We start from the raw sequence: 72,089 nt of genomic DNA, 5'->3' as shown, positions 1-72,089 counted from the left end.
CCATACATTTTCAACGAAGTGTGCAGGAAGTGCCACCAGAAACCAAACCCCGTTGCCTATTAGCAACAGCAGCTGCTTGAGGAATGTTATTGTGAAGAGGGGAACCGTAAGGAGCCTTCCAGAAAGTAGCGCCTCGATTCCGGCCACAATCTTATATGCAATGCAGTGGATCAGTGCGATGGTCCCAGTTACGGCTGAAGACAAACATTCGATGCAGAAAATCGCAATCGAGCTGAGTCCTTTCCTGAAGTCATCGATGAAAAAGGAGTAATCCTCGTAAAATACCACCATGAAGTGACCAATTAGCTGCAAAATCCTCCAGACTACGAACGATATTTTTACAACTATTGTCACCAGCAAACTTCCGATGAAAACGCTGATTTTGAATAGGTAGATAATCAGCTGAATTACATTCAGGATGAACTCTGCAATTTCCGCGAGAGCCATTGTTCTTCACTTCCGCGGGATAGAGGATGTTTCACATTTCATATATTTATACTGAAACCTTCGTTCGCAGCGTGATTTGAGCTTGTTTCTTCTGCTTGATCACATTGATAAAGCCAAAAATGATCGTTAGAAAATATTCAAGCCGGTCTTGGATTGTTTACGTAAAGTTAAGCTTTCGGACAGTTCTGTAGGGTTGCCAGTTTGACTCGAATAAGAACACTGAGCGTTAAAGAATATCAGTTTTCTATAATTGTGTCAAATTCACCCGAAACACATTCACCAGACTGTAGCACATTCCCGAATGACATTCACCCGAATGTTACAAATACCCGAATATAACATCTACCCGAATTAACATTTACCCGACTTCAACATTTTCCCGAATGTAAAAAATTCCCGTATTATATATAATCGCAATTTCACTTTCAACGTTAATTTTCGAATCCAATACATAATCGAATCACAAAAAGCTATTTTTCTATTAATGTTTGACATTCATACATTTATTAAAAAAAAAGTTTTTGGAGATTCGATTATGTATAGGATTTGAAAATAATTGTTGAAAAAAAATAGTCGACTATATATAATCGAGTCCGATCTGTACAATGAAAAATTGTAATGAGGAAATTTGAAAATAATGCTGGAGACATCGCTGTGTCATTTTCCGAAATAAGTGTAAAATAGAGCAAGGCACCTAGAAGTATATCCTAAGGTGGGCCAATATGCTAAAACCACTCTGCAGCCATCTTGGAAGTCTACTGTGTTTTGTTTGTTAGTATTATAGACCCGTCTTGGACTAGAGGTGGGCAAAACGAACCCGTGGATCGTACGCTCGTTCTGACGAATCGGTTCAAATGAACGGCTCGTAAACGTTCGCCCATCTCTAGTGTAGATCCAATTAACATGTCGTTTTTCCCTTCCGTAGTGCTCTTTAAGGCTAAAAGATCATTCCAAAATAAATACGGGCTATAGAAGATTTCGAAAATTAAGCAGGTGATTTGAACAAAAAAATATAAATTGTAGAGGTCTTGAAAATTTGGATATTATTATTAAAAAAAAAAAAGGTTACACACGTATTAACGCTACCGCAGCGAAATTTTTGCAATAAGTTTTATTTATTATTAAGTGGTTAGAAAATCATCATTTTACATTGTTTCATTCATGACATATGAAGGATGGCTTGGCGTAAGTATTGTAATATACATTTTTTACTAGGTAAATAACGGTTAGTATGTGTTACGCTTTAAATTTTGCAGATCCTTTTCGTATCGTCCAAACGGAATCCCCTACATAATCAATGATATCAACCAATCTAATGTGATATCGATTTCATCGCCATTATTTATAGAATGAGCTTCTGAAAATGTCCGAAAAATAGTACTCATAACCTATATGCATTATCAAACTTAAAAATATCGAAGAATATATATAACTTTGGTCCAACTGGGTGTTGAAACCAATATAAATATAAAAAGATTTAATTTTCTTACCATTCACTGACGACATTTAATGGTTAAAATGAATTTCAATCGAAATAAAAAAAAATAATTACAACCAAATCTCGCTTTTAAGCGCGTGGAAATACAAACATCATCACTTTGGTGGACCTGAGCTCAAATGTAGGTGTTGTATGGACTGATGCAGCTTTGGGTGGATTCTCCAATTGTACTTGTGTATCATAAAACTTGTCACTCAGTTATTTTGAGCAATTTATAGCATTTTCGATAATAAAGGACTAATTTTTGTATACTGTTGTTCTATTTAATAGACCTAAATCACAAATATTATTATTTTGTTGTTTCGATGCAAATATTGCCACTTCTTTATTCATATAACAAATATTGCCACTGCTTTATTCACATAACAAATATTGCCACTGCTTTATAACACATAGCATAACACGACATTAAACTCATTGTCTCTTCTTCCCTCAGCACACTTGTGCCTATCGCAAGGCGTCAGGAGAAAATCAGGCACTGACTTTGGCTGAATCAAATCAATGGCTCAAAGCACAATCGAATTAGATACAAATTAGTATGCTGCGATCGATCTAGCGGGCTAAATTGACATTTTTTGTTTCATCAACATCCTTCAATTAATTCGGTTCGTGGCTAACTTTCTCCAATTCCGCAGACACCCCGTGTTCGCCAGGTCCTGCTGTACTTGCTTGTTGCGCTACTCGTCGTCTCGCCAGATTCCTAATAGTCGTCCGGCATTCTAGTAATATTTCCTATTCAGTGTATACTTCCGGCTTTGGTCAAACTTCTTTCATCCGTCGCCGCCATACACCGTCCTCCAACACACCGCCCAAGATTGCTCTTTACACATATCGTTTGAGGACTTCAAGTGAGCGCTAGTCCACTTCGAGTATTGCTCATGTTTCGTGCCCGTAGAGGACAACCGTTATTATGAATGTTTTGTACAGAGAACATTTCGTACGATTGCTAAGTCCGTTTGATCTCAAATGTTTGTAGATACCATAGTAGGCACGACTCCCATTGATAATGCGTCTCCGAATATTGTATAAATGGTACACTGGAAAACAGAACAGCTATCATACCGAGAAAGAAAAGCTTATTTTTGATCGATTGGTATCGCCATGTAATATTAGGCTGTCAAAAAAGTCCTGCGGTATTTTTTTTTAATTTTCATTTGTTCATAAAATTAGCTACAATCATCTGTTTTAAGTCAAATATGCGCCGTTTTATACGATGACTTGTTCCCAACGAGATGCCAACTTCATAATACCCCTGTTATAGAAGCTCGCTTCCTTATTGGCAAAAAACTCGGATAGCCAATTTTCACAGGCCTCTTTTGTGGCTAACTTCTGACTACCAGCTCGTTCGCCATGGACAAAAACAGGTGGTAGTCACTTGGTGCAAGGTCCGGACTATACGGCGGATGCAAAAGAACCTCCCATCCGAGCTCCCGGAGCTTCTGGCGCGTCACCAAAGAAGTGTGTGGCCTGGCGTTGTTCTGATGGAAGACAATGCGGCCTCTGTTTATCAAAGATGGTCTCTTCTTCATGAGTGCTACCTTCAAGCGGTCCAGTTGTTGGCAGTACAGGTCCGAATTGAGCGTTTGGCCATAGGGAAGCAGCTCATAATAGATTATTCCTTAACAATCCCACCAAACACACAGCAGAACCTTCCTGGCCGTTAATGAGGGCTTGGCCACCGTCTGAGCCGCTTCAGCGGGCTTGGACCACAACCGTTTGCGCTTCACGTTGTCGTAAGTGACCCACTTTTCATCGCCAGTCACCATCCGCTTCAGAAACGGGTCGATTTTGTTGCGATTCAGCAGCGATTCACATGCGTCGATACGGTCAAAGATGTTTTTTTACGTCAACGTGTGTGGCACCCATACATCGAGCTTCTTTGTGAATCCAAGCTTCTTCAAATGGTTAATAACGGTTTGATGACTTATCCCCAGCTCTTGGCCGATGCTACGGCTGCTACTATGCCGGTCTTTCTCGGCTAATTCAGCGATTTTGTCGCAATTATCGACGACAGGCCTTCCGTAGCGTGGCGCATCTTCGACGACATCTACACCAGAACGAAAACGTTGAAACCATCGTTGTGCGGTGGAAATAGAAACTGTATCGGGTCCATAAACTGCACAAATTTTATTGACAACTTGAGATGCATTTTTGCCTTTGTCATAGTAGTACTGTAAAATATGTCGGATTTTCTCTTTATTATGCTCCATATTTGCGACACTATAACTCACGAACTATATTATAGCGCGCAAAAATACCTTTCCAACAAGCTATAGCATGACTCGATACAACGAATACAACTAGAACTACGCGCTTACAACGACACCTCGCGGAAATACCGCAGGACTTTTTTGACAGCCTAATATATTGTAGAATTTATGAAATGATAGGCATTATTTACCCTGAGGTCAATAAGTCAGATTCGTTTATAAATCTTCTGAGTGTACGTCTCTTACATTCATTTGAAAAATTCACGCATTAAAAAGTCGACATAACGATCCTGGAATTTATTTTGACCACCAGTCTTTGTTTGTGTGACTCTAAAGAAGCATTTTACTGACAGCCGGCATACTTTCAATGCTTTCAGCGTTTTTTATTTTTACAAATCGTATACAATAGCGCTTTTTGTTTACAAAATTTACCACCGCATGAGCTAAACCACATTTTCACCAATTGAGTAAAGCATGAGAGCTACGGAAAAACTATCATATTAATAAGTGTTTATTGGAAGCTGACGACAAACTTTGTGATAAAATACAACGTGCATTTCACAAAAATGGATTATATCAAGCGTATGAACATGATTGAAATGTTCCAAGAACCACCGGAGTATCGGCCTCCCGGCACTGAACAAGAATTAGCTATCAGCGTCGATTATCCAAATCTCAACTCGTTGCAGTATCGAATGACGCGAAAACCGTCACAAAATGTGCTCCATCCATTCCTGGATCATATCGCCTGCAATTGTAATGGGCAAACTATTGTTGTGGGTAACGATTATACTGGGAGACGTTGGGGATCTAGCTTCTATGGATGGGAGAACGTTGAAGATGTGATGGTGTTTCCCAAGGCTATCTTTAAGCGACAGTGTCAGTATTCAATAACAGCGCTTAAATTTACTAAGGATCCAAACTTAGTGAGCTATTTTACAATAAACCAAATGAATGTTTATATAACTTTAGTTCTTCCATAGTTTTTTATAGGAAATGATAAGGGTTCTATTGAACTGTGGTCTATCCGAAACGCTACGCGAGGAGAAGGTTATTCGCTGTATCAAATAGACGCACGCTCGGAACACATCGAGGGTGTGTCGGCATTGGACATTTTTGAGGAAGAAGAAAACAAACTAGTTACCGGATCTAATGATGGCTGCATTAAAGTGTGGAACTATGGAGCCGATCTTCAATCGATTACAACAATGACATTGGCACATACAGATGAAATTACGGGTCTGTCGACGAACCGGGAAGAAGAATCGGTGTTTGTGTCATCTTCTCTCGATCGCTCGTCTTTGGTGTGGGATTTGAGGCAACCAAGACCTGCATCCGCCCTGTTCGAAGGTCACAAGTACGCTTTCACTACGGTTTACTGGAGTACGAAGAAGGAAGCAAATCGAGTGGTTGCATTGGGCGACGCAGCTGGAGGTGTACATTTTGTGGACGTTCGTCAACCCAATGTTTTCCTGAATTCAGTGCAAGCTTTCAACAAGAAGATCCATAAAATCTCTTTCAACGGGTAGATATACAGCATAATTTTCTCATAGTATTAACATTAAGAATATTTTTTGCTTTCAGTACCATGTTTGCTGTACTTGGCGATACAAATAGCGTAAAAATTTATGATGAAATGCTCTCCTTGTTGCAAGAATGCAAGCCAACTTCTAATTACATCCGAGACCTAATATGGGACGGAAGTGGTTCTGACAAACAGGTGGCCGTTTGTATGGTTGGATGGGATTTGTTCTTCAAGCGACTGGAAATGTAGTGTTCGCGATGTTGTTCTACATACGGATATTAAGATAAGGCTGTGGATCTTGTGAATGCGAGAGAATGTTGAAATAATGGAATAAATGAACTGATACTAGCGATCATCGTGAGATACGGGAACAACTTGTTCATCGGGTGTGTTTGAAAGAACTTTTGTCATATATGAATTTAAATATAATCATCTGGTGTGAAATTGAAATTTTGGCGGCTCATTCAAACTCGTTTTTAAAGCAGATTGTATTTAACTCATAGCTCGCCGTTGCTGCGGCAAAAAAACAGTCAAATTTTAGATTTTTTCCCTCCTGTTGCTAGATATAATACACTGATCCTCTTTGTTTAAATATAGCTTAAATCTGCTAGGAAGTAAACTAGAAATGCTTCTGGACCACCAGTAGTGAAAGGGCTAAAATAACACGTTTGTGATTTCTTGGTTTCTTTAAACATATGATTTTCATTAACTTTTTGTTTACAATGAAAATATCCCATGATGGAATCATCCACGATCCATGGCTGTATGATTCTTCAATTTCGGGCTACACAAATTCTTTCCAAGTCGTGCTTTACCGATCATCTCGTTCGTTGAGTTCCTCTTCTTCTAATTCCCATTGAACTCAAAGCGAACGCCATTTTTTCAGGGCTGCTGTACGGGAAACCAGCAACATCTGGATCTTTCTGGTTCGTCTTAGAACTTGAGCTTGAGCTAGGGTAGACTGTACAATTCGTAATTGCTCTCCGTGATTAACCTGGCCAAGCGAAATAGCACCAAGAACACACCGAATGCCGTTTGGTAGTAGCAAATCATTCTCATTGTGCAAGTTTCGGTGAATTGAGTTTTAAATAGTCAACAACGAAGCCGGCCTCTTCCTTACAGTCACCAGAGGAAGGGAAGGAATGTTAGTATGATATTTGCCGCCCGAAGTGGCCGAGTGGTAAGCGTTACATTTCAGACTCACAGGAGACTTCGACAAGGCGATGCACTCTCTTGTCTGCTCTTCAACATGGGGCTGGAAGGTGTTTGTGGAAAGCGGGATTCAACGTGCGGAAACGATTTTCAACAAATTCAGATAGCTTATCTGCTTCGCCGATGACGCATAAGATACATAAGGAGTGTTCATTCCCTGAAGAGAAGGGAGAAATTGCATCGCAAATTTCACCCCCACCATCTTTTTGTCTTTGTCAGTGAAACGGTGCACCATCCGACCAGATCCTCCGCTATCAAGACTATCGAATTTAACTCTCAAAACTATCGAACACATACGACGGTTAAGGACTTGTATACCCGATTGAAACACGAAGCAGAGCTGATTGGGCTTGGGATCAATGCGTCTAAGGGTGGGTTTAGACTAGTGATATATTCATGTGAAGAAATATGATGACATTTATTGTAATCGCATCAACCGTTTACACTAGCATGAACTTCTATAATGAATATATTCATATTTTCGGTGAATTTATTCACCTGAAATAGAACTGCATCCAACTTTAGTGATTTCTCACCAGTGAGAAATTCACAAGCGTTTACATATGCTGAATTTATTCAAGTTATATATACCTCGAATAAGTGTATCATATTTATTCCCACCCGTTTACACTTATTTTCACGTGAATAAATCCATCTATAGCTATAGATCTCCCCAATGTAAACCCGCCATAAGACTGCTAGAAAGAGGGGCTGATCGTCACAGAATCTCTCTTGTACTCGTTGTACTCGACGTATATAACTCCCTAACCGTCGCATGTGTTCTTCCAATTATGTCCACGTCATCGTCGAAGAAGATAAAGTAACTAGACTTGTTCAAAATCGTGCCCCGCAAGTTGGGGTCCGCTCTCCGCATAACACCGGCACTTTTGAAGGATCTACCGCAGTGTAAAAACTGGTCCGTCATCGAGCAACCGGGCATGAATCCGGCCTGATTGTGATTGCACGGTAGTTCCCACAATCCAGCTTGTCACCTTTTTTCATAGATAGTGCAGATTACCCAGATGTGTCCCAGATCCTGACTATCAACCGGTGCATACACCTACAAGTTTTCTCGGACCTCCCTTGAAGAGTTCTGCCGCGAGCTGCTTTGTGGTTTTGTAGCTAATTAATGGGCTCCTTAACTTCACCCATTATCGGGTGTGGTACGTCGACTGCATCAGTCTAGTCCTCCTCAACGAAATCTTGGTCTCCTGTCTGTGCGCTGTTCATGTGCTCATCGTAATGCTGCCTCCACCTTTCGATCACCTCGCGTTCGTTCGTCAAGATGCCTCCTTCCTTGCTGCTGCACATTTCGGCTCGCGGCGAACCCATCCAAGAAGACTGGACTAGTGCGATAGACGGGATATGTTGCAAGAGCGCCGGACAGCTGCCTGGCAAAGATGGTGTTTGCATCGAATCCGGTGGGGACAAGAAAAAGAGGAGCCTAGCGAGCAAGGTGGTTGGACCAGGTGGAGTAAGAATTGGGGATAATTGGTGCCGCGAAGGGTTGGAGAACTGTTGTCATGAACCAGGCTTATTGGCGAAACAATATTGTGAATAAGATCCAATCTCTTCACGGGATGTAGCATCATTGTTAATAAATAAATAACTATTTCTGTTCAGACGTTCCACGTTTCGACAATTACCAAGTGCTGACGAAACTGGAGTTTACTTTGTTTCTATCAATTTTGAACATGTGTTTGCGAAAAAAATATTATTTATGGAATGAATCTTTAAGCTGCGGCGAGGAAGTTGGAGTTTCGCATTGAATTTTTTGGAAAACTATGCAAAACGGAGTATCAACCCCTTCACGTACGATTTAATTTTTAATAGAGGGGACCAAATTCAAACACTTCGATGGGTCACGCACCGAGTAATTTTATTACCCTGCTGAGCGTTTTAGCGTCTTGTGATATGCAAGCGCAATACGAGAGAGACTCGATGTTGTACGTTTTGGCACAATCATTTCACATCAAGTGAGACTCGATGTTGTACGTGAAAGGGTTCAGAAAAATGGACTCTACTGTTTATCAAGTCTCATGATGGTTCAGTGCATTTTTGGCCAGATCTAGCTATCATCAGTCAGATGGGAATTTGCTGTATTCGGGTAGTCAAAAGATTGACTGAAAGTGGCGTGGGCCGCCTCGATACCTTATCCTAGTTAGATGGGGACTTCGTCCTCATTGCATTGACCTCAGAATAAATTTCAAAAAAGGAGAGAAGAAATTTATAATAGAAATGTGAGGCTTTTATACACATGATGTTTTTCGCGCGCCACAACTTTTCTAGTCTACTACACTTTTTCTAAGCAGTGGTTTCTGTTGAGTTGTTTACTGTGGCGATTTATTCCGGTCACGAGTTGCCACTACTCGTCTTGCGTAAAATGTTGGTGGCAATATACATAGCTGCCACTGCTCGTCTAGCGGTAAACACTTGATGGTAAACATGTTTTTTATATTTGAATGTTTGATGTTAGTTAGTTAAAAAACTACTATTAAAACCCATGAGTAGACTCAGTAGGTCCTAAACAGCTCATATGTATTGAAAACTTCAACAAATTGACTCTTGATTTTGCTCTTGCTGCTTGCTTGGAAGTTGTTAACACAAATATGGCTCCAAAATGGACAGTTTTTGTTTTTTCTCGTGCTCAAAAAAATCAGGCATGTTACCACATAAGGCTAGAAGTGATTATTTATTGTGAAAAAGGAGAATCAAAACAAAATTGTTGGTGGCAATATAGTTGCCACTACCCGTAAAAGGGTTAAAGGGACAGTTGGGCAATTTCTTTAAAATAACGATGAATGATTTGTTCTATATTTTTTCATTCCTAAATGATCTCAGCTTCAACAATAATAGCACCGCTAGTAAATACCGACGCATGATGTTTTACCCTTTGATATGAACAGAAGGTCTTTATTTTGCGGGTTCTTCTTCCTAACACGTTCGTCGCTCAAAGCGACTTTTCTGACGGAGCTCAACTTACGGATAAATTATTGAATGAAGATCAAACTTTGTGTCTACAAACATATTTTATATGATCTAGCAATGTTTTATTCAATTTGAAGATGAATTGATACAAATAACACATGCTAAAGTTATATTAGGGGAAGTGGGGGCATAGTGGTCACCCTAAGGTATATGCCCATTTCCAGCGCCCGCATACCGTTTCAATTCCCGTTTCTCGAAGAATATTATAGTTCGACTCATTGTTCCTCAAGATAGCAAACGGCTTTTACTATAAAAATTAAATCTTGGTTTGGTTGGAGCGGCATATTCATCCAGGGTCAAAGCCACGAAAGGATCTATGCAGAATGTGATAAGGTATATCAGCTTTAGTAAACAGAACATTGTAGGTTGTTATTCACCTATGACCACTTTGCCCCCAAACATCAAAATAAATTCTATGCTAATTAATCGCTGAGATTAAACAAAATATCTGTTCACCTCTCCCAGAATATGTGAACAGTCGTCCAAACTGATGATTTGTTCAATATATTAGATTGAATAAACTAAATTTCACGAGAAATTCCTTAGACCATGCACACAGAACTGCGGCCAAATGGCTATCGAGAGAGTATTTTCTGTTTTTATTTGTATTTCGACATGCGACAGCTCTACTGAAGTACAGGGTGACTCAAAAGTCATTAAATTCTTCAAACATAAGGTGACTATCAATACCCCAGCAAACACTAAATCGTATAATTTTGCACGTGCCAAGTCTTACAAGAAATCCGAATAAATCATAATCGCATATAATATCAATCAAAGTATGTATCGTGTATATTTGAAATCGCATAAAATGTAAAAACTCGATTTTATATACCTTTATCAAATTAAGTTGCAATTCGGTATAATAAACATCAATTTTATGATGTACATTGTCGTAAAATATATTTAATCCGCATCATATGCGTATATTACGCTGATGCAGTTTGTGTGTCGTATAAGCCAATAATTTGAATTGATTCAGTACTGTAGTAAATCGTGTTGCATGCTGAAGAAAATCATGGAACGGTAAATCATATTAGATCCTAATAAAGAACATATTACATCATATTGAAATGTCAATGAAATTCTGATGCACTCGAAAGTTTTAACCGCTGTTGAATTAAATTTCAGATAGCCGCGCGAGATAGCCGGTGGATGATAATCCAGACGACCGGAGTCCGAACCCACATCGGAGCAGTTTTCACCAAACATCAATCTGTGCTATTTTAAACATTCATATACCACTCCCAACACAAGTCAATCAAACAATTATTGTTTCTACAAACATAAATACTCATATATAAAAATGGCGATTCGTGAAGTTATAATATACATTTCACGAAAATATTTTGCGCCATTTGTTTTTCTCTATGTCTGTAATAAATCTTATACGAGTATGGCAAAAGTCGTATTTGATGCTTTGACAATTCTCGCGTAACTTTTGAAAAGGTCCAATGTAACATTTTCGCCAACTCGAGAAAAACGTAGTTGAAGACCCGAACATTATTTCGCGAATTGTCTTAAAAGCTATCAATCTTTATCACTGTTTTCACCACTAGCTGTCAAGAATAACTCCGTAAAACCAATAGTAACTATTGTTCCGTGATTTGAGATTAAGGTTGAAGCCTCGGAGCGAAAAATGTTACATTGGACGTTTTGACTGCCCGCGTTTGCACATTGGACATATTACGTTGCACTATAAAAATTTGAAACTAACTAATAAACAACAATCCAAATATCAGCATTTCGTTCTAAAGACTGATTATTATTGTTATCACTCGTTGAATTGCACTGAAATCGATAACAAAACCTGTAAGAAACAAATTCCAAAACGACCGAAGTACGACTGCGAGTTATATTGACTGCTTTGTTACTTCGGGCGTTTCGGCCGTCGGAGGAAAGTGGCGTCCGAGGTAACAGCCGGGTGCTTAAAATTAGAATCTGTACATTGGATATTTTTTGTATCGGCGATAAAAAGATGAAGAAGATAGATACGTGAACGATTGTTTTTGTAATACATTCAATGATTGAAAACTAATAGCCTGCATCCATTAACTCGATTTGTTTACATTTGTTACATAGGACCTTTTCAAAAGTTACGCGAGAATTCATGAATATATTCGTATTAAATCGCAATTCAATTTCAACATAATCGCTATTATAGCCGGTCAAAGTTGCATATTCATCCAAACAAATTCGGTAAGCATTTGCCATGTATGTATATGGCCTCCACTTTTGCATGCATATGCCAGTTAGGCGCATTATATGCCTACCAAATTTTAGGGCATATGATGTTATATATACGCTTGTTATGCGATTTAATGTTTGCTGGGACGGCATCTGTAGTCAATAGTTATACCATCAAACAAGCAGGTGCCCACTTTGCCCCCCATGACCAATTTGCCCCCACTACCCCTATGTGGGTTTCACAAAAATCTGCAGTACAAACCATCCGCACTATAAATCAATAAAAAGTATAATATAAACATTATAATGATGTGATTATAATTTTATTATTTTTCTAAATATCCTATAGTTCCATCAAATTCCTTTTAAAAATCCTATTCAATTTGAACGAGGAAAGTGTCACCCATATCTGGGTGACGGGGCGACGAAAGTGTTGAATGGCACTTACGTTCCTAGAGGAACTACGCCGTCTCAACGTAGTATAACTTGCGTCATTTTTATTAGTACATAGTTGACATTTCTATGCCAAATAACACGCCTTTTTTATCCAATTTATTTATTTAAGGCTCATTAGTATTTTAGCTGTAACAGAGCCGAGTTTTAATCGTGTACATGTCACATGGTTATCATATATCTATGATTAGCACATTACACAGTTGCCATTCGCCAGTACTCCTTCTATACCATTACATATGGTACATTCACACAGTAGCGATTTAGGCGTAAGAGTATTCTTTCTGTTCTTCCATTATCCAGTTGGACCACCGGACAGCGGAGACAGTTGAATGATCATTGTGGAGTTATTTGAAGAACAGCAGCCCGATGTATCTTGCAGAGCAGAGCAGTTGTATGGATGAATCGATCTTATTTCGACCGTGGATCGATCTCCATCGCTGATGATTGTTGCGTGGACGTAGCTATTCTGTAACAACACAAAGATGGTCAATGAGGGTCCTAAGTTTTGAACTCACAATCGATCGCTTATTAAGCGAACGCGCAACCAATGTGGCTACGGAGACCCCCCAAAAAGATGGTCAATGAGGGCCCTGAGTTTTGAACTAACGATCGATCGCTTACCAAGCTAACGCGCAACCAATGTGGCTACGAAGACCCCCTAACACGCCTTGAATGCATTCTGAGTGACAAGCTTAGAATACGCGCGACCACAGTGCAAGTCGGAGGAAATTTGTTTGACGAAAAATCCCCACAACAAGAACGGGAATCGAACCCGAACCCCCGGCATGTTAGGTGTGACGCTAACCACCCGGCCACGGGAGCAGTTTTAGTTTTAATCACAAACTTAGCAACAAAACAATAAATTCAACTGATTGCGTGCGTTTGTACGTTTGATACTTGTTTTGATGATAATAACAGACCGTGCGCTTGATTCCAGAAAGCACGTTACTAGCGCCAAGGGCGAGACTGTTTATTATTGAGATACTCTTCGTAGATAGTACGAAGCTAGCTAATGTGAGTATATGGCAAAAATGGCACCGGCTATTTTCATGCTGTTACAACGAAAACAAGTTTGTGTCATTCTGTTTTCGCCAGACATGTTTATGACTGATAAAATCCTCAATCATTCTCATCGTGAAAGAACTATAATGTACTTTTCTGCATTTTGCAAGGAACGCCAATTTCATTACGGAACACTACATATGAAATTGTTGTAGGACTTTCACGCGTTCGCTTTAATCTGTTCCCATTTATTGGATCAAGGTGATCATTCTGGTGGTATATAACCGGTTCAGATCAGATAGACACTGTTCCGTTCTCTCGAAAATTAATGCAAATTTAACGTGACTAAGCATATTTTTGAGCATAGGCTCAACAGACTGAGCAGTAATTGGTCAATTCAGCCGACTGATCAGTTCATAACATATATGTTGCGTCTGTATTTATTCTGTTATCGTTACGCACATGGGTTCCATGTAAATGTCTAGAGTTAAACTGGACACAGATAAAATTCTCTTGTTCGCTCTTTGAATCTCTAAGTCGCTCAACTTTTAGAATATGTCAGGAATAAACCGAAGCGAAGTGATCGCGGTTGTTTAGAATTAAAGAAAGTACTTCCCCTAACAAATAATAAAAACGGAAGTCGAGCAAACACATAGGCACATTTTACTTTGGTGGACCGACAAGTAATAGATAGTCCGGTCTAGAGACGTCGGTTAATCGCTCGATTAATTCAATTAATCGAATATCTGAAGTTATAATCGATTAATTTTATAGCGAATAATTTGAAATCAAAATATGAATACATCGAATAATATTCACTGTAATCGCGATTAATGAAAGAAGGAATCTTTCTCAAGGTTATTGCATTTTTAGGCTATATAATTTTTTTTATCCAACATCTAACATCACGCGACCAGAATGACAACGTGATACGTGATTATTTCGAGAAATAAATATTCGTTCGATTAATCGAATATTGAAAGAGAATTATTCGAATGAATCGAATATTGAAAAATGTCCCAACGATTAATCGATAATCGTATAAATGAAAAATTTAGACATCACTAGTCCGGTCTGAATTTAGCTTTATGTTATTTGTATGCACTAATACTGAGCGAACGCACGGGCTCGTCTCCACACACTGACTTAAGATATTTTTTAGTTTAGAATAAGTGGCTTAATCAGTTTGTATGCTGATCGCGTCCTTTACATTGAGAGGACATTCATGTGTAGTGGTCTTGTTTCCAAGTAGCTAGAATTGGCGCGCCGCTCTAATCAAGACCGGCGTTCAATTCAGAGTTATAAATGTAAAAAAATATTTATGACACACAAAACGAGGAACAAATACGCACCGTATTACAAAGCTCTATTTGAAACATCATTCACTTCCGTTTAATCAAAATGGGCAAAAACATATCCAATCATTCTTGGAATATTTCAGATTGAATCGCCGTCAACCCGTTCACGCAAACACATAAACTATCTACAGACATCTCATTTTTCTAGCTACTTTCCTCCTAACCGTAAATTCGGTTAGTAACCCGAAAACTGTGCACCCACATTCATACTCGTTAATATTGGTATCCGATATGCTGGTGCTAAAGCATACAGAGTGGCTGCTGGTTGTTTTTCCAGTTCTGCCAGTCAGTTGATATACGAGTTTGGCTGTGATTGGTTCGTTGATCAGCGAAATTCCACTTGTGCACATTCTCGTTCGCCCTCTACTGTTACTTAAAGTGAGTCTGACCAAGCATGCTGCCGAACATGTTGAGAAGCACCTTCCGGACTGCCGCGATCTGTCGTAAAAATCTTGCCCAACCGGTGGCGGCAAAGTTTTCGTCAAGCTCGTTTGGAATCGCTCAGGGACCAACCGGCCCACTGACCTATCTGTCCGAGGATGAGCAGATGATGAAGGAGACTGTTGCCAAGTTGGCACAGGAACAAATCGCTCCACTGGTGAGGAAGATGGATGACGAGCACCAATTCGATCCCAGCGTGATAAAGGCGGTGTTTGATAATGGACTGATGGGTGTTGAGGTTGGTGAGCAGTATGGTGGCAGTGGATGTAATTTCATGACCATGATGCTCGTGGTTGAGGAACTATCCAAGGTCGACCCATCCGTGGCTGCCCTCGTGGATATTCATAATACATTAGTCAACTCGTTGATGATCAAACTGGGAACTGAGGAACAGAAGAAAAAATATCTCCCTAAATTGTGCCAAGAATATAGTGGAAGTTTTGCTCTTTCCGAACCATCGGCCGGTTCCGATGCTTTTTCGCTTAAAACCACCGCCAAGAAGGACGGCAACCACTACATTCTCAATGGAAACAAAATGTGGATTTCCAACTCGGACATGTCAGGAATGTTTCTCATAATGGCCAATGCTAATCCATCGGCTGGATACCGTGGCATCACCACTTTTATCGTTGATCGTGAAATGGAAGGCTTCACCGTGGGAAAGAAAGAGAGCAAACTTGGCATTTGCGCTTCGGGAACCTGTCAGTTACATCTGGATAACGTTCGCGTTCCCGAGGAAAATATTCTGGGTGAATTAGGCAAGGGATACCAGTATGCTGCTGGATTTTTGAATGAAGGTCGTATCGGCATCGGTGCTCAGATGATTGGACTAGCCCAAGGCTGTCTCGACGCAACCATCCCATACCTGTTGGAGCGCAAGCAGTTCGGTGCCGATATCTATTCCTTCCAGAGCATGCAGCACCAGATTGCAACCATTGCGACGGAGATTGAAGCAGCTCGGCTTTTGGTATATAACGCTGCCCGTTTGCAGGAAGCTAAGGTTCCCTTCTTGAAGCAAGCTGCCATGGCAAAGTATTACGCATCAGAAGTGGCGCAACGCGTAACCGTCAAGTGCATCGATTGGATGGGTGGTGTTGGCTTCACCAAGGATTTCCCTCAGGAAAAATTCTATCGCGATTGCAAGATCGGCGCAATCTATGAAGGTACAACTAACATGCAACTGAGCACAATCGCGAAGGTCATGAAGAAGGAGTACCAATCGTAAACGTTTGCAAATTATTTTCGCGAATTGTCTTCCAGAGTGTTATGTAACACGCCGCCGCAATAAACTTCTTGAGTGACATACATAGACCAGCCTCCTGCTGAATACAAATGTGAGCATTCATATACACACACACTCGCGGCATTTACGCGTACGAACAAGATAACACGATTCTGGTTTATTTTTTCAATTATTTTTGTTTTGACCGAACACACATGTATCATTCCAAGATTGTAGCCAACTGTAGGCGGTAAAATGTATGCCATGATAAAATAATGCATTTAAGCTTCTCTCGGATAAGTTGCAAGGTTCTACTGTAGAGATATAATAAATCGACACATGTGCTAAGCGCAATGATGAAGCAAACACATTTATCGTACTGTGATCCGCTTCACAACGGCAGTGATGAAAATATATTATGATTTTATAATAAATGACATGATAATCAAAGGCTGTTTGCGTTTTTTCCTTTATTATGTTTGGAAAAGTTCCCTTCTCTCTTCGATCAATCGTTCGTTAGCTAATACATTGAAGCAGTCAAAGATAATAGGATGTAAAAGTTTTTATTTGAAAATAATACAAATTAGTTCATGTGGAAGAAAACATGATCACTTGCAAAGCATTTTGTTTTATGAAACATTTGATGAAACAACATTTTGTATGGAAATTCAGAGTGTAATATTAGTTTGTCTGTGATATAGTAATTTGTGCGTTTAACCTCATATTAGCGGCAATTTGTTTAGCATAACATTTTTCTTCAAGTAAATATGCAGGTCAACATAAGTTCATGTCAAGACAGTTGTCGTATTAGCTTGACGAGCTGACAACTTTGAATTAATGAGTTCACCTCCCGTTATTCAGTCGGCTATAAATTAAAGTAATTTTTATATTTTCGATGAATATTTGTTGGCATCTCTCAGTGTTCTGGCGGGGCTGTGATTTCATTGTTTTCAACAAATACAAACTCATAAACTATGTTATTATGTCATATTATCTTTGTCAAAAAACCGCTGTCATTTTAGTGGTTTTATGGTTCTATTTAAAAATTATAAACGAAGCTGATGAGCACACAATACTTTGTATTTATTGTGAATTGATGAATATCCTTACAAACCTCACAAGTTCAGCATCGGAACCCTGGTTATTCGAAAGCCATTAAACTAGAATCTACTATAAGTTTTGCTATATTAATTTTAAGGTATTTCCTGATATTGTATACTCACATATTATTGAAATGAAAATGCACTACAAACAAACTTTGAAATTCAACTAAAATTGGTCGGTGTTAAGTCTGACCGGACTATGTCACATTATTATAATTTCGAAAAAAACGAACTTGAAGTTTAATGCTATAAGGGGGTTTTGTTGATCATTCAAAATTGTTTCGATCCATTATTCTTGTTGTCGGCATGATTTTCCAATTCTGATAAATGTGTCGTCTGGTTGCAAAACCGGCCAACTCCTCAAATTTGAGAAATTCATTTTTTCGGTTTTTTAGACCTTAGATACATTGTCCCACTTATTGGCAGTGCCAAAATTGACCAAATCCCTATGGAACACGCGTTTGAAAATCGTGATGTTCTGCCTAACCGGCCAAATCCTCTCGCCAGTGAGTTTCAAAACCCGTAATCTCCGTGTCCGCTAGGGGTGCTGCAGTTCCAGATCAAAAAGGCGCATTTTCAGACGACTACCCAAGTATGGTAAGTAACAAAAAGTATGGCTCAACTTGGATTTTTTATAATGTCATCTCCTTCTATTGTTGAACCGTATGTCCTAACGTAAAAAAAAACTTTTGTAAAATTCGACAGGTGGAAGGAAACGGTAGCATGAACACAACAAGCAATTTGATTGTCCAAAAATGTGAGTTTTCCGATCGCGGTTTCAAGGTTTTCCCCGCTGATTAGACAAACTTTTCGTGTATTGTGCAGTAAAGTTCTGTTCGTCTACAGAAGAGGAACAATTTGATGCAGCGAAACTGCTAGTTTGATAACAATAAATGGAATTAATTGCTTTTTAATTTTTGCATGTTGTGTGGGGTGACATAGACACGTTTATGTAGGGTGAATTGGTCATACAGGTTTGAGGCTTTTCTTTGATCTAATTGATTCCAGATACCGCTGAATTACAAAAAAAAAGGATTGGCAGACAACGTTGGAAGAAGGGAGAGCTTGAAAGAGCAACGCAGGCCATCAAGAACGTATTTTCTTTGACCAAGCATCGAAAGTGTTTGAAAATGCTCGAAAAACAATGAAAAGATCCATGCGGAATTCGAGATGGTCTCTATCCAATTTTTCTGGTCTGGAATCTGGCCAAGACACCTGGTATCGATTCCAAAACACTGTTACTGATTGTAACATTATCTCAAAATACTTTACATAAACATAAGTATGTTTTTTCGATGAAACACACACTGGACCGAATCACCCCACAGACGGTCCAAATCACCCCGCATCAAATTTTAGTGTCCGAAAATCATCTCTTTTGTTTTATGATATATTTGGTAATTTGAAGCGTGATATAATGATTAAACATTATTTATTGAGAGAAAACAAGTGTAGCTCAGTATACAATGTGACATTTTTTATTAAGACCTTATTGGTTTGGAAATATTAGGCGATTTGCTTAGGTGGTCCAAATTCCCCCTTTTCCCCTATATCATATTTCAGAATAATTTCCAACAAAAGATTCAACATTGAGTTCGGTTCACCGAGAACTGACGTGTGCTCCAAATGTGTAAGCTGAAGGAGACGAAGGTGAGAACAAAAACAGCTAAGACTGAAAGAGAAAAGATCCACATCCAAGCATAATAAGAAGGTGGTGGTTCAAGGGGAGGACCAGTTGGACCACCGGACAGCGAAGACAGTTGATTGATCATTGTTGAGTTATTTATAGAACAGTAGCCCGATGTGTCTGGCAGAGCAGAGCAGTTGTATGGATGAATCGATCTTATTTCGACCGTGGATCGATCTCCATCGCTGATGATTGTTGCGTGGACGTAGCTATTCTGTAACAACACAAAGATGGTCAATGAGGGCCCTGAGTTATGAACTCACGATCGATCGCTTACTAAGCAAACGCGCAACCAATGTGGCTACGGAGACCCCCTACGTGATAATATTGCACCTGATTATAAAATGAAGTTGGGAAGTGTTTTTTAAGAGTAAAAAAGGAGCGCATGAAGGAGAACAATACTTATCTCGATCTGGGCCTTATATGTGGCAAAGTATGCGGAAAGCTTATTTGTCTTTTGTTTCGCTCGCTCGTATTAATCTTATATTGCTGTACCATGTATATTATACAAATGCTTACCAGTATTTGTGAGTCATGACATTTTCTGTTATGTTATGTCTATTAAATTAGATCATAAATCGAGATGTAAAAACATGAGCTAAAAATCAATTTTGGGTGTAGGCTACACAAATATAGTATGTAGCTTACAGAATGCTTAATCTAATGCAGCGGTACTCAACTTTTACATTGAATTCTTTTTTTACGCTATTAATGCGTGCGCGTAAAAAACAATATTAAGAAAATCACGTTAAAATGCGTAATTTCGAGAAAATTGCGTAAAAAAGATTGCTCCATTAGGGGAAATGGGGGGAATTTAGGCCCCCTAAGCAAATCGCCTAATATTTCCAAACCAATACGGTCTAAATAAAAAATGTCACATTGTATACTGAGCTACACTTGTTATCTCTCAATCAATAATGTTTAATCATTATATCAAGCTTCAAATAACCAAATATATCATAAAATAAAAGAGATGATTTTTGGGCATTTGATGTGGGGTGCTTTGGTCCAGTGTGTTTCATCGAACAAAAACATACTTATGGTTATATAAAGCATTTTGGGGTAATGTAACAATCAGTAACAGTGTTTTCTGTGGCCAGATTCCAGACCAGAACAATTGCATTGAGACCATTTCGAGTTCTGCATGAATCTTTTCACTGCTGTTCAATCATTTTCAAACACTTTCGATGCTTGGTCAAAGAAAATCCGGACTTAATGGCCTGCGTTACTCTTCCAAACTTTTCCTTCTTCGAATGTTGTCTGCCCATCTCTTCTTTTTTAATTCCGCGACATCTGGAATCAATTAAACCAAAGAAAAGCCTCAAACCTGTAGGACCAATTCACCCCACAGAAACGTGTCCATGTCGCCCCACACAACATGCAAAAATTAAAATGCAATTAATTTCATTTATTGTTATTAAACTTGCAGTTTCGCTGCATCAAATTGTTCCTCTTCTGTAGACGAACAGAACTTTACTGCACAATACACGAAAAGTTTGTTTAATCAGCGGGAAAACCTTAAAACCACGATCGAAAAATTCACATTTTCTGACAATCAAATTGCTTGTTGTGTTCATACTACCGTTTCCCTCCACCTGTTAAATTTTACCATTTTTTTTACGTTAGATACATATGGTTCAACAATAGAAGGAGATGACATTATAAAGAATGCATGTTGAGCCGTACTTTTTGAGGTAAAGGGGTGTCCAAACCACCCCGTATGACCAAATCACCCCGTTTTATCCCACTGGCGCACGCTCGGCACAACCACACACGCTCTCGTAGAATTTCTTTACCAAAAGAAGCGATGGTAGGCTGTGCCAAATCGCGTAAAAAAATCGTGCAAAATATAGTCACGTAAAAAAATCGCGTTAAAAAAATCCAGTGTATTTTTAAAAAAAGAGCACACACACGTAATGGCTATGGTGTAGCGGACCGCAAAAAAATAAAAAATAAAAAAGATTATGGTCCAAGATACGACCGAATGGTTAACGTGTGTCTACGAAATTATGAACGACTAGAAACAAGCATTATAGAAATTCTAGAATGAATCTTATCATCATAAACATTTGTTAGCATTGGCAAGGGACGATGAATGAATGCTTTCACTGAGTGAGGGGCGCGAACTTTTCGCGAAGCAGTAGAATGCCAATTTGAGCAGATTTTCAAATCAATTCTCAGATTTAACATGTGCTGTTTATTTCTCGCTACCTAAAGCGACACTGAAACACTGAATTTACTAAATATCCTAGTAGTTTTTCAGTATCACTTAGAGAAATGACATTTGCAACGTTCACAAGAATACTCAGAACGGCAACAGAAGATTCGAACCGAATGGGGTTCATCATTATTCAAGTCACAGTCTCGCTCCTGCACTCTTTCTCGATGCCGTTTTCAGACTCTAGTTCGATACAAAGAAAGAATGTAAGATACACACCCCTATTTTGTATTTCGATCGATTCGAAATATTTCGAACGACTTGATAAAATTCCATTCTGTATTCCGTTCGGGTTGTTTTGGAATTTCGTTCGATCTGTTTCTCTTCGCACATTATGACTCGAACGAAATAACGGTTTCGAACGAAATGAAAATCCGTCGGAATACAGAATAGGGCTGACAGTGATGGACACAAAAAACCACCCTTATTTTAAATGAAAGTGTTCCAACATTAAAAATTTTCTCAAACCTTTCGGTAGTTCAGTCATTACCACGTAAAAGAAGGTGATTAGTAGACCATTTTGCCACTTCATTTATTTTTTAGAAAAACAAAAAAAAGACTTGTTTCTTTTGTTTTTGTTGGTTTGTTTTGTTTTGGCGGTTTCACACCGCAAACATCAAACAGAAAAGAACATTTTCCTGTTTGTTTTTTTTATTACTAGACCTGCTGTCTGTGATCGATAAACGACCGGCTCCGCCTAATGTTCAAACATACTTATTCTTAGCCCTAGTCGTAAATTCTACCAATGCTGTGCTTCGCGCGTGAGAACAGACGGGCGATAAGTACCCATGCGCAGAACATTTATTTTCTCTTTCTGTTCGTTTTCAGGAACACATCAATTACATCTATGCTGCATGACAACGATTTCGTGCGCTGTTATGGTTTACTACTTGCCTCCGGGATCATAAATCTTTATCCTATTTGTGATTTTCTATTTTTAATAGGATTGAAGTCGAGGCTTTGGAGTGGCCACACTATTTGTTTGATCCGGGTCGATCGGAAAAATGCTGCTGTTTACTTCACAGTATGCTTCAGGTTCTTATCTTGCTGGAAGATGTAGTCCCGTTTCCAGCATAGATTCTTCCAGGTTCTCGCACCAAATATCTCAGCATCCCACCCCAGCACACGAGAAAGAGCCACACATCATGCTGCTTCGAACACCGTGCTTCATAGTCGGTCATAGAGGCTCTCGTCGCTCTTCCGCCACACTCGGAGTCGCCTTTTTCTTGTTAAACAGCTCGAACTTGGACTCGACTGACAAAATATTATTTTGAAAAATCTGGGAATATGTATGAAACCCAAAAGATCTGTAATCTGTAACTACAGATTCTTGGTTTCAAAATATCTGAAAAATCTGTATAAATACAGATTATTCTGTAGATATGGTAACCCTGATGACCAGCTGGACCGCACCACGGATAATCCCATACTTCCCAGCAATGTTTCGTTAAGACTCCTTACACTGGAAGTCACGCACAATCAAATTTCAGACCAGTGTTGAGATTTGCTTTCCACCCATTTTTAGGAAGCTTCCTTAGCGTTAAAAACATGTCACTACGTTCGAAAAGTTGACCAAGCAGCTACGGAAATTCTGTTTGTTTCAGATAGAGATGGGCAAACCGTTCTTGAACTGATCGAAAGAACTAGTTCACCAAAAAGAATGAATGAACTATCGTTCTTTTTTGCTGGGCAACAGTTTTTTTCCCAAAATATATATTTTATTAAGGCACATGTGGCGTTAGCCTGACGTGGCCGGGAGTCCAATATTTTGACAATCTTTGTCTTACAACTATGTTAGTAATATGTAACCGATTACTCGCGGTTGGCTCGAGGTTAGTATTACAAAGATCTCATAATTGGGATGTTGCAGTATCCAGTACTATGTATGTGTGGCCGGTACGGGATACTTCCTATTGGGGTGTAACTGACCATTGATCAGCGACGCCCCCCTAGTCTGTACCTCATATCAATCGTGGTGCGTCTCTCTTGACTCGAGAAATCCAGGGTAGAATGGTCACTGGGCGGTACAATCTTCAGCTCGTGTAGAGTTGCCATGAGCGGTACAACCTTTGGCTCTTGTTGAATGTTCAGTGGTCTGCACAACCTTCGACCTGTGTATCTGTAAAAAGTATGTGTATGTATTGCCGCGACTAAGTAAAAGTTTATCGATTGGATAGGAGGGATATGATACAGGGATACAACGGAGGAAACATCATCAAACGTTGACATCGGCGTTTCTGAGGAACAGGTATAGATGAAGCAGAAAATCAGGATCACGACTACCTAAGATATCCCGGACGGGGATATCCGATTGTCTGCCTAGTGCCCTCAATGCTCTGGAAAGCTGAGAGCGGGCAGCATGGAACAGGATACACGACCAGACAACATGCTCGATGTCGTGGTAGCCATCGTCACAATCACAAAGATTGTTTGCTGCGAGCCCAATGCGATAAAGATGCGCGTTTAGGTTGTAGTGATTGGACATAAGCCGAGATATCACGCGAATGAAATCAATCCCTTGAACCATGCACTCGTCGAGACCTTAAGGATAACCGTGTGTAACCAACGACCGAACTCATCTTCACTCCACATGCGCTGTCAACTTACGAGCGTGTGCTGACGAGGAATGTGGAAAAATTCATTACAAGCAATTTGCCTTTCAAAAAGAGTGCCTTCTGATGCGCCCACCTTAGCTAGCGAGTCCGCTTTCTCATTCCCCGGAATCGAGCAATGAGAGGGAACCCATGCTAAGGTAATCTTGAATAATTTTTCGACCAAAACACTCAAGAGATGTCTTATTCTTGTTAGGAAATAAGATGAGCGTTTATCAACTTTCATTGAGCGGATTGCCTCTATTGAACTGAGACTGTATGAAAAAATAAAATAATGGTCGATGGGCAATGTTTCAATGATCCCTAGTGCGTAGTATATCGCACCCAGTTCAGCGACATACACGGAACAAGGATCTTTGAGTTTGAAAGAGGCACTGGAATTTTCATTAAAGATGCCGAAGCCAGTGGACCCGTTTATGAATGAACCGTCAGTAAAGAACATTCTATCAGATCTAACTTTCCCATATTTTTCCGAAAATATCGACGGAATAACATTGGATTGTAGATGATCTTGGATTCCATGGATTTTTTGTCTCATGGACAGATCAAAATTGACAGAGGAATTGCAAAAGTATGGGAAGCAAACTTGGTTGGAGATGCCTGGTAAAGGGTGCACGTCGTGGGTAAGGTACTCATGGTATAAACACATAAAATTTGACTGAGGAGTCAGTTGAAGTAGATTTTCGAAGTTATCAATCACCAATGGATTCATGTTCTTGCAACAGTTCATATGAACTGTATACCCAGTTCAGAACGAACTGTGTACGGTGAACGATGAACTGATGATACAGTTCAGAACGAACTGACCGCTGACTGAGCTGTGTATACGTTCAGAACGAATTGTGTAGGCAGTTCAGAACGAACTGTGTACGGTGAGTGGTGTATAAGAGGAAAGAAGACGAACGAGTGGTAGATGCTTTTGGTCGGTTTTAAGCCAGAGGAAATTGAAATTTTCGAGTTATTGATTGCATTGAGTTAAGCATTTTATAAGCTGCATACCACACTCATCATATTTGGAAAATCACACATGTAGCAGGAATAACGTATCAATATTGTTTACAATGCTCAATGAAAACCCCTTATAGCACCAAACATCAAGCTCGTTTTTCTCGAAATCATAAAAATGTCACATGGTCCGGTCTGACTTAACCCTTTGCGGTCGTTTTTCTGCTCTCAGCCACCACAGCAGGAAATCATGCTACATACTTTATTCAACGATGTAATAGTTTATATTTTTTTCTAAGCGAATTTTCATGTTTCGTGAACCTTTTCACGAATGTATACGAAGTTTCTATGAATAATAGATAACGGTACTCGGCATAAACAAAATATTATCAGCGTGCAAAGAGGGCAAGAGGGCAAGAGGAGAAAGGGCAAATCAGGCTATGTCGAGAAAGAGGTTAAGCCAAAATAAACTGGTAGTAGCATTATTGGGCGTAAATGTTGAATTAAAAAAAACAAAGAGAAATTCAAATAACTCCTCTGGAAAATGTATTTTAGAAAATAAAAGAATATAAACCAACCGCAACTACTAATAAAACCAAATAGCATAGGGAAATTCTCTAAAATGCAAGCATAACATAGGTTTGTATATTGTTCGGTAGGCATAAGAAGAAAAAACAGTTACTTTTTTCGATAACAACATTTTATTTACTCTCAAAATTGTGATATACAAAATCGCAACAATGGCAACTTAACAAATACTTACGTTACCTTTCTATTATGGCGTTTTTCTCTTTTCATTTAGCGTAACATTATTACTCGGCAGTAATTTGTACTATTTAGTTTTTATTTAAAAAACTTAATCTATTCGACATTTCTCGTTGCTTTTAAATCAATATGATTTTTGAACATTAAAATAGCAAAAAAAAATAATGCACGCATCTTTTATTCATGGTTTTTTTCAGTTTTGGTATCAAATCAATTGATGCACAGTAAAATTGTATATCAAATATATACATCATGCGTTGGCCTCTGAATTGTGAATTATGATCATAGATGTAATATATATGTCGGGATGTGATGGAAGATCAAAAACCTCAAAATAAATTTATTGCGTACACATGCTAGTTTTTAACACAAGTGAAGAATAACCCGCATGCAGTTAAATATTTTCTCTACTGTGCTATCGTAGCAGTGGTCATAAATGCAATCTATTACAATTATCTCTCGTATAACTCGCATGAAACATCGAGTATTAGAGCGAAAAGCTAGCTTGTTAACTATGGAATGTTAACTCTACTGATGACTGGCATGTTTGGAACAAAAATTTCTATAAAATAAGAATATATACCAAACTATAAGTATGTAAATTGTCTTATACCATTAAGTGGTCTCTTTGTCTTGAAGGAGAAATCTAAGGCACTTCGATTCGTTCACATCCGACATTTTTGGCTCCCGATTCATATCGTCACGCATGGAGATTTACGAAATACTTCTACATTTCAAATTTATCACTTTTCTAAATTTTATACAAACCACCTCTTCGTCGTCACCTTCATCTGCCGCTAGTCACTTGCGCGCACGTTTCCTCGGAGGCTCGGCAAAAATTTGCTCGTTACTGTTTTCAACATCCGAACAAGATGCTTTCTTCGTTCCAATCAGTTTCATATTCATGAGTTTTTCGGCCTTTTTTATCGTTTCGGCATCTCGCAGCCACGTACTGCTGAGGATCTTGTCGATGGAGGGTCTGCTGTTCGGGTCAGCCGTTAGCATATCGTAAATCAGTTTCTTAGCCGTTCCCGATACGGATTTCCATACGTGGTGGCGAAACGTGAATTTAGCACGCTTGATTTGTTCCGTTGCTGGAGTTCCATACTCATCAGAGAACGGAAGTGAACCACTGAGCATCGTAAACAGAACGACACCCAAACTCCAGATGTCAACCTTTGGTGTGTAAGAGCCACATCCGCTCTTAATAAGTATCTCCGGAGCCACGTACTGGGGAGTACCGCATAGTGTACGCAAGATTGATCCTTTGTTTACGAACTTACTCAAACCAAAGTCGGATACTTTCAGCAGTGTTTCGGGGCGATCGTCCTCCAGTAGGATGTTGTCAGGCTTCAGGTCCCGATGTGTAATGCCTGAGAATATCGAATATATTAAACACACAGTTGAAGACAGAAGCGTCAGGTGAACTAGCTTTATTGAAAAAAATAGAGTCGGTTATGGAAAAACTGATCCTAGGAAGAAATTGAAGACATTCTCCGGAGACAATGTAAATGTTTATAGATTAGGAATTGATTGATCGCTACACTGAATTACATTATACAATTTCAAACATTGAAATCCAATCGTCACAGGCAACTCAACTGGGCGCAATCACAAAGTGTTTTCTTTTGTTACGAATTTTTTTCTACGATAATGCCTATCGATGTGGCATACCTGCTGCTAACAAACAATTCATGCCAAACTTCAGAGGAACTCGCTAAACCCTTAGATGTACATAAAAAACGATCATAATCAGCCTAAATACTTGGAACACAAGTTTAGGCATGTGGACTGTGCACTTCGTAGTTGGTCTCCGTAATTGGTCTGAACCAGAGAATTTTTGCAAAGAACACTGAATAAAGGAGTAGCAATGTTGATTTGTCCACATGATTCCTATGGCAGCCGCATGGAGTGCTGCAGTTTGTTTATGGTGTCCTTCGCGCGTACTAGAAATAAAGTTTCTCTGCGTTGAGTGATGTTCACATTTAAAATGCCCAAGAAAAGGCAATATTCTAAAGTAGAGATGGGCGAACGCTCACGAACGGCTCATTTGTGCCGGTTTGTCAGAACGAGCGTACGATCCACGGTTTTTTACAAATGAGCTGCGGCTCTTTTCTGTATCACGGCTCACGGTTTTATTTAGCTTGGCCTATTTTTATGTTTGTAAATTTGTGAGCTTGTATGTTTGTTTGTAGCGTTGTCCCACATTAGTAGAAATTCGACCCTCTTCCTGTTGACCGATTGATATGAAGTTTGGAACGCACCCTTATCTCTGTTGCCATTCTAAAACTGCGTAATCCATGATCTTGAAAAATCTACTTAAGGCCGCTACATAATGGCGGACTACAAATTTTCTAAAAATCTTATCAATACGGGGATTGAATTGAAGGTCTTGGCTAGTAGAACTTATTTGAACTTATACTTAGCAAATCCAAAATGGCCGCCACCACAAAATGGAGATACATATATATAATTTTTTTTCGAAACCACATTAATATGAGTATCAAATGTAGAACACAGTTATTTATGAAAAATGGAAATCCAAGCGGCCATTACAAAATGGCAGGCTATATATTTTCTCAAAACCCCATCAATATGGGTATCAAATAAAAGGTCCTGGCTAGTAGAACCACAGTTATTCAAGGAGAATACAAATCCAAAGTGGCCGCCACCTCAAAAAGGCAATATATGATTTGACTAATATAATACAGTACATCATGAAAACATTCCAAATAAAAGTGAAGTAAGAAATAAAAATTATTGAAAAATGTTGAAACCATTCAACATTTTTCAATAATTTTGCTAATGATACAGATAGTGTACCAAAAACTAGAAAACGAAACAAGTAAAAAAAAGCTTTTTAAGTTAAACGGTTTCATTGCGATGAAACATAATAATAACACAGATAATGTACTAAAAGCTGGGGGTCTTCGTAGTCTAATTGGTTGCGTGTCCGCTACTAAGCGATCATGAGCTCATAACTTAGGGCCCCTAAACTGACCATCTTTGTGTGTTATTCTAGCTACTATATCCACGCAACAATCATCATGTGACTGTAATCCCAGTCCCTTACCGCTCACATTTTCGGTCTGCTGCATCGGTCATTGGCACTATTGATAACACAACAACTGGAAGCCTCATATCAACAGTCCAACTGTAAACATTCGAACAATCGATAGAAAAGGAATACTCTTACGGCTGAACGGCTGCTGTGGAATAGATAAAACAAATGTTTATCGATGGATAGGAATACTCTTACGCCTGAAAATAGTGTAATATACAACATAAGTTATCTTAAAATAAAAATGTGTGCGATATCTACTATCTGCTTTTTGCCTAATTATTTTTCAGCTTTCAGTACCTTATCTGTATCATTATAATATTTATTCACAATGGAACCGTTTATTAACTTAAGTTTTTTTTTACTTATTGTTTTAATAATATGTTTACTAGTTCATTTATTACAGAGGAAATTCATTTATTACAACGTCTTTGTTAACCAGCTAACGACCAGCTGTTCGGAGAATCTAACGGCAACTTTGATAATTTTTCATGTCTTTGGGATATATATTTCAAAACTGTTTGAGATATAAAACGAGGAGAAAACTGTGTCGTTATCGAAAACTGCTGTGCTCTCTCGACTTATGTACGACATGTTCAACATTAGGGGTAGTGGGGGCAAATTGGTCATGCGAGGAAAGTGTTCACCTGCTTGTTTGCAGGTGAACCTCCCATTATGCGGAACGTTATGAATTTCTTACTACGTTCTTGTATACATGAGAAAATTTCAATTGAGACTTTAGGTGCTTATTTTATACATGTACCTACTATATCGAATATGGTTTGAACAATTTTGGACGAAAAAACGCATAAATCTATCCCATTTAACTTAATATTTGCGAGTGACAAGTGACAATTTTACTACTTTTTTTCTAATGATGAAAAATGTACTATTTTGAATTTTTATAGTAGAAGCCGTTTGCTATCTTGAACAACAATCAGTTGAACTATAATATTCTTCGAAAAACGGGAATTGAAAATACAATGTATTCCGGGTATGTGGACGCTGGAAATGGGCATATTCCTTAGGGTGACCACTATGCCCCCACTTCCCCTATATGGAACAAGAGAAATCTGTTTTAGTGATTATAAAAAAGGTCTGTAATAAATTAATTTCGGAGGTGGTAAAGCGTGGTAAAGTTGTGGTAAAGATCAGACGAATTAGTAGCCCTATCAATACTGCTAGATCCTCGCTTCAAGCATCAAGGTTTTGGGGATAACAGAAACTATAACAATACACACCAGTCGTTGATAAGAACGCTAAAAATGACATCCATAGAATACACACCTGCGAAACCACCACAAATCTTTCGTGATGAAGCGCGGTTATCCGTATGGGAGGAGTTTTCAACTATATTCAAGCCTCACATGATCCAGGGGCTGCTGCAATAGCTAAGGTAGATGAATATTCAGCGGAGTCACATTTGCTGAGAATAAGCGATCCTTTGCTTTGGAGAAAAGGAAGGAAATCTATCTATCCGCGGCTCTACGAAATTGTTTTGAAAATATGTAAAAAGGCTGTCAAAAAAGTCCTGCGGTATTTCCGCGAGGTGTCGTTGTAAGCGTGTAGTTCTAGTTGTATTCATTGTATCGAATCATACTATAGCTTGTTGGAAAGGTATTTTTGCGCGCTATAATATAGTCCTTGACAGTGTTTTGTTTGGTTAAGTCGTTCGTGAGTTATAGTGTCGCAAATATGGAGCAAAATAAAGAGAAAATCCGACATATTTTACAGTACTACTATGACAAAGGCAAAAATGCATCTCAAGCTGCCAATAAAATTTGTGCAGTTTATGGATCCGATACAGTTTCCATTTCCACCGCACAATGATGGTTTCAACGTTTTCGTTCTGGTGTAGAGGTCGTCGAAGATGCGCCACGCTCCGGAAGGCCTGTCGTCGAAAATTGCGACAAAATCGCTGAATTAGCCGAGAAAGACCGGCATAGTAGCAGTCGTAGCATCGGCCAAGAGCTGAGGATAAGTCATCAAACCGTTATTAACCATTTGAAGAAGCTTGGATTCACAAAGAAGCTCGATGTATAAGTGCCACACACGTTGACGCAAAAAAACATCTTTGACCGTATCGACGCATGTGAATCGCTGCTGAATCGCAACAAAATCGACCCGTTTCTGAAGCGGATGGTGACTGGCGATGAAAAGTGGGTCACTTACGACAACGTGAAGCGCAAACGGTTGTGGTCCAAGCCCGCTGAAGCGGCTCAGACGGTGGCCAAGCCCTCATTAACGGCCAGGAAGGTTCTGCTGTGTGTTTGGTGGGATTGTTAAGGAATAATCTATTATGAGCTGCTTCCCTATGGCCAAACGCTCAATTCGGACCTGTACTGCCAACAACTGGACCGCTTGAAGGTAGCACTCATGAAGAAGAGACCATCTTTGATAAACAGAGGCCGCATTGTCTTTCATCAGAACAACGCCAGGCCACACACTTCTTTGGTGACGCGCCAGAAGCTCCGGGAGCTCGGATGGGAGGTTCTTTTGCATCCGCCGTATAGTCCGGACCTTGCACCAAGTGACTACCACCTGTTTTTGTCCATGGCGAACGAGCTAGGTAGTCAGAAGTTAGCCACAAAAGAGGCCTGTGAAAATTGGCTATCCGAGTTTTTTGTCGATAAGGAAGCGAGCTTCTATAACAGGGGTATTATGAAGTTGGCATCTCGTTGGGAACAAGTCATCGAACAAAACGGCGCATATTTGACTTAAAACAGATGATTGTAACTAATTTTATGAACAAATGAAAATTCAAAAAAAAAAATACCGCAGGACTTTTTTGACAGCCTAATACAATGTATTCCGGCGACTTCAGTACCATGTGAACGATTTTTTCGAAAGCAGGACGTAGTGAAAGTGCAGTGAAAGACGTAGTAGAGTTTCGTCAAATAACATTGAAAAGATAATGTCTGTTAACTAAAATATGTAGGGTAGATAGGGGCAATATGGCCAGGCCGGGCGAAATGGGCCACCCTTCGTTTGGGCTTGTTAATGAACCAATGACATTTATTTTCGAACAATTGTGTTAGAATTATTAAGTATTAAGTATATGTGTTAGTATTGAGTATTAAGTATCTCCGTGAAAATCGTATCCAAATTCAATTATTTTATGAAGATATTGAAAGAAATTCCACACTGATTCGTGAGTTTCGTGAGTGATTATCACGAAAACCATGTGAGAAAAACAATCAACAAAATAAGCTCTGTACGCTTCATACTGAAATTTATGACTCTGTTCTTCATATCAATTCGTACTGGTGTTATTTCTGAACATTTCCACTGATTTGCCGATTCATGTAAAAGATCAGTTAATTTTCATTGAGCGTAAATGTACGGGGTGGAATGGGCATACCTGTTTGGTGCAGTATGATTCATTTGTAAACACATTTGGAAATAGCTAGATGTGGAATCATGGTGCGGAATCATACCAGAACATCCGATCTGGTCACAGACCAGCTTGAACGCGGCAACCTTAGTGCATTGTGTCCAGCAAGAAACACTTAAATGTTATTTACTTTGTACAGATTTTTTGCAGCTCCAGCAGCTCGGATCATTTAGCAATGTTTTAACGATGAAGGAAGAGAAAGAGCTTGTAAAATATATTCTCTCTAGGGAACAACGGTTCTACGGTATTACGACGAAAGAAATCCGGAAGCTGGCGTGGTCGAAAGATATAGTATATCTCACCCTTTCAATAGCCAAAAGCAATTAGCCGGAATAGATTAGTTGGCTGGTTTTGGAAAGCGCCACCCACAACTCTCACTTCGGACACCAGAAGCCACTCCCGCCACCAGGACACGAGTATTTAATCGCGTTGCAGTCGGAAAATTCTACGATTTACTGAAAGACGTACAGCAGAAATACAACATTCCACCAGTAAGGCAATTCAACGTCGATGAGATTTCAGTGATTCCAGTAACTATTTTTTATCAATAGGAAGGAAGTGAACTAAACATTATTATCTTCATTTAACAGGTGCCAAAAATTTCAAAATCCTAGCCAGTGTTTGCCAAATGATCCACTCATTGAAAAAATCGCTTTCGTTCGTTGAAATATGATCTTTCAGGAAACATTTCCCCCAGCGGTATTCTATTGTTGTTATGTGCTGCAAATCACGACACAAAAGAGAACGAGACAACTCTGCATCGGCTCGCACTTCATTGCACACCAGCATGCAAGCAAAGCTATCATATACGCTTTCGGTGCAGAAAGCTTATTTTCAACATATGCATACCGACCTCTCCATGCATCATGAAACAGCAGGATCGTACGGACAACGCAAAGCGAAAGATTCATATTCAGCTAATGTAGCAGATCCTGATTTTTAAGTCTCAGAGAGTGCAAACTATATGATTATTTAGCTCGATAGAGGCTAAGGGAAGGGTAGTCAGATTATATTTTCCATTTTTAACGCCTCTATCCCTTGAAATGTGTATATTCATATAGATCGCATAGTTTTACTAGCAACACCGCTCTCTTTCCCCATTTGTTGCTCTCCGCAAATGGTGACCGAATGATGACGTAATTTTTCTTGTATCATTTATTGCTTTGCACTTGCCTGTGCAGTGGGTTTCGCTATAGTAGAGCGGGACGATATATGCGGTTCAAACTTGTATGCAGGCTTCGAAAATGGTATGCGATGTTTGATACAGACGGATATGCAATCAACAGTCTTCGTTCCTCTCTCAGTTTAATCACTAAATATTACACAAGTGATTACTGACATTCATACAAGTATCTGAATGATCCTCTCATATTTGGTTATATGTTCGTGAGAGTTTACTTGCATGACACATTGTGTATCATTCGATTTTGATCAAACACTGATCCTAGCAATGCGGGGAAATGAGCACTATAACTTCAGCTGAGCGCTGGGTGCTGAGCACGGAATTATGATTATAGAATCTTCCACAGGACACCCTATGTTGCTACTGTGGGGCACAATTCAGTTCCTCGACGGACGGCGATGATGGAACCAATGTTATCGATGCCATTCGTTGGTACATAACTGCATAGATATTCTCTGTTCCTGCTTTGAGTAAAGTAAAATTGAAGTCCAATCACAACTGAATGAAATCCAAACGTATATTTATACGATATAGTTGAAAATTAGAATAAACATTTGTTTTATAAACTTGTTACGTTATTTCCTAGCGAAAACATGCCGCAAAGATTGAATCAACTTATATGGTCATATTGCCCCGCATGGTGGCCCACTTCCCCTATAGTGCTCTCGATCGACGGAAATGGAACACATTTTTAAAAATGTAAATTTTCCACATAAATCATTTTTAAAGCACATATTTTATACAATGTACATCGATCAATAGGGTTTCAAATCGTGAAGTTTTAACATGTAGCATAATTAATGAATGTTTCTACATGATTCAAAACGTTTCGTTCTTAGGGGAACAATATTATTCAGGGCCTTTTTCAATGAACTGGAAGCCACCATCTTCTTTTCCAAAATGGCATCGGAAGCCCTTTCATTCAATACCCATATCGTAGGGGTTTTATATTATTGCTGGTCATTTAGAGCCAGTATCATTAGGCCGAAAATCAAAACAAGATTATAGTCCTTTTCTTGTCGGCTGTTTTCACCTATTGTCCATATAATTAGACGTTATGCCATTTTCAGTCAATCGAGAAAACAGTCAAAGTTATACTGTACATTTCATTGACGAAGTCGCCAAAAACAAGAATTTTGTGTGATGAATGGCCATCTTTTACCCTTAATCGATTTCACTCTCAACTGGTTGACGTTGAATTTTATGCTCTGATTTTCACTAACATGCAATGATCTTCAATAGGGGGTCTCCGTAGCCACATTGGTTGCGCGTTCGCTTAGTAAACGATCGATCGTGAGTTCATAACTCAGGGCCCTCATTGACCATATTTGTGTTGTTACAGAATAGCTACGTCCACGCAACAATCATCAGCGATGGAGATCGATCCACGGTCGAAATAAGATCGATTCATCCATACAACTGCTCTGCTCTGCCAGACACATCGGGCTACTGTTCTATAAATAACTCAACAATGATCAATCAACTGTCTCCGCTGTCCGGTGGTCCAACTGGATAATGGAAGAACAGAAAGAATAACTCTTACGCCTAAATGGCTACTGTGTGAATGTACCATATGTAATGGTATAGAAGGAATACTGTCGAATGGCAACTGTGTAATGTGCTAATTATAGATATGATAACCATGTGACATGTACACGATTAAAATTCGGCTCTGTTACAGCTAAAATGCTAATGAGCCTTAAACAAATAAATGGGATAAAAAAAAATGATCTTCAATTTCGACGTTGCGAATATCATGACGAAAATGAAGAAGTAAATGAAAAATAAACTTCATGGGAAGCTGATGTTGGTGTTCATTCCACTGGTGTTCATTGATAGTGTTGTTTCATATTTATCGACTCTCGCTTGAGTAGTAGGCTATCAATACAAGGTAGGTTGAAATTCGCCGTATTTGAATGTCGTGAACATGAATATTTTCGGCACTGCTTCCATTCTCTACATATCCGAATAAACCGCTTCTTGAAAAGAGCCGTCGAGTGTAAAACAGGCCAAATCATGATCATGATTTCTCTTCGAAGAAAATCGTTAAAAACATACAAATTTGAATAATTTTATGGTATTATTAGCAACTAGAGTCTTGAGGCCTTCCGACATTTCATGAAGAAAAATCGATTTTCATTTACTAGTTACTGCATGAACACACCCAAAAACGGACAAACCAACTTCATTTACCCTATAATAGTTGAAAACACTAAGTCGCGGACATCATAACTAATGCCGATGCTGTTTTAGTTTTATATCTGAATAAATCCACCACTATATCATGTCTGTCAAACCACTTTTTTTTTGCAGCAAAGGCGAAAAAAAACCATAATTAATTTAGTAAAAGACAATCTGCTGAAATTGCAAACTGATTTTCTCAAGTGCTGTTTGCATAAATAGTTAGTAATAGTTATACATATGGTATAACTTAATCGAAAGTTTTTTAGGCCAAATATCTTCATATAATTAGGAATATCCACAAAGAAAAAACAATCATTCGAATGTGATACAATTAGGCCGTATCTCTTAACGGTCATCGAAAGATATTTTACCTGCTCCAAATCCCTCACTGTTGTATCCAACAGCATAATGGAATAGAATGGAATAAAAAAAGAAACGAAACAGGCTCGTGGAATAGTACACAAATCAAATCAATTTATCGCTACCTGAGACTCAACAGATCTGTATTAGTTTGATTTATATCTCGTTTGCTTCCTAGTTGTTTTCCGCAAAATCTCGCCATTCTTCTTAAAGCCATAATTCAACAAATAGGAACATACCTTTGGTGTGCAAATATTTGACTGCGTGGCACATCTGGAGGAAGAAAAGCTTCGAAGCTTCTTCCGATAAATACTTGTGGTTGATGATGCGTGATAGCAGATCGCCACCCTTCATGAACTCAAGAATCATGAAAACCGATTCCGGTTTGTTGACAATGTCGTGCATTTTGATAACACAAGGCTGTGGAAGAAACGAAACACATATCAAAATAAATACGTACCGACGTTAGCAAGGCAAACTCACGTGGTCCAGACTTTTCATAATGTTAACTTCATTCATCACCCGTTTTGGATCACTCAACAGATTTTTCTTACTCCACTCGGCCAGCTGATTTTTCGCTACGGCCTTCATTGCGTACGCTTTGCATGTTTTAGCATCATAAACCAGGTGCACTTCTCCGTAGGCACCCTTTCCAAGTTTTTTACTCACGTAGTATGTTTCATGTATTTCCGTCGGAAGCGTTCCGGCTTCATTTGGAGTAAGATCTTTGTATACAAGAGACTTGTATTGTGGATGGGAAAGTGCGATCACATCGTCGTTTTTCAATATCATTTTGTTATGCGGTCCAACGAGATTGCCATTGACGAATGTGCCGTTCCTAGACTCGTCCTGTTGAGATTATTGCAATAAACATTAAGTTCTATACGAAATGTAGACAACATAATGCGAATTTGCTATGGTGCAAACTCAATTTCACATAGTGGTTTGAATGTTACATAAGTCAATTACTTACGATAATGTAAACTGGATTTTTCTGATCCTGTAAATCCTTGACAATAAGGAAGTGCACCTTTGAAATGCGACTGACAACCTTAGTTGGTAGGTGATCCTTGTTGAGGCTCAAGTCATTATCATCGTCTCGGCCCACTTTAAAAACATCATTGCAAAGATCTAGAAAAAAAAAACAAAAAAAAACGTAATTATATCCAAACATTGCTATAATCAGCTTTTCAACTACATTTATGAATGAAACTAATGGGAACCGTCACCAGTGAAACTACGATAAAACATTAATACATATTTCTACATCAGAAAAAAATGAGTTGGTTATAACCGCTTTTCATGTACCGTAACTGAAAGACCAGGTTGGTTGAATTAGTGTAATTGCATTTTTAGTACCGAGACTTTTTATCTTCAGGTTCTTCGCATAGAGCCGACCCCAGATAGGCTTCTCTACCGGCTGACTATCGACTTGAGTCCAAACGCCAGACTGTTGCGTTTGGGTTTGTGTATCCGGAACATTGGCCATTTTTCTTTCCCTTCGGCGATTCTTCGAGTAGCAATGTCACGCCAACTATTTTTATACACTTTCCACGGATCACTAGATCGTACAGAACAAAACAGTGTTGCAGCGAACAGCAGTTCTAAATTTAACAACAAAAATAAACGATACTATCGGAACAAAACTAAATCTGCTGAATTGCAACCATCGCTTGACAAATTCAACCGTCGCGAAGAACACAAAACAAAAATAATGGACGATTACACGATTCTATTCCTCGCGTTAGTCAAATCCAGTTTGCACGAAGGATTCGAACAGAAAGAAAACTGCTGAGCAAAACGAAACTGATCTGATATTGTTGCAGTCCTAAATGTGTATGAAAATTCTTCACTCCTTGCTTTTTACTCTTCACTCTTTCTTTTGTTTCAAATCTATGTATGTGTAACGTATTGTTGTGTGTTCCAGAATCGCATGGTCTCATGTCCTGTGAAACGGGCGGTATTTTTTTCATTCAAATACTGGTACCTGACGGTGAGATCGAATTGTACCGACAAATGCACACGCCTGACACTGAGCAAAAAATCAATCTGGAACAACAAACATATATTTAATATTAAATTGAGGGGCTTAGAAGGCAAGGGGTGTAAGTGACTCGATCAATTTCTCTTCGTCAACTTTTTCTTTGATTAATAACTCAACTACAAAAAAGTTCCAATTTTTAGTTTGCTATAGAATACGATAGAGAAGGTTCTGACTTACCTTCGCCATTATCAAATACAGCTGGGAATGAGTTTGCAGCTAAGTTATGACCAAAAGAGAGAGTCGATGTAGAGAAATCGATCAAATCACTTACACCCCTTTCATTCTAAGCCCCTCAAATATGAAAATATATTGATTTTTTTAATGATTCGTTTCATTTCGTTTATACATAGTGTTTTGTGTTTGAACATTGTAAAGAGTGATAGAATATCATGAGAACGCAAATGAGAGGATTCAACAGTCCTGGAACCTTGAATGGAATTTAATTTTTCTAACCACTGCATATTACACTATATGAATATCTCTATAATTTATTTTTTTCACATCAACATGTCATGAAATCAACACTTAAGGTCAAGTGGTTTATCAGTAGACTTAAGTGTGATACACACACAACGTCACCGTTCCGTCAACTATTCTTTTGGACTTATTTTGCCGGGAAAAATCCTTCCATTTCAACTTCTGACAATAATACCAGTCGCGATATCCAAAGACGCATTATCAATGGGAGTCGTGCTTACTATGGTCTCCACGAACAGACTTAGCAATCACGCGAAATGTTCCCTGAAAACGCTCATATTATTGGTTGAGCTTTACGGGCACGAGATGTGGAATCTGTGAGTTCACGAAGTCTTCGAGCGACGTGTGTTAAGAGCCATTCTCGGCGATACGCAGGTGGACGGCATAAGGAGACGAAGGAGAGAACCATGAGCTCACGCAACTCACCAACCCATAAAGTGGTCAAAGCTGAAAGGATACGCTGAACAAAACATGTTGTAAGAATGCCACACTACTAATCTGCAAAAAATGTGGTTCATCAGGAGTTGGTACGAGGCAAGGAGCACAGCGATCAGGATGATTAGACTATGTGAAGCAGGACATGGTGCCTGCCGAATGGGAGAAGGATAGCCACGAACCGAGTTAATCAAATAAATATTGGAATCAGTGCATGCCGTAAAGACGTTAAGCCAAAAACAAATAAAGAAAGTATCATGGTTAACTATTACCAGGAATGTAAATATAATATAAAATGGGAAAAATGTTTAGTTCGAACATGAAACACTTGGTCTTATTTTAATTATTGACCATTGTTAAGAAACCTGATGATGCAAAATTTTCTCTTTGGAAGAAAACCAACCACTAAGCCATTTTCCTTTATTTTCGGCACTTCATTGCTCATTAAATGAGTCTCCAATAGATATTAATCGGATGGAGTCACGCCTGGTGAGTAGGTAGATTGCGAAAATACTTCAGAACCAAACATCTCACCATCTGCATTACCGTGTGATGTATTAAGGTAAAGAAAAAAAGGGTCCTATTATGCAATTCGAGTCGAAGAGTAGAGTATTGGTATCACACTGATACAAAATTTCATACAACGTAAATTTATTGGATTTGATCGAATTGATGCTCTTGCTTGGCGATCGTGTGTTACGAATTGCATATTGCATATTGCAACCAACGTATTAGCGATACAAACGATCTCCGGAACAAACATGTTTGCTATAGTTTTATATTTTTCATCTATTCTCCATCTAAACGATATTATCAGTGTTAGAATATGGCAGTTTTTGCTTCCGATCAGCTGCCAGGATTCATATTCTCAAGCTGGAGAGAATACAATATCGTTGCTTGCGTATAGCCATGGGGTGTTTGCATTCGACACATACGATGAGTCTTGAAGTTTTGGCAGGAGTACCCCCGCTTACTCTTCGGTTCACAGAATTATCCTACAGATTTCTCATCCGTTGCAAGATCATGAATCCATTGGTGATTGATAACTTCGAAAATCTACTCCAACTGACTCCTCAGTCAAGTTTTATGTCTTTATATCATGAGTACCTTATCCACGACGTGCACCCTTCACCAGGCATCTCCAACCAAGTTTGCTTCCCATACTTTTGCAATTCTTCTGTCATTTTTTATCTGTCCATGCGACAAAAAATCCATGGAATCCCAGATCATCTACGCTCCGATTCTATTCCGCCGATATTTTCGGCAGAATATGGGAAAGTTAGATCTGATAAAATGTTCTTTACTGACGGTTTATTCATAAACGGGTCCACTGACTTCGGCATCTTCAATGAAAATTCCAGTGCCTCTTTCAAACTCAAAGATCCTTGTTCCGTGTATGTCGCTGAACTGGGTGCGATATATTACGCATTAGGGATCATTGAAACATTGCCCATCGACCACTATTTTATTTTTTCAGACAGTCTCAGCTCAATAGAGGCAATCCGCTCAATGAAAGTTGATAAACGCTCATCTTATTTCCTAACAAGAATAAGACAACTATTGAGTGTTTTGGTCGAAAAATTATTCAAGATTACCTTAGCATGGGTTTCCTCTCATTGCTCGATTCCGGGGAATGAGAAAGCGGACTCGCTAGCTAAGGTGGGCGCTTTAGAAGGCACACTTTTTGAAAGGCAAATTGCTTATAATGAATTTTTCCACATTCCTCGTCAGTATACGCTCGTAAGTTAGCAGCGCATGTGGAGTGGTGATGAGTTCGGTCGTTGGTTACACACGATTATCCCTAAGGTCTCGACGAGTGCATGGTTCAAGGGATTGAATGTAGGTCGTGATTTCATTCGCGTGATATCTCGGCTTATGTCCAATCACTACAACCTAAACGCGCATCTCTATCGCATTGGGCTCGCAGCAAACAATCTTTGTGATTGTGGCGATGGCTACCACGACATCGAGCATGTTGTCTTATCGTGTATCCGGTTCCATGCTGCTCGCTCTCAGCTCTCTAGAGCACTGAGAGCACAAGGCAGACAATCGGATATCCCCGTCCGGGATATCTTAGGTAGCCGGGATCCTGATCTTCTGCTTCTTCTATACCTGTTCCTCAGAAACGCCGATGTCAACGTTTAATGATGTTTCCTTCGTTGTGTCCCCGTTTCATATCCCTCCTATCCGATCGATAAACTTTTACTTAGTCGCGGCAATACATACACACACTCTTTACAGATGCACGGGCCGAAGGTTGTGCAGTCCACTGATCATTCAACAAGAGCCAAAGGTTGTACCGCTCATGACAACTCTACACGAGCTGATGTTTGCGCCGGCTAGTGACCATGCTATCCTGGATTCCTCGAGTCGAGAAAGACGCACCACGCTAGATATGGGGTACAGAATAGTGGGGCGTTGCTGATTAATGGTCAGCTGCATCCCAATAGGAAGTATCCCGTGTCGGGCACACGTACAGAGCATCGAAGACTGCAACATACCAATTATGAGAACACTTGTAATACTAACCTCGAACCAACCGCGAGTAATCGGTTACATATTACTAACATAGTTGTAAGCAAACATTGTCGAAATATTGAACTCCCGGCCCCGTTAGGCTGACGCCATATGAGCCTTAATAAAATATATAGTTTGGATAAAAAAAAATAAATCTATTCTCCAGTATGAATAGAAGGAAACTGCAAGAGCTTCAAACCAATGTGAAAAGGTTTTGGGGTTGAAATTTCTCGTTTATCTCTAATCAAAACTGACGTAGTTGAAATAACAGCAAACGAAAGGCTCCAGCGGCACGTTTGCTCAAGAATATACACTCTTATTATTGTTTTCGAATGAAGACAAAACATTTGAAAGTATGTCTCACTCGTATTCTTGGATTCGTACGAAAGAGATCTATCCATTCGAACTTTCGAACATCGTTCGTGCGAACAAACTGTCCTATCCTTGTTTTTGTACGAAAGTGTTTTTTAGCCTGTCAGTCAAACGCTACTGCACTGAGAGGAACATTTAGTAAATATGACGAATTTTTTGGTACATGTTACCAATTCTCTAGTCATTTTCTACCCTACCAATCATTGGTACATGTTACGAAAGAAAAATGGTAGGAAAAAATGTCAAACAAACTGCGATTTGTTGGTCCAACATTGGTGCAATATCAGTGAAAATGTTGCTTCTCATTTGTGATGATTACCTATCAGGGATTATGAAAATATTTTTTAATAATTATTTTTAATTCAAAAAATATATTTGATTACATTTAACTCCACGTGCTTAGAATACATTATACTAATAACATATAACTTATTCTATAAACAGTATCAATTATTCTACAATATAAAAATTAGCATTGTGAATAATAATAACAGTACTTAATAACATCAATTATTCTATGAGCAGCGTACAAGGGGAAAATTACTATCGCAGCCTCAACCACATCAATTTCATATGCATTTCCAAAGTCTCGATTACTCGAAAAAGTTTCCGTTCCTCTTCCTGCTGCATCGCTCTGGTTTGCATTATTTAGGGACGGGGATAGCTGAGTGTCGGTAGCACAGCACGTTTCATCCGTATTTTGTTCTCTCGTGTCCCCATGAACAAAGGAAAAACATATGTTAATAACATTAAATATGTATACATGTAATGAAACATAACATCAACAAAATGCTCACCTCCGAATATCTTCGTCTCCAAAAGAGAAATGGCAATTGCGAACTGCGCACTCCACAGATGTTAGGTATGACAAAAAAAACAAGGTTACTAATGGTATGAAGTAACATATACGAATCCTTGGTAAGAACGTTCATTGCGTCTGACACCACTTTTACGCGATTTTGGTAATATTTACAAAAAATATGTATATTTTACAAATGTGTTGGCTACTAAAGATTTGGTAGCTGCTTTTACTAAACTATTTCTCCAGTGTGTTGAGATGCGAATCAGAACAAGCGTAGAAGAAAATTTAATCAATGTTTATGTTTTTGTTATGCATTAAGACGATGTGGTATGAGAAAATACTTCTACTCAAATTAATTTTAAATCTCTTTACACCTTGGTTTTTTTTTACGCGGGGAATACGTACCTCGTCAAAAAAACTGCGTTAATTGGAAAATCCGCGTAAAAAAACCGCGTTGATTCGAAAATCCGCGTTAATTGGAAAATCCGCGTAAAAAAACCATGTCATCTAATGATAGACTTCAAATGGGACTATCCTTACGTAGAACGGAAGTAAAAAGTTGAGTGTTACTCGCTTCCGTTGGTTACTGGTAGCTATAGTTCGGTTTTCCTCACGAATGAGGTCATCTGCTGTTGCTAGAAGATTCCCTTGTGATTTGTACACTCTACTGCCGATGCACGTGCAGTACCACTGTTGGACCGTCCAGAGGACCGTCTACTTACAAGGAAATCCTTTCACGAATCGCTGCCCGTAAAAAAAACCTGGGTGTATTTCAATTATAGTGGAAAAATTCTATAGAAGCAGAAATATTTTCAGCAGAATTTTTTTTTTAATAGTTTCATTTGACTGCCGGAGGAGATGAACGAGTGAACGATGATGGCTTTAATGTTTGATTCGGATTATTTTTTATCCTAAGCCGTTGAATCCATTCCAAGTACCAGGTTTTGTCCGTCTTGACAAGTTGGCTCTACTGCTCAATCTAGTATAGAAAGAATTGAATCATTGAGAATTGAGAATATGAGTCATGAAGATTATTCATATTTCATTTCGTTTCATTTTTGTGATGCGATGCAATGCTGGTCTCAGTAAGTCCTCGCATTATGCCTGCCATGCTGCCATTCTCCTAGTATTGATATCATGTTTCACTGTACAATTGCCCATATTGCCGCAACCTGGAAGACACTCGCTTAATATGTTCGTCGCGCCATTAGCCATATACATGTGGGTGACACTATCATCGTTGCTTTGATGAAATCTTGCATGAAAGTTAAGAAATAATCTTGGATCTGATTATTTCGACATTTTTAAGTTCGAAAAAGTCTCGTGAGAACGGATTCGTACGAAACCAATGATACCTTCTCCTAACGTATCAAAGCGTTCGAACGAAAGCAGATACGACCGCTAACAAGAATAAGGGTGATAGCAATACAGTTTCGGAGTAAATATTAGAATACATTCGTAGTTTTCGCAAATGACTATCAAAGGCATAACATGATGTATTTAAAGTTAGAGGACTTTAATACAATGAACGCATGCACAAACCAAAAAAATATCAGTGTATTTCGTTTTCGGTGTAACAAAATTTAGACCAAGTTTCAGCCAATACAATTAAATAAAAAGGTAGAGCAAAAATACTTTGTCGCCATTTTCGTTTCGCCAAAATAAGTCCAAGAGAATAATTGACGGTACGGTGACGTCACAGATTTTGTTTATGTATGTAAAAATGATTAGACGAAATGAACGAACTAGTTTTTTCTTGCGTTCAGAATCATAAGGACCCAACTGACTTTTTAGCAGAAACTGAATTTTCAGTATTATTGAGGTGTTCTTCAGTATTATTGAGGTATTCTAAACATAATTTCAATTCAATTTTACTTCTCGACACATGTTAACTCTAAAATTATATTTGAACTTTTACTTTCATTAAACAACTAAAAATACAAATTACACAAACTACAGCATTTATTTCTTTCAAGTACATTCAAAAGGAAAAAAAACAAGATCAATGCATAAGGCTTAAATTAACAATTCGGTAGCGCTTTGTTTTTCTCATTTTCCAAGGTTTTTCCGTATTCAATTTCTTTTTAGAAAGAAAAAACGATTCAAATCGTGCCGGTTATGTATAACTATTGAAACCGACAAGGAATTTTAATATTTCGAATAAACAATTAAAATTCAATTTTGTACCATTTGAGTAACTGACTGGTATGCCTGGTATGCGAACTTCCTATCTTCCTGGCTACTAATACAATCAAAGTTCAACACAACCAAAACCCGTGAATCCTCCCACCTTCTATTCTTCATCTCGATTTGTGAGTACATGCATGTACATGCATCAAACATTCGCTAACTGGGCGAAAAGGGAATATCAGTTATCGACATTCGCGTTCTAACTGGTCCGGCATGTAAAACGTCGAATAAAATCGAGGGGAACTTCAATGAATTGTTTGATTTGCGTTGAAATTGGATAAACAAAAGTTTACAATGGAAGTTTCGCATTGAATGCGACAACAGGTATGAAATATAATTTGAGGAAATTATTTTTCTGTAAATTAATCAATGTTTTTGTCATGCGAAAATAATGTCTATTTTCATAACATTTCAAATCTCATTCGAATGCCCCTCATAGCAAATCCTCCATTTGAATATTATTTACGAAACTGTGCTTTTTAACTGGTCCAAGGACCAGTTAACGTTCGCCTAGTTAAAAAGCAAACCAGTTAAACCAGGACCAGTTAGCGAACGAATACTGTAATAAACAGACCACCAAAATGTTTTTATTTCGTAGGGTAAATGATCTTGGTTTGTCCAATTTAGGGTGTTTTTACGCAACTAGTAAATGAAAATCGATTTTTCTTCATGGAAATAACATATAATCGATACGAGTTTGGGTTTGTTGAAAAGCCCCAAGTCTCTAGTTGCTAATACTACCATAAGGCGTTGAAATTACTCAAATTTTTATGTGTTTTAACGATTTTCCTCAAATAGAAATTATGATCATGGTTTGACCACTTCTGATCATAGTTTGTCCAAAAAATGATCATGGTTTATCCGGTTTTAGAAATCACTATTTTTGAATGAAAAAAATCGAGTTTACTGTCATCATATTGAACCATTCATAATTTAGGCTTTCTTCAGAATATTGCCTTTTATTGGGCATTTTAAAAGTGTTCACCTCAACACATTCAACATAGAGAAACTTTATTTCTGCTATATGCGAAGGACACAAAACACAAACTGCAGCACGCCAAGCGGTTAGAATCATGTGGACAAAACAACATTAATTATTTTGACAACTCATGATTAGAATTGAGGTCATCAAAATGCGTTAATTTAATGGTTTAGATCTGAAAATCTGATACAAATGATGTGCAAGCATGATGTTTACAATATTTGTGGGTATTATAATCAATAAAAGATCTGAATACGTGCCAAATAATCATCTGGTGATTGATTAAAAGTTAGCTCAATTGAGGGGCGCATTGACATCAATAGAAAGTTTATTTTATCATCCTTTAAAACATGTGAATCCGTAAAAATATACTATAAAACTACTGTAAATCATGGAAAAGACTATTTCATTTATATGTTTTGAAACATTTGAATACCTGATTTGACAAAGGTGTGCTGAATTAGAGCATTCAAAATAGTGGACAAACCATGATCGTATTTTCGACTAGACAAACCAAAATCATTTACCTTAGAAATTGGACAAAGATCAAAAGCCTATGGAGACTGGAGTGTTGTTCAATATTTTTCGTTACAGACACAACCAAAGATCAAAGATTTCCAAACCTACAGACGGTATTGGCACAGCCCTGCGCAGAATGGTGGGTAGCTGTAATCTGACAGTTCGGAAAATTACATATTGCTGTTGTCCACTCTTTCACTTTTTTCTCGGTGTGTAATTAGGGAAATTCTCGCGTATAAATTCCATATTTTTCATCTGATACGTTATCCAAATCAGGCGCTGGAGAGAAGTAACCGAGAAACGGTGTCCAAATTAATAAGTTAACAGGGTGCAGGTAGTGAGGGAGTGCATTGTGTGTACTCAGTATGACCAGTAAAGCACAGGATATCGTCGAAAATTGGGAGGAAATTGATGAAGAACGGGTAGGTTGAACAGACGTATTAAAGTCATTATTGGATTCTTTCGAATATACTCAAAGTAAAGAAAATATTCAAGTCGATGGTAAAACGCGCTAAATGTTCTTGGGCGTGTAACTATTTTTTGCTTTCCGACCTGATTTAGATATTGTGATAACCCTTTCGAAACCATTGTTTAGAAACATACATTTCACCACGAAGCTACGTAAAGTTATTCCGCGTATTTATAATTTAATATTCCAAAATGATTTCTTCCATCGGAAAAATTCGTTCAGTTAAATTCCAGACTAGAAACACTCGCAAAAGTGAATGATGGATCGCCAGTCAACGGTGTCGGTGCTGGTGGAAATTCCAAGGCTGCCAGCAGCAACAGTCTACCGGTGATGTTAGAGGAAGAACTCCGTCCGCGAATTATTTTACAAAGACCCCAAATGCAAATACTGCGTCGCCCACAAGCAAATGTGCAGGAAGAAAAATCTACTGCCGAGAGTAAACCGAAGACACAAATCAAATCGCTGGATCAACGGAAGCAAGAATATGCCGAAGCACGTCTGCGGATATTAGGTTCAGCACATGACGAAGAAGAACAACAACAGAAACCGTTCGAACCGTGAGGACATATGGATGGATATAACGTTTCAATGCATTTTAATCACGTTCAATTGAATTTCAGGACGAAAAAAACCAATTCGAATACAAATGGAAATGGATTTCGGTTAATCAATAACAACAATAGTGGCGGGCCTGTTCGACCTGATCGGCCACAGGGTTCATATAGGCCACCTCCAGGAAGCTTTCACATGCAGCAACATGCCCAACACACCGGTCCATACTATTCACCACATCCGTCTGCAAGGAATCAGGTACCGCCACCGGAAGCAGCAAATCACCATTACTACCAACAACAAGCGCCTCATCCTAGTACAGGTCCCTATCCTTACCAACATCCACAGCACCATCCCCAGTCTCAGCATTATCATCAGAAGCATGTTTCATCTTACGGGATGGCTCCGCAAACTGCCAGTGGTTACCATCAAGCAGCGGCAGCAATTGCAGTGTACGGCCACGTAGGGGCTAACAATAGCAACAACAATATACTGAGAATGCCTGCTGGACCAGATGGTTCTCACGGGTTCACTATACGACGGTAGCTAGTTCATTAGAAAAAAATAGGATCATATTTTTTATTGCTTATTGCACTTGCTGAAAATATACACTATTCAAATTTTGTTGTAAAATATGTAACTTTTCATCTTTGATTCGCCGCAAAAAGAAATTGTAGATTGGTTTAAAGTGATATGGCCATAAAACGGCCAACTTTTACTTGAAACAATTCGGAACAAATCTTTAATTTCGTCGAAGTGCGTACAATTTTTTCAACTACTTTAACAACATAAGAAAGATAGTCTGTGGGTGTAATGAACATTTTAACGATTGTGTAAGAAATGCGCAGATTATGAGAAACAAATTTAAGACTATTATACAATCTGAGTGTACCATAAAAACTGTTCCGGGTCGAAGAAATACTCCATAAGAAAAAAAGGTTGTTTTGAATTGATGTCGAAAATTTCCCTCAACTAGCGTTTGAAATGGAATCAAACTAGAGAAAATAAAATGCTTTCTGAGGGACTGGGGGTTCTGGGGCGAAATACGATGCGTCTGGTGATAGATTCGAATTTTATACTCACGACCAGCTGAACGCATCCATTGAATCGTAGTGCAGGCGGAGCTCAACCTCCGGATCATAATTATGGTCCCTCAGCGTGTGGTCTTTTTTTCTTGCGATTTTCGTGACCTCAACATCCAGCATCCCATATTCCCTCCTGGAGAACACGTTTGGGTTTTAACAGCACGGAAATTCTTTGCGCTAAAACTATCTATCAACTTACGGTGTGTAAAGTTCTTTCTTGAAAATTTATCAGGGGGTGTTAGAAAACTTGATGATTTAGAACAGGGGTTCTCAAATTATTTTGATCAGTAGACCCCTTTTCCAGAATTGAGTGATACCTTAGACCCCTATAGCCAAATTTTTTGAACAAAAATCTATTTCTAGTTTTAGTCTTATTCATACAAAATTCTTATTAATTTAAAGAGTTTGCGATTGGTGAACCTGTTATAAGGCCGTAAAAACTATATTGCCACCCACAGAAAATATTTTATTGCCGCACTTGGAATATTATTTTAATATTTTGCTCAACCGAAGACTTCTAAAAGTATCTGGCAATACTTAATTTTTTTTAGGGTTGCTAAAATTATACGTGTTGTTTTTATGTAAAAAACGCAATTTAAGGGCGCCGGCAAAAAAATCTCTTTAAATTCGTTGAACATGCAACATGTTTATAAGTAGGGGGTCTTCGTAGCCACTTGGTTACGCGTGAATGCGTGGTAATATTACACCTCATTACAAAATTATGTTGGAAAATGTTTTCTAAGAGTAAAAAGGAGTGAGCATAAAGGAGATCTAAGCCCATCTCGGTCTGAGTCGTGTACATATGTGGCAATGTAATGTGTGCTTATTTGCAACGCGTCTCTTGTTTCGCTCGCTCATATCAATCTTATATTGCTGTATCATATATATTATACAAATGCTTACCAGTATTTCAGAGTCATGACATTTTCTGTTATTTTTAGTCTCATTTAATGTAATAAATCGGGATGAGCCAAAAATCAATTTTGGGTGTACAACTGCTCTGCTCGGCAAGAATCATCGGGCTGTTGTGCTATAAATAACACAACAATGATCATATCAACTATCTCCGCTGTCCGGTCTGCTGAACAATGAAACAACAGAAAGAATACCCTTTCGCTTAAATGGCGACTACAGTGTAATTTAACATAATGTAATGGAACAAAAAAAATACTCTTACGTCTGAATGGCTATTACTACTGTGTAATTTACAATTTATAGAACCATAAACATACACATGTACACGATTAAAAAACCCGGCTCTGTTACATTTTAGCTGAGCCTAAATAAATAAACAAAATGGGACAAAAAAAAGTTGATAAGTTATTCACTGTGAGCGTTCTATTTAGGACTGTGTAAGTTCATGCAGTTTCTCCAATTAAAAAAAATTATGTATTTGATGAAAAATTCGTTTTTTTTATTTTTTCTTTGTAAGTTTATAAAAAAATATTTTTCGCAGCTCCAGAGATATTGTTTCAATTTTTGTATAACCAAAGGCACAATAAAATTAGCTTACAAGGCAGCGACAAGTAGTGTTTTTGGAGTTAACGGGCAGTGGCAACTGTATTTCCAGCAATTTTTCCAACTGTTTCAATAGTTTATTTTTTATCAAAGATAATGTGTTCTTCCTCGTGTAAGGATTATGTTCTCTGAAGTTTTAGTTGATTCCTTGCCTAGTTTCCACGGCCTTAAAAAGGGTTAAGCCGGGGATGCCAGGTGTATTGAACAGAAATCTGGATGTTGGAAAATCAATAGTCTGGATTTGTCTGGATTTTTGTCGAAATTTTCTATATATAATTGCGAATTTTATTGAAAATTTTCACGAGAACGTCGTTTGATGTTTGTGGAAGCGGACACGGTTTGCTGACGAGCAATGACAATGGAGTGTCTTTCTCAAAACAGGTAAAGAAGAAGTTTGGATTGAGTTTGTCCACAAGGGCTCTTTTAAGTACCACAATTGCAAATTGGATCAGAATGTTTACTTGAACATCATGAAGGAAAATATGAAGCAAAGTGTCAACAAAATGGGATGGAATCGAGAATATAAGTTTTGCCAAGACAATGACCCAGAGCTCAAGACATTTAAAGTTCGCACATGGTTACATTACAATTACTCAAAAGTTATTGACATTATTCTATAATCTTCCGACATCAATCCCAGGCAAAAACTAAGGAATTTATCTGTGTAGGAAATTTAAAAACAATAAAATTTCTAAAAATAACGATTTTATAAACCACTTGATACAAAAATTGATAAATATTCCTTCCGCATACACCAAAAAACTCGTAGATAAGGTCAAAGACAACTAAAGATAAGTGCAATGAACAAGAGATACCATACTAATGATGGACTTCGGAACGCCTTCGAAATCGAGTAGAGATTTTGTATAATATTAGGAAAGCTTTCTACCACCGAACCCACTCTGCACCGATCATCAGCTTTACTGATGATGGCGAGAGCGGAGGAACTCACTCTAACTTAAACTAGCTACTATGATAAAGAATAGTAGTAGCAGTAGTTTTCTACAGTAAGGCCCGACTCAGATGACTTGGTCTTTCGAACCGGATTTCAAAGAGACTTAGTAAGCGGGAATCTACGTTAAGTGTCGTGAAAAACTCAAAGTGCTTACATATACGGCGTTACCGACATAAGGTTCCAAGAAACGCGACGAGTCCATATACCTGACGGAAGACACATATCAGTGAGCGGAGGTCTGCTGCAATACCCTGGATATCGGACGTGGAAAGTCATTCGCGTCAGGATTTTCGCCGTTCGCCGTATTCAGATAAGTAGCAAGAGGGTCAGGTTTGTCTGAGGTGGCGTTCTGAATGCATGGTCAGGCGTCGGCCATTCTAATCATCTCCATTGTGTTGAACAATACGGCGTTGACAAAGAGTCCACAATTTTATAACAATATCACAATAGGAACAATGCCTTTCAGTTACATCTATTGTGTGAATCAATAAAGCGTCGACAAAGAGTCCGCCATTGTAGAACAAATACAATTGGAACAGGTTCCAAAATAAAATTAAATAAAATTATAGATATCGATATTGTATGTCTATTTCATTTATTGGAAAGGTTATTGATGTCCATTGGTTGAATTATATTATACTCATCATATTTATTTCGATTCGATTGTTGGTTGTTGGTCCTTTGTGCGCATTTTCGTCGATTACAATAAAAATCAATTGTAAGGTTATTCATAATGACGAATAAGGATTTCCGAATGCTCCAGAAAAAGGAGCGACAACTGAGGCATGTGGTGGATACAATAAAGGAGTTTGTGCGAAATTACCATGAAGGTCGAGACAAGCCCCAACTGGAGGCTAGGTTGACCAAATTGGATGAGATCTATGATTCTTTCTGCAGTACTAGGGCAGAAATTGAACTTCTTCTGGAAGACATCGATGGTGATGATGAGTACCAGGAAGTTGATGAAACCGTGGAAGCTCATAATCGACGACGAGATAAGAAAAATGAAACAATCTTCAAGAGTTTCATTAATGAATACTTTTTTCTGAAACAATCCATGCAAGCTTGAAATGATAATTACTACTCCAGCGACAAGTCATCCACACCGCCTGAAGTGAAATACAAGTTCAAGCATAAGTTTGAAAAAAAGGTTATGTTGTACATCGCCATTTCCGACCGGGCCATTTCAAAGCCTTGGTTTAAGCCGAGCGGTCTGGCAATCAACCAACAAATCTATCGAGAAGAGTGCCTCGATAAAATCCTGCTGCCTCGATAAAATCGAACAGCAGACCACGGCCCATACTCAAACATTCACTGACATTTTTTTGAAGAAAATACATTATATTATTAATAAAAAATACTGAAATCGATGAAAAAAAAATTGTTTTATATGTGATTGAAAAAATTCTCATTTTTTATTTAACACCCGTTAGTTCATCTACAGTTCTTGTATTAACGCCTGCTCAACAGTTTTCAGCTCCGGCAGTGCGAGTCAAGCTGCCAGAGTTGAAACTTCCAACATTCAGTGGAAATTTGCGAGATTGGTTATCATTCAGGGATACTTTCCGTATCATTCATTGACAATAGCCAACTTTCTGACATTGATAAATTTACGTATTTACGTACGTCGTTAACAGCGGAGGCATTCCAGGAAATCGGATCGATCGAATTAACCGCGGCAAATTTTTCGATAGCGTGGGATTCGTTGGAATCTCGTTATGAAAACAAAAAATTACTGGTGAAATCCACCTTGGACGCCTTGTTTGCTATCAACCCCATCAAAAAGGAAGGTTTCGAAAATTTGAACTATGTGGTCAATGAATTCGACAAACATTTGCAAATGTTGGATAAACTTGGAGAATCCACTACGAATTGGGGTACGATTTTAGGCCGCATGTTAACGAGCAAGACTCATCAACATTGCGAATGTGGGAAACAGAGCATCGATCTCGAGATGTTCCTGATTTCAAGAAGTTGCTAGAGTTTCTAAAAAACCATTGCATCGTCCTTCAGTCTCTTGGTTCGAGATATATACAATCATCAGAAACCAAAAAACCGCTACGCAACATTACCAGCCACGCTGGTGTTCAGACAGCTTGTCCATTCTGTGGAGACACACAACATCGGACATTCCAATGCAAGAAGTTTACGACTATGAAGGTGGAAGAGAGGAGAAATGTCGTAAAGGCGAATCAATTATGCTTCAATTGTCTTTCCAGAGGACACATGTCCAGAGAATGTTCACGAGGTTCCTGTCGCATCTGCGGACAGTTGCACTTAGCAACACATCAAAGCCCACGAGCTCAACCAGCACTACCGATGAGACGACTTCAGATGAATCCACGTAACCAGCAACCGTTTCATACATTACCGAATGTGCAAAGTCATAATCAACCACAGAACACCAACACTTTTCAACATTCAACCAATCGATCCACCAGCAATTCCTTACCCATTGTTTTTCAAAGCACGCACGGACAGACGCCACCTCCCAGAGACACTCCTGTAAGTCATAACATTGCCCTCTTTGCTAACGAAACCAAGTCATTACGATCGGTTCTACTTGCAACCGCAGTCGTGGTGCTTGAAGACCAATTTGGAAATAATACACACGCTAGAGCATTGCTCGATAGCGGCTCTCAGATGTGTTTTATGTCTGAGAACTCAACACAAAAGCTCAAATTCAAGCGCTCTCGGGAACTCATTATCGTGAGTGGGATTGGACAGTCTACAAAATCATGCAAACAGTCTGTCATCGTACTTGTAAAATCTAGAATTTCGAATTTCTCAATGCAAGAAATGTTTTATGTTCTTCCACAAGTCACGGTGGATCTGCCAGCATCAAAGATTCGCACCGACAACTTGAATATACCTCAAGAAATAGACCTTGCCGATCCACATTTTAATGAACCTGGCGCCATTGATGTAATACTTGGGGCCGGTTTATTTTTCGATCTGCTGAAGGACGAACAAATGAAATTGAAGGGAAGCAATCTCACTATCCGGAAGACTGAATTTGGCTGGATAGTCTGTGGACGGACACCAGAAGAACATATTCATTCTAGATCAGTTATCGCAAACCATACCATCGAACGAATTGATGAAATATTAACACGCTTTTGGGAGCTGGAATCGTGTCGCTCGAAAAGCACACACTCCATCGAAGAATCGATATGCGAAGCTCCATTTGATCGAACTACTGTTCGTGACTCTAGTGGAAGATTTATAGTCACATTACCGAAAAAAAACTTTAACATTAAGCAGCTTGGAGATTCAAACTCCATTGCGCTGAAGCGTGTCCTAGCACTCGAGAAACGGCTTTCAGCCAATGCAGAGATCAAAACCGTGTATATTAACTTCATCGAGGAGTATCATCGTCTTGGACATATAAGAGAGGTAGTTACAGATGATTAAACTTCTCAGTAGTACTTTATTTCCCATCATTGTATTATTAAACCTGAAAGCACCACAACGAAATTACGCGTTGTATTTGACGCTTCGTGTCCGAGTTCTACCGGAGTATCTCTCAATGATGCTTTAATGGTCGGACCCACTGTACAAGATGATTTGATTTCGCTCATTCTTCGGTTCAGGTTTCATCGGTATGCTTTGATCGCGGACATTGAAAAAATGTATCGCATGGTTGAAGTTCAACAACATGATAGACGATTGCAACGTATATTTTGGAGGAATCATCCGAACGAACCATTTCGCGTGTTCGAATTGTGCACCGTGACATATGGTACAGCATCCGCCCCGTACCTGGCAACGAAATGTCTGAAGCGGCTCGCGGAACTCGATGGCGCGAAGTTTCCGGATGCCGCAGTTGTTCTCGCGAGTGATTTTTATGTAGACGATTTGATGTCTGGTGTCGACACCACGGAAGTTGGTATTAAATTATACCACGAGCTAACACGACTTTTGAAAAATGTTGACTTTACATTACGAAAGTGGAGTTCGAATAACTCAACAATACTCGATCATATTCCTCACGATATGAGAGACGATCGGTCATCCGTCGACTTAGAAAGTGCTGGTACCGTTATCAAAACACTGGGATTAGTCTGGGAGCCCAGATTGGACTGCTTTAAATTCAAGGTTCCCTTGTGGAATCGTACCGAAGTTTGCAAAAGGACTGTCCTCTCTGATTTTGCTCGAATTTTCGATCTAATTGGATTAATTAGTCCAATAATAATCGCAGCCAAAATCTTCGTCCAAGACCTTTGGAAGCAGAAGCTTTCTTGGGACGATCCACTTAGTAGCGACCAACAATCTCAGTGGCAAAAATATCGCCATAGTTTAATCGGGTTAGAAAATTCCCCGATGGTTAGCATTTTCCAAAACCGTGTCTGTCCGTTGAACTCCACGGATTTTGTGATGCATCTATCAAGGCATATGGAGCCTGCATCTACGTTCGATGTACTCACATCGACGGACAAAGCACTTCGAACCTGCTAGCTGCGAAGTCAAAAGTTGCACCGCTTGATGACCAGAAAAGAAAGAAGAGATCACAGACGATTCCACGACTAGAACTCTCCTCGGCATTACATCTTGCTCATCTGTACGAGATAGTGTCGAAGAGCATCCGGATATCTGCCAGACCTTTTTTTGGACAGATTCAATGATTGTTCGCTATTGGTTGTCATCGATCCCATCGAGATGGCAAGCATTCGTAGCGAATAGGGTATCCGAAATCCGACATCTGACCAAGCATGGAGGATGGAGTCATGTTCCGACTACAGAAAACCCCGCAGACTTGGTGTCGCGTGGTATCGCAGCAGCGCAACTGATCGATAACCAACTATGGTGGCATGGCCCATCATGGATACGAAAGCAGAGGAATCACTGGCCAGAAACAACGGAGGTCCTAGCAGCTGAACTTGACAATTCGTTGTTGGAAGAAAAATCGGTGGTTTCGGCGGTAACACATGTTTGTCCGATTAGCGACATTTTTCTTTCAAATCCTCCTTGAACAGCTATGTTAGACTAGTCGCCTGTGCTCAGATTCAAACATAACTCCGAGCAACTCGGCACCACTCATCGAAGGACAGGTTTCCTGACATGTTCAGAAAGAAATGCAGCATTAACACAACTAGCTCGCTCAACGTGATTGTTTTGCAACGGAGTTAGAGGATCTGCAACGGAAAGGACAAGTGAAGATCACATCCCGAATCAATTCATTATGTCCAACACTCGTGGACGGCATAATCCGCGTTGGCGGCCGGCTCGAAAACGCTTCAATTCCGATGAGCCGTAAACATCCAATCATATTAGACAAGGATCATCCGTTTACCACGCTTTTGGTACTTCATTATCACATTAAACTACTGCATGCTGGTCAAAGCTTACCCATCGCTAATATCCGTGAACGATACTGGCCTTTGAGCATCAGAAGCCTTGCACGAAGAATAATTCACAGATGCATAACTTGCTTCCGGACGAAACCTCGGATTCACGAACAATTAATGGCTCATTTACCTAAGCTACGAGTAACTCTTGCACCCCCGTTCATTCATGTGGGTGTCGACTATTGCGGTCCATTTATCAGAAACTACCCTCTCCGCAAAAGAGTAGCAGTCAAATACTTCGCCGCTATCTTCGTGTGCCTGGTGACAAAAGCGGTACACATCGAAATGGTTGCGGATCTTACCACAGCAGCCTTTATCATCAGCTTTACTGATGATGGCGAGAGCGGAGGAACTCACTCTCACTTAAACTATGATATGAATAGTAGAATAGTAGTAGCAGTAGTTTTCTACAGTAATGCCCGACTCAGATGACTAGGGCCCGCACTCAGTTGATTTAGATCAGTTCCAATAAAACCCTTGTAACGATCAGACGTACTTTGTCAAGTTCTTGTTCAATGTTAATCGTTAATAAATCGTTAATCGTATCCGTATTGTTCGTATCACGTGTTCTTTATATTTAGTATAACCGTAATCCGGTGACCTTTTTTATCGAAGATTGTACAGATTTCAACCAGCGTACGATTATGAGTTTGAGTCAATTTTCATACAATAGCACATACATTCGCCATTTTTAGAGAAATAAAAATCATTATTCTGAAACCAGATAGCAAACCTTTTAACTCTCATATGATACTATAACTTTATCTAAATAGAATGTTCCGAAGGCTTGTTTTCGACTTTCAAAAGAAGTGGTGGTGCATGGTGGAGTACGATTACAAGTTTGAGTCACTGTACAAGCAAATATTCAGTTTTTGGATGCCAAAATATGTTTTGGGCTGTTCTTCGAACCTGTCGGTAAATGGTTAAGTTACCTTAAATATTTCAGTCGATTTTTTTCTCCATGTTCGATGTTTGACATTGTTTGCCACTGTTGATAATTGAAGAGTGGCAAACAAAATAGTGTTTGTACAAATTTCAAACCACTTCATCTGTCCCCTCCCCTCTACCACCTCCGGACAAACGGTGTACGGCTACCTTAAGGCTAGTGACTATTCCTTCGACAGATCCGTCGATTCGTCGGCAATCAAACTGAATGGATTGCTCCTCGCGTTGACCATCCCCGAGAACATTCGTGATCACAGCAGTCGCTTTTGTGCTTATCAGTCGCAGGTTCAAGGAATCCTTCAATCCTCCAACACATTTTGTGTCTATATTACATAATTTGTAGAAACCAGCATACTTACCGGTGCTCTGAGAAAGCCAGCTCAGTCTGGTCTCCCATCCCTTCGGCGAATTCAGTGACGCCATTTTGATCAACTGTTTTAATAAAACTAGCCCAAACTAGCTTTCAAAACCAACTCAATGAAGTAAAGTGTAATTGTAGATTTTTTAATCTGAAAAAATCTGAGTAAATTGCGGAAAGTCTGGCCTACTTGGATGCTTTACCAAAGTCTGGAAGATTCCAGACAAATCTAGAAGTCTGGCGACCGTAGGTCAAGCGAGTAAACTTGACATCATTTTCTCATCAAAATTCAACAAAATATATAGATGTAAAATTATATAAATATCAATTTTAACCTTAATTGTAAATATGTCAAAACAAATGATTAAATGATAAAATGATGATAAAAGAAAATTGAAAAAATCAGTTATGAGATGAATCTGGTGACTTTCTTTCTATTTCTACTAATGTAACTTCTTGAATTAAATTAGTAAATGAGAGTACAACAGTAATCAATGGCATCGAGTGGAGCTCTCGCACCCGGGGCGGAAGGGTCGATTTGCACCCCCCCCCATCTCCCCGCCAGAAAAGGAATGTATCATATTTATCCAATTTCTTCACACAAATTCGATCCATTCTGCACCCCTAAAATCGAGCACCCGGGGGCGGTCCGCCCCCTCCGCTGCCCCCAGTCGACGCCAGAGACAGTAATACTTTCTACTAGGAATCAAGGATCACGTACCACAACTTATACTGTAAAGGGTGTGTCACATCAAATTGCATCACGGAAAAAACGCTGTAGAAATTTAATTTTTAGGAATTATATCTTCAGCTTTCGCTTATAATCAGATAAGAGTGTATAGATCACGTTGGCCATGCTTCACTGTCAATTTTTCGTAAATTTGGAAAAATGTCGTCGAACGAAAAAGAGCGTCGTGAATTAATCCTGTGCACTCATTTCGAGAATCCGGAGTTGTCACATCGGGACATCGGTAAGATGCTGGGAATCGTCCAATCCACGGTCAGCAGAGTACTAAAACGATACTTCGAGAACCTAACCATCGACCGGAAGGTGAAGAACGGTAAAAATGGATGCTCCGTCAGTGAAAAAGATCACAAGCGCGTAGTTAAGCAGTTTAGACGTGATCCGAGAAGTTCGGTCCGGGATGTCGCCAATAAGCTGAATTTGTCAAGTTCATTCGTCCAGCGGACCAAGCAGCGGGAGGGCCTGCGTACATACAAAGTTCAGAAGGCTCCTAACCGCGACGAAAGGCAAAACATGGTGGGGAAGACGCGAGCCCGGAAGCTGTACACCGAAATGCTGACGAAGCCGCATTGCCTGGTAATGGACGACGAAACCTACGTCAAAGCGGACTTTCGTCAGCTGCCGTGCCTGTTGTTCTTCTCCGTAGAGGACAAATTCAGCGTTTCGGAGGAGATTCGCAAGCAGAAACTATCCAAGTTTGCCAAAAAATACATGGTGTGGCAAGCGATCTGCTCTTGCGGAAAGCGGAGCGCCCCCTTCGTGATGACCGGCACGGTAAACGGGCAGGTTTACCTTAAGGAGTGCCTAAAGAAGCGCTTACTACCACTATTGAAGCAGCACGAGGGCCCGACCATCTTCTGGCCGGACCTCGCTTCGTGCCACTATTCAAAGGGCGTGTTGGAGTGGTCGAAGCCAACGGGGTCACCTTCGTGCCAAAGGAAATGAACCCGCCCAACGCGCCGGAGCTTCGCCCAATAGAGAAATGTTGAGCGATTATGAAGCAGGCCCTCCGGAAGAACCCAAAAGTTGTCAAATCGGAGGCGGACTTCAAGAGAAAATGGATTTCTGTTAAAAAAAAAACTACAACCTGACGTTGTACAGAACCTTATGGACGAGGTAAAGAGGAAGGTGCGAGCATACGGGCTTGGGCTCGAAGTATGAATAAAAATAAAATGCCAAAAGTTGTTTAATAGTTTTTATTTTACTGTCTAAAATTTTCAAAAGGATCGGTCTACTGGGCGAATTTCTACAGCGTTTTTTCCGTGATGCAATTTGATGTGACACACCCTTTAGCTTGAACGTTTAAAACAAGAACTTGTGTTAATTTATGGGGGTCCATTTTTAGACCTCGTCGACTCCCAAAATCAATTTTCGTTCATATCGACCCCTCAGAAATCAATATCGACCCCAAGGGGTTATTATTTTTCTAATTGAAATTGAAAATCAGTCAACATGACTTGCTTGAGCAATATAAAAATGTTACTTTATAATTCATGATGCATTATACATTGCATCGTGTCTACCCTAATTAAAAATAATTTCTGCGGGAACGTGAGTGTTCGAAATTATGTAAATACTAGCTGACCCGGCAAACTTCGTCTCGCCCAAAATTTTTATCAATACCTTCGAACATTCACGTTTTCTTACTAAGCGCAAGTTCATGGGTTCAATCGCAGAACTGTTCATTGATTGATCTTCTAATCGACCCCATTGAATTTACCTTTTACTACATAATTCCTAGTACTTCTACCAAGACTCATTATTATAATATCAGATTATTTTCAAACACAATTCTCGTTCAAGATTTTTCAACCATTTGCAAATAACATGTTTCTCCGTTATATGGAATAAATGTTTGATACAGAAAATATGATAGAATAAAGACAGCCCTGAATCGGACAATTCTTTCCTCGAGTTTTGCTCTTATCAACACATTCGACGATACATTTTTATTGGTATAGATAGAATAAGATATAGGAAAGAGAGAATATATAAACGTTCAATTGATTGTCGTGTTTGCGGCTGTGCGTTTATTTCAGAGGTGACTGTGGGAACCGAGCAATGCTTTCTTGTTCACATTCGCAATATATATTGAGCTGTGACTCTCGCGCAAGAGCAGTATGCGATGGTTGAGAGAAATGTCAACCGTTTACAACACTGGACACACCAACGCGAGTATAAGAATAATTTTTTGGATAAGTGCCTTTTTTCATATTCTAGAATATTGTTGAATGACGTGAATAAAATAATGTTAGTGGCTTGAAATATTTATTAAATATAATGCATAAGATCATTACAGGACTATTCTTATTTGATTTCTGTCCCTTTTGTAACTGAATTGAACGGATCCATATATTAACTATTCGTTGATATATTCGTCGTTAGATTCATACGTTCAAAAGCAAAATATAAATGTTTGACTTTCGTATAGTTTTTCGCTAAATATAATGGTCATACATATACACACTTGTGAAAGAATTTCACTTGCGGAAGAATTGTCAACAGTAAACTATAAACCGATCGGTAGCTTATGGTAATTTTTAACAGTTACCTTTTCGGGGATATTTTTATTTCATATTTTTTCTGGGAAGTTGAGCTTTTTTTACATAATATATCCTAAAATCAGAGAGCTGTTTTCGTTCGTTTTTGAGTTGTGATTGTTCAAAGTTAACCGATGATCCAAAAATGATGAATGAAAAAACCGATGAATGAAAAATGGTAACACAAATACGAAAGGAAGCACCTCTCTGATTTCTAAAATTTATGTAACAAAAACCCTCAGATTTCAAGAAAAAATATTAAAAAATATAGCGCCCTCTATCTTGAAACGAGTAAACTATAAAAAACCAATACAATTAATAATTACGAAAACAAAATTCATATTTTTTCGAAGGTTGAATATTTCTTTAAAGAAGACTATCTCATAGGCTTTACCAAGTTCGTCGCCCAACGCGACGTTTTTGAGTCGCCCAACGCGACAACTTGCGGGTAAATTATTCGATGAAGATCAACCTTAGTTTGTAGAAAACTTTTACATTATCTTGCAATATTTGTTATAATTTGAAGACGATTTGGTCGGGGTTCTGCCGAAACGAACCAAGCGTCTTTTTTTTTTAAATTGAGTTACTTACACCACTGGATGCAGAAAATAATCTATCAACTGTAAAATGACCATGTCATTCGGACAATTGACAACAGCTCCAAAACAAAAACAGACTGTAAAAAACGAAATTGCATTCAACCAAAGCGAACCATGAACCCACAATATGGCATCGGACGATAGTGATCGTTTCCTCCAAGAAGGCATATCCGAATCTTCAACAGATTTTTCTGTTTCGGACAGCTCCTGGAATCAGATGTCGTCGCGATCTGGTTAGTAAGACAATCAAAGGGCTGCCACGAAGTGTAGAAGCGTGTTAAGAGGCTGGTCTACATTTTCCAAAATTGCGTTCAACCACAACGAACCAAGTGTAATGCATTCTTAAATCAATTTATTTTCATTTTTTAGGATGTTATTTTGTCAAAAACAGCAGAAGTGAGTCAATTCATGAAATCAGTCCAGAACCGTTACAAAATACCATTATATGGGTTTCGCAAGAAACTGCAGTACAAACCATCCATACTATGAATTAATGAAAAGCATAGTATAAACATTATAATAATATGGTTATGATTTTATTATTCTTCTACATATCCTATAGTTACATTTAGGTGCCTTTTCTGTCAAATTCCTTTTAAAAATCCTATTCAATTTGAACAAGGAAAGTGTCACCCATATCTGGGTGACGGGGCGACGAAAGTGTTAATTTGATATGTCAATCGTCTGAATCGGTCCAGTAGTTCAAAAGTTATAAATTTTAAAAAAAATACTTTTCGGACCATCGGTAAACTTTGAAAAATAATAACTATATAACAAAAATTAACACCTCTCTGTTTTTGGATATGTTATGTAAAAATACCTCAGCTTTCAAGAATAAATATAAAAAAACATAGCGCCCTTTAGTCCAAAGCCAAGAAAACAGCAAAAAACAAATACAATCAATATTTACAAAAACAAAATCCGATTTTTTGCACATGTAATATTTTTCTGAGGAAGATTAGCTAATTGGCTTTAGTTTAATATGTCGATCATCTGAATCGGTCAAGTAGTTTAAAGATTACGATTTTTTGAAAAAAAAAGGTTTTTGAAATAAAGGCAGTTGGAAAAGGGCACCCTAATAAAAAAATGCGGGTCTGATATTTTGCAACAAGGAGCAAAACTATTACTTTTCATGAAAATCTGAGAGGTTTGGTTGTATAAAAATATCAATTGTGGCCAGGACAAAGTTCGCTGGGTCAGCTAGCTAATGATAAAAGTAACAATGTTGATAAATTAATGTTAATGTTATGGCATTTCAGTAATCAACTTTGATTTTAAATCATGCATGATGATGTTAATGAGTCTTTTTTGTTATGATTTGTCTTGTGTTGATAAGATAATGAGAAATTTTTGAATTTTTCTAATATCCGGTGTTCGGCCGGATAGGAAATATTAAATAGGTCGGATACCGGATAGTGACCGAAAATCCGTTTAATCTCAAATATTTACCATTGCTGACTGCATTAAATTTGTATTCGAAAATGGGACCAGCCCATTGAAAATTCCTGAGAATATTAAAGTATTCATGTTTATTTGAGGAATCTTTTCTCATGTAATGAGACTTGTCATTCAATTAAGATCAAATCGTAAAGTGGATTAGTTAAGCCACTCTCTACGTTCAAAGTGATGCTTTGAAATATAAGTCTAATCTAAAAACGTGTGAAATTCAATTACCAAAATTATTTTAATTTTGGCGAATACAGAATTCAATCATTCAACGTTCTGTTGTTTTTTTTTCTAACAAAGACTCGCCCCTCAAAACTTACCCACGCCTCTCTTAACACATTAACACCAAGAAATACCGGCATGATTCCATGACACTAACACTTACTTTTCGAATATGATTTGTTGTGGCTGGGATGCTTGCACACATTCCAGGCTAATTTTTCTACGTAGGTACAGCTTATATGGCATACACTACTGAATGGCAATAAGGACTAGTGTACCAACTCATCGTTCCGTTTCACTCATATGAAGTTGAATGTTGGAATAGTGCGCACATGGTTTAAAACTCGCTCCCGATTTAATCTTGTAAACCAGTTTATATTGATCCCGTACAATAGAATAAAACCTTTACAGACACCACTTGTCATTTAGTGATCCATTCAGATTAGTTTGCGATCCCCGGAGTGTTATTAAGCAGTCAACAACGATGAGTGAAACATTGAAAAATATCCTAGTAATTGGAAGTGGCGGTCGTGAACATGCTATTTGCTGGAAGCTGGCGCAAAGCCCCTGTGTGGGAAATATTTTTGCACTCCCCGGCAGCTTAGGCATTCGGCAATTGGATAAAACAACTCTGGTATCCGGTGTCAACGTGAATGACTTTGATGTCAGTATTGGTAATTGGTCTTCGGTGACAACTCTCTAGTTTCCATGCAACAGTTGGATTTAGTGAATTGAATATATAATTTGTATTTGAAAAATATAGATTTTAAACTCTTATCGCAGTCGTCATATGTACATATGATCAATGGAAATGCGAGAGTCCCAACTGATTATACCGGCCAAGCGATAGTGTTATTGTATTCTACAAATGGTTTTGTTTTGTTTTGCTTATGATAGGACACAATATCATGGTGCAAAACAAATTCGATTCACTTGGTTGCGGTTGGCCCCGAAGATCCACTGGCCGCAGGTCTTGGAGATAAGCTACGCGCAGCTAACATCAAGTGTTTCGGGCCGAGTCAGAAAGGTGCCCAAATCGAAGCGAATAAAAACTGGTCTAAAGAATTTATGCACAGACATGGCATTCCAACGGCACGTTACTCCTCGTTCACCAAGCCAGATGAAGCGAAAGCTTTCATTCGAAGGTAAGTTGTTGTTCCCTTTAATACGTTATGATCCCATTAGCCTGACTTCAGCAATGTTACTCCCGATTATGATGAACGTTTGTATGAAAAAATAAAAAGGTTTTTTTCATCCCACAGTGCACCATATGATGCGCTGGTCGTGAAAGCCAGTGGTCTTGCAGCGGGCAAAGGTGTAATCGTGGCGGAAAACAAGGATCAAGCGTGTGCAGCTGTGGACGAAATCCTGGGGACAAGCAAGTTTGGTGCGGCCGGTGATATCGTAGTGGTTGAGGAAAAACTGAGCGGAGAAGAAGTGTCTGTTCTTGCATTTGTCGACTCCAAAACCGTGCGTGTCATGCTGCCAGCCCAAGACCACAAACGGTTACAAAACGAAGATCGAGGCCCAAACACAGGAGGAATGGGTGCCTACTGTCCTTGCCCAATCATCAAGCCACATGAGCTGGAAATAGTTACCCGTGAGGTGTTGCAGCGTGCGGTGGATGGGCTACGCAAGGAAGGCATCCAATACAACGGTTAGTAACTGTAACAACGAGCAACAAACACCGTGATAAGACTGTTGTTCACGAACAAATCGAGATCATCGATCGTCGAAGGTCGAAGCGGGTTAATATTGTGTAGCAAACATGCGTCATTGTTGTTTACCCCTGTTGATAACGAAAATAACGTCATATAATCATAAAAAAACACGATTACAGGAATTCTCTACGCCGGAATGATGCTCACCCCTCAGGGACCGAAAACGTTGGAGTTTAACTGCCGTTTCGGTGACCCAGAGACACAAGTGATACTGCCACTCTTGGAAAACGACCTATTCCAACTGATGGAAGCGACATGTGACAATCAATTGGACACTGTAAAACTGAAGTTCCGCGAAGGTGTCAACGCCGTTGGCGTTGTGATGGCAAGTAAGGGTTATCCTGAAACGTCCACCAAGGGGTGCGTAATTAAAGGTTAGCTGATCAACACATTCTTTAGCCCAGTGGCGTCTCATGAGTAAATTGACTAGTTGTGCCAAAACATTTACTTAAAATTGCAAAATGGGGGTTTATTAGTGCTCGAATATTGTTTTCTTTATGCAAGAATTTTAATTTTTCTCGTTTTCTCGTTTTTCATCGTATTTCGAGCATTTTTGAGTCTAATTCTAAATTTGAGCTATTTTTCATAGTCGTGCGTAGTTATCTCCTGACGTCACTCGAACTCCATCATATGTTTGCGAAACCAGCTTAGCAGGTGATACGCCAAATTGCTGTAGCAAACTAACGACATGGTTAGCTAAAGCTGTACCGGACTTTTACTTCTAACATCTCTCAATGACACAAATCTTTCGACGGGAATACTTATATAAAGTTCAATTCATGACGATTGTCAAAGGGTCATGCGTTTTTGAACTTATATTTTATCATTACTACTCACCGTCGTTCGAGCAATATCGTAGTGTTGTAGCTAACTGAGATTTCCTAGAAATATCAAAGATTTCGTCGATCATAGCTGCAACGAAATCAGCTTGTTTTATTTCCTGCATGATCTGCTGTTGCATGGTGGATTCTACAATTTCCACCAACTCATTCCGAATTGTTGCCGATGTTCCAGAAAATACTGCCGTGGCATTTATGAAGTCAGAGAACGACATACCTATCGTAGCCAAAAAGTTACACATGTCCTTATAGTTTCCTCTATTTACATACAATACGCTTCCATCATGACCTCGGAAACTCAACCCATGTGAACTAAGAAGACAAACTAATTCAATGAGGGTTTTCATGTCTTCTCAACAATTGAATTATGCTTGTTTCGTGCGACTTCATTAGCATGTTCTAACGCATCTTCAATGCGAGTTTTCTCAAACGTGCGGCACATCATGCTGTTGTTGATGTGCTCGTTGGTAGCTGAATGAGCTTTTATAGCGAAAGATAGAAGATTCAAATCTGCTTATCCTACTCTGTTCCACACACTGTTTTCCGCTGGATTCTGTAACAGCAAACAAGGCCAACAAAATAGCTTTACTCTTGTCTCTGAACCACATAGCCGTTATAAGTTGTAGCATTGAAGTTCCGTGTAACTATTTTACTATTTCTAACACAAGTAAACTTGTCCAATTTTGGCTGTGGAATATTCTTTTTCGCTGAAAGTTCTCTTCAACAGTCCTTTTCAAAAGCCTATCAACAATATACTGTCCAAGAATATCCATCTTTTATTCTAAATTGTGACGATGGGCCTGATTCTCAAATACACTTCACGGTGGAAACGAAACAAACGGCACGCCATTGAACTACGTTTTACGAGTTAGTGAAGTGTCGAAGATAATAATAAGTTTTCAGGCAGAATGAGCACTTTTCGAATAAAAAAATGATTAATGAAAATTAACTTCTTCGTATCAAACTGGTATTCAATGTGAGTGGCAAACTTTGTTTTCTTCATGTTATAAAATAATCTCATACAAAACTTTCATCTGAAGATAATTTGATATTATAATGATAAGTTTAGTGGGAAACTAATCTCGTATCCAGATGTCGACACCGTACCGTTGTCATCGCGGATACGTTTCATTTCGTTTCCATCTTGAAGTGTGTTCGAAGTGTATTCGAGAATCAGGCCCGATATATAGCAGAAAACACTCTATTCGGTACATCGAAAAAGGCTGAATGATATTTTTTTTTGTCCCTTTTATTTATTTTAGGCTCATTGGCATTTTAGTTGTAACAGAGCCGAATTTTAATCGTGTACATGTCACATATTTATCATATCTATAATTAGCACATTACACAGTTGCCATTTTTCGGCGTTAGAGTATTCCCTTCTATACCATTCCATATGGTACACATTTACACAGTAGCAGCCATTTAGGCGTAAGAGTTTTCTATCTGTTCTTCCATTATCCAGTTAAACCGGACAGCGGAGACAGTTGATTGATCATTGTTGAGTTATTTATAGAACAGCAGCCCGATGTGTCTTGCAGAGCAGAGCAGTTGTATGGATGAATCGATCATATTTCGACCGTGGATCGATCTCCATCGCTGATGATTGTTGCGTGGACGTGGCTATTCTGTAACAACACAAAGATGGTCAATGAGGGCCCTGAGTTTCGAACTCACGATCGATCGCTTACTAAGCGAACGCGCAACCAATGTGGCTACGTAAACTTAACGTAAATTAGTCGATTGCGAAACTGAAGCAATAATCTCCTACAGCAAAGCAAAGCAAGCAAAGATATGCACGAAACAGACACTAATGCATTGGCAATTTACCGCTCTATCTGTACTTTAACCCTTTCTCGTACAACATCGAGTCTCACTCGTGAATAGTACTCGTCTGCGCCAAGCAAGCTTTCAGAGAGTCGCTATATACAAGCATCTTACGCGTAGCGCGCCGATTGTGGATCTGGAGCATGTTTAATTGTAGGGTTGCAAGAGAATCGCAGTGAGGAGATCTGATTGAACCCACAACCGTTCTCTTCTCTTGTGCACAACTTCCACTGCACGAAATTGTTGCCAACACATTGGCAGTTCAGTTAACCAGAGCTTCATGCCGTTTGGTTTTCGTTACGATTAAGAACGCTTGTGTACACGGGGTAGCCAAGTTCCTTATGATTCTCATACTTTCCATATGTTTCTTTAATTGAACTATAGCCCGGGCTAATAAGCATAGTAGGGGCGCTTCACTTTTTTTTTCTTTTTGAAATATTAGGTTGTGCAGGGCACGAGGTACACATATGGACGAGACGCCACTGCTTCAGCCCCATTGTTCTAGATGATTCATGATATTTTGTTGCAGGCTTGGAAACGGTAGCAAGACGTCCTGACCACTTAGTATTCCACAGCGGCGTTGCTGAAAATGCTGCAGGATCTCTTGTTACGAACGGAGGCCGTGTCCTCATCAATGTAGTTCTACACGCGGATCTACGCACGGCGGCAGCTTTGGCAGCGACTTGTTGCTCCGAAGTGGAATTCGACGGATCACAGTATCGGACTGATATTGCACGAAAAGCATTCAAACAGTAAAAAGTTTTTCGCAAAATATAGTATTCTCATTATCTCGATACGAATCTAGTTTCTTTCAACTGTCTTTCATCGATCATAGATGCTTCTTCGTTTCATTGATGTAAACGATATATTTCTTTGCTCAACAGTGTCGGATTGTCTTACAAGGCTAGTGGGGTCGATATAGACGCGGGAGATGCTCTGGTTCAACGAATTAAACCACTTGCTAGAGGGACCAACAGACCCGGTGTTCTGGGTGGCTTGGGTGGCTTTGGAGGTCTTTTCAGGTTGAATGAGGTTTGTGTGATTAAACCTGTTTTGGAGTCATAAATATAAGAGGGGGTTGCTTTTTGCAGGTTTCCTACCCCAATGAGTATGGAGAAAATGTTCGCTATCGCGATCCCGTTTTAGTGCAGGGTACGGATGGTGTTGGTACAAAGCTGAAGATCGCTGAGGCGATGAACCATTGGGACACTATTGGGATTGATCTGGTGGCAATGTGTGTGAATGACGTTTTGTGCGCAGGTGCTGAACCGATAGCGTTTTTGGATTATATTGCTTGTGGTAAGCTGGACGTCCCGACGGCAGCCTTGATAGTGAAGGGTATATCCGAGGGATGCAGAGAATCCAACTGCGCACTACTCGGAGGAGAAACAGCTGAAATGCCATCGATGTATGAACATGGAAAGTATGACCTAGCTGGATATTGCGTTGGGGTAGTAGAACACGATGGCATTTTGCCAAAAATGGCTGCCATCCAAGATGGTGACTTATTGATTGGGTTGCCATCCAGCGGACTGCACAGTAACGGCTTCAGTCTAGTGAATAAGATTTTACATAACGGTGACCACAAATTAACCGATACCGCTCCCTTCAGTGAATACGGTAACTCGTTTGGATCGGAACTGCTGACACCGACGACGCTTTATGTAAGATCCGTTCTTCCGATACTGCGGAAGGGTAACGTAAAAGCTTTGGCTCACATAACCGGTGGCGGTTTGGTGGAAAATATCCCGAGAGTCCTACCGGAAGGTCTATCCGTTGAAATAGACGCCACAAGTTTCATTATTCCACCCGTTTTTGGCTGGATAGCATCCCAAGGAAATGTTTCCGACACGGAAATGCTGCGAACTTTCAATTGTGGCATTGGTATGGTTCTAATTGTTGATGCTGGCGATACAACTTGGCAAGCGCTGAAGTCTCATGGAGGAACTGCAATTGGTAGAATCGTTCGTCAGAGAGCCGCTACATCACCTCGAGTGCTAGTCAAGAGCTTCAGTGAAGCTATCACCAAGGTATCCAAACCATTTGGAACCGGTCATTCAACGACTTCCGTCTCATACAAAGATAGTGGCGTTGATATAATAGCCGGGGATGATCTGGTTTCTAGAATTAAACCGATGGCAAAAGCTACCGCGAGGAAAGGATGTATTGGAGGACTCGGCGGATTTGGGGGTTTATTCCGACTGAGGGATGCCGGCAACTTGGAAAACCCAGTTCTTGTTTTGGGTACAGATGGTGTGGGTACGAAGTTGAAGATAGCGCAGCAAATGAATACTCACAACACTATTGGAGTCGACTTAGTGGCGATGTGCGTCAATGATATTCTCTGCAATGGGGCTGATCCTATCTGCTTCTTGGATTACTACGCTTGCGGCCATTTGGATGTCAACGTTGCTGCTGACGTGATTTCAGGTATATCTGCCGGTTGCGAGCAAAGTGGTAGTGCACTATTGGGCGGTGAAACAGCGGAAATGCCTGGAATGTACAAAAGAGGAAGCTATGACCTGGCTGGCTTCTCCGTTGGATTAGTTGAATATAATCAAATGCTACCAAAAACTGATACTATAGTTGATGGTGATATGGTCATAGGTCTTCCATCCTCCGGGGTTCATAGTAATGGATTCAGCTTGGTGCATAAGATAATGGAGCATGCGGGTGTAACTTACAATGATCTAGCACCATTCAGTGCAACAAACAAAACATTTGGAGAAGAACTTCTAGTGCCCACAAAAATTTACGTAAAGGAAATTCTGCCTCTATTGCAGTTGAATCTTGTAAAAGCATTAGCTCATATAACCGGCGGTGGTTTAACGGAAAATATCCCAAGAGTTCTTCCAGACGGAGTGGCCGTTAGAATCGCTTCGGAAAGACTCAACATTCCTCCACTTTTCGGCTGGCTAGCAAATGCAGGAAATGTACCCGAACGAGAGATGCTGAGAACCTTCAATTGTGGCATTGGAATGGTTCTTATTATATCACGAGAGAAGACGTCAAGTTGCCTTCAAAAATTACAAGATACGGGCGCGATGTTGATCGGTCGTGTTGTCAAGCACACTGCAAATAAGCAGAAGGTCCAATTTTTCGATTTCACCAACTCTCTCAATATATCAAAACATATTTCCTGTTTACCGAAAAAACGCATTGCTGTGCTAATATCCGGTACCGGAAGTAACCTACAGGCTTTGATCGACAACTCCAGAAATAGTGCCTATGGAATTCGAGGAGAGATTGTACTCGTGATTTCAAATAAGAGCGGCGTTTATGGTTTGGAAAGGGCTGCCAAAGCAGGTATAGCTACTAAAGTTATTCTACACAAAGAATTTCCAAGCAGAGAACAATTTGATGCAGCTGTGTCGGAAGAACTGGAAAGACAAGAGATCGAACTCGTGTGTTTAGCTGGCTTCATGCGGATTTTGTCGGAAGGATTTGTGAGAAAGTGGAAGGGGCGTTTGATCAACATCCATCCGGCATTACTACCCAAACACAAGGGCATTCATGCTCAACGGCAAGCATTGGAGGCTGGCGATTCGGAGTCCGGTTGCACGGTGCACTACGTAGACGAAGGAGTTGATACTGGGGCGATTATTCTACAAGAAACGGTTCCTATAATCGAAGGCGATACGGAAGAGACACTCACAGCAAGGATACATCGCGCTGAGCACAGAGCATTTCCGAAGGCACTCTGGCTCGTGGCCAACAACTTTGTTAGTCTTGGATCAGACGGCAAAATGCAATGGAATGAAAATGAAGGATTTTTTGTTCAGCGAATGTAATTTATGTATAGATATAGAGACCAATTGAAATATAGTGTCATCAAATGTTTGTACGTGGATTGTTTCTTATCGGGTGCCTGAATAGATCTTGATACACGCTCTTAGTGTTATTTTTCTCCTGCTTACACTTCCGAATTCAATACGGTTAGCGCGCAGTGCGTGTGGTGCCTACCCAAGCAGCAACGTGCTACAATGTCTTGGATTTTATATAACATTATATGTCCTAGTTCCCTCAAAACATTCTGAAGTTCAGACCGATTGATCCACCATTTCAACCACGACTGGTGCATTGTTCATAACCAAAAAATCATACCTAAAATGGTTCATAAAGCTCGCGTGCTATGATGGATTTGAGTTTATAGAAACATCAGATGTTACAGATCACATTGACTTTAGTTGATATGAATATAGAACCCAAGTAATGTTGGTTCGGTTTACATCCGCTTACATCAATTTTTTTTTATTCCTTTTGTTCATTTTAGGCTCATTAGCATTATAGCTGTAACAGAGCCGAATTTTAATCGTGTACATGTCACATGTTTATCATATTACACATTACACAGTTGCCATTTTCGGCGTTAGAATGTTTTCCTCTATACCATTGCATATGGTACAGATTCACACAGTAGCCATTTATGCGTAAGAGTTTTCCTTCTGTTCTTCCATTATCCAGTTAGACCGGACAGCGGAGACAGTTGATTGATCATTGTTGAGTTATTTATAGAACAGCAGC

General features: G+C 39.2%; 6 protein-coding genes across 7 annotated transcripts; 5 read left to right on the top strand and 1 right to left on the bottom strand.

Moving 5' to 3' along the window:
• Positions 1-4,483: 4,483 nt before the first annotated feature.
• On the top strand, positions 4,484-6,130 carry LOC129777548 (protein valois). The gene is made up of 3 exons (XM_055783872.1): positions 4,484-5,081; positions 5,139-5,680; positions 5,740-6,130. The coding sequence occupies exons 1-3, from the start codon at positions 4,722-4,724 to the stop codon at positions 5,927-5,929; spliced, it is 1,092 nt and encodes a 363-aa protein (XP_055639847.1). The 5' UTR covers positions 4,484-4,721; the 3' UTR covers positions 5,930-6,130.
• Positions 6,131-15,088: 8,958 nt separating this feature from the next.
• Positions 15,089-16,996, top strand: LOC129776083 (short/branched chain specific acyl-CoA dehydrogenase, mitochondrial). Its single transcript, XM_055781482.1, has one exon. The coding sequence runs from the start codon at positions 15,278-15,280 to the stop codon at positions 16,547-16,549; it is 1,272 nt and encodes a 423-aa protein (XP_055637457.1). The 5' UTR covers positions 15,089-15,277; the 3' UTR covers positions 16,550-16,996.
• A 9,037-nt stretch (positions 16,997-26,033) lies between these two features.
• Positions 26,034-37,905, bottom strand: LOC129779185 (ovarian-specific serine/threonine-protein kinase Lok). 2 transcript variants are annotated; one of them, XM_055786483.1, is made up of 5 exons: positions 37,367-37,905; positions 37,032-37,189; positions 36,542-36,907; positions 36,298-36,478; positions 26,034-27,249 (listed from the first exon to the last, which is right to left on the bottom strand). In XM_055786483.1, the coding sequence occupies exons 1-5, from the start codon at positions 37,545-37,547 to the stop codon at positions 26,678-26,680; spliced, it is 1,458 nt and encodes a 485-aa protein (XP_055642458.1). In that variant the 5' UTR covers positions 37,548-37,905; the 3' UTR covers positions 26,034-26,677. The 2 variants fall into 2 exon arrangements, with proteins under 2 accessions (XP_055642458.1, XP_055642459.1); XM_055786484.1 differs by having other exon boundaries at positions 37,418-37,904.
• An 8,636-nt stretch (positions 37,906-46,541) lies between these two features.
• LOC129777159 (SUZ domain-containing protein 1) lies at positions 46,542-48,057 on the top strand. The gene is made up of 3 exons (XM_055783250.1): positions 46,542-46,818; positions 47,088-47,422; positions 47,486-48,057. Exons 1-3 carry the CDS (start codon positions 46,762-46,764, stop codon positions 47,961-47,963), a joined length of 870 nt encoding a protein of 289 aa, XP_055639225.1. The 5' UTR covers positions 46,542-46,761; the 3' UTR covers positions 47,964-48,057.
• Positions 48,058-53,129: 5,072 nt separating this feature from the next.
• On the top strand, positions 53,130-54,389 carry LOC129773093 (uncharacterized). The gene has a single exon (XM_055776644.1). The coding sequence runs from the start codon at positions 53,130-53,132 to the stop codon at positions 54,387-54,389; it is 1,260 nt and encodes a 419-aa protein (XP_055632619.1).
• Positions 54,390-63,441: 9,052 nt separating this feature from the next.
• LOC129775549 (trifunctional purine biosynthetic protein adenosine-3) lies at positions 63,442-71,409 on the top strand. The gene is made up of 7 exons (XM_055780404.1): positions 63,442-63,842; positions 64,076-64,323; positions 64,441-64,835; positions 65,019-65,273; positions 68,095-68,317; positions 68,450-68,597; positions 68,657-71,409. The coding sequence occupies exons 1-7, from the start codon at positions 63,663-63,665 to the stop codon at positions 71,354-71,356; spliced, it is 4,149 nt and encodes a 1,382-aa protein (XP_055636379.1). The 5' UTR covers positions 63,442-63,662; the 3' UTR covers positions 71,357-71,409.
• The last annotated feature ends 680 nt before the right edge of the window (positions 71,410-72,089 follow it).

The sequence above is a fragment of the Toxorhynchites rutilus genome, chromosome 3 (assembly GCF_029784135.1).
Source record: "Toxorhynchites rutilus septentrionalis strain SRP chromosome 3, ASM2978413v1, whole genome shotgun sequence".
NCBI classification, from domain to species: domain Eukaryota; kingdom Metazoa; phylum Arthropoda; class Insecta; order Diptera; family Culicidae; genus Toxorhynchites; species Toxorhynchites rutilus.
Note: the sequence above shows the minus strand (reverse complement) of the source record. Positions and strands in the feature narration are given on the sequence as shown.

What these genes read in the sequence shown, in the direction of transcription:
- LOC129777548 (XM_055783872.1), top strand. Translation starts at nt 4,722, where the DNA reads ATGGATTATATCAAGCGTATGAACATGATTGAAATGTTCCAAGAACCA. An exon ending in TTACTAAGGATCCAAACTTA is followed by an intron (nt 5,082 to 5,138) that starts GTGAGCTATTTT and finishes GTTCTTCCATAG; the next exon opens with TTTTTTATAGGAAATGATAA. An exon ending in CATAAAATCTCTTTCAACGG is followed by an intron (nt 5,681 to 5,739) that starts GTAGATATACAG and finishes TTTTGCTTTCAG; the next exon opens with TACCATGTTTGCTGTACTTG.
- LOC129776083 (XM_055781482.1), top strand. Translation starts at nt 15,278, where the DNA reads ATGCTGCCGAACATGTTGAGAAGCACCTTCCGGACTGCCGCGATCTGT.
- LOC129779185 (XM_055786483.1), bottom strand. Translation starts at nt 37,547, where the DNA reads ATGGCCAATGTTCCGGATACACAAACCCAAACGCAACAGTCTGGCGTT. An exon ending in AACCTGGTCTTTCAGTTACG is followed by an intron (nt 37,190 to 37,366) that starts GTACATGAAAAG and finishes TTTTTTTTCTAG; the next exon opens with ATCTTTGCAATGATGTTTTT. An exon ending in TTATGAAAAGTCTGGACCAC is followed by an intron (nt 36,479 to 36,541) that starts GTGAGTTTGCCT and finishes TTTCTTCCACAG; the next exon opens with CCTTGTGTTATCAAAATGCA.
- LOC129777159 (XM_055783250.1), top strand. Translation starts at nt 46,762, where the DNA reads ATGACCAGTAAAGCACAGGATATCGTCGAAAATTGGGAGGAAATTGAT. An exon ending in AGGAAATTGATGAAGAACGG is followed by an intron (nt 46,819 to 47,087) that starts GTAGGTTGAACA and finishes AAATTCGTTCAG; the next exon opens with TTAAATTCCAGACTAGAAAC. An exon ending in CAACAGAAACCGTTCGAACC is followed by an intron (nt 47,423 to 47,485) that starts GTGAGGACATAT and finishes ATTGAATTTCAG; the next exon opens with GACGAAAAAAACCAATTCGA.
- LOC129773093 (XM_055776644.1), top strand. Translation starts at nt 53,130, where the DNA reads ATGAAGGTGGAAGAGAGGAGAAATGTCGTAAAGGCGAATCAATTATGC.
- LOC129775549 (XM_055780404.1), top strand. Translation starts at nt 63,663, where the DNA reads ATGAGTGAAACATTGAAAAATATCCTAGTAATTGGAAGTGGCGGTCGT. An exon ending in GCACGAAAAGCATTCAAACA is followed by an intron (nt 68,318 to 68,449) that starts GTAAAAAGTTTT and finishes TTTGCTCAACAG; the next exon opens with TGTCGGATTGTCTTACAAGG. An exon ending in GTCTTTTCAGGTTGAATGAG is followed by an intron (nt 68,598 to 68,656) that starts GTTTGTGTGATT and finishes TGCTTTTTGCAG; the next exon opens with GTTTCCTACCCCAATGAGTA.